The sequence below is a fragment of the Phragmites australis genome, chromosome 16 (genome assembly GCF_958298935.1).
Source record: "Phragmites australis chromosome 16, lpPhrAust1.1, whole genome shotgun sequence".
Taxonomy (NCBI): Eukaryota; Viridiplantae; Streptophyta; class Magnoliopsida; order Poales; family Poaceae; genus Phragmites; species Phragmites australis.
This window is the reverse complement of record NC_084936.1, coordinates 23,091,726-23,159,095: the sequence shown is the minus strand read 5'-3', so window position 1 is coordinate 23,159,095 and position 67,370 is coordinate 23,091,726. Positions and strand designations below refer to the sequence as shown.

The following is a 67,370-nucleotide window of genomic DNA, read 5'->3' as shown; positions in this document are numbered from 1 at the left end:
ACGTGACTTTCTTGCATTAGCACACATCCTAAACCTTGGCGCGAGGCATCACAGTACACCGAGAATGGCTTCTGTGTGTCAGTCATGATTAGCACTGGGGCAGTGGTTAATCTCTTCTTTAATTCGTTAAAGATGGCCTCACGAGCAGGAGTCCACTTAAATTCCTTTCCTTTCTCTAGTAACTCCTTCATTGGCTTGGTGATATTGGAGAAGCCTTCTATAAAGCGACGATAATATCATGCTAAACCCAGAAAACTACGAATCTCTAAAATGATCTGCGGTGGCTTCCAATTTACGACCTCCTTCACTTTGCTGGGGTCAACGGATACTCCCGCTGCTGAGATGATATGACCTACAAAAGAGACTTCTTTCAACCAAAACTCCCACTTTCTCATCTTGGCATACAACTGATTCTCCCTGAGCTTTTGCAGAACCATCCTCAAATGCTCCTCGTGCTCTTTCTCATCCTTCTAAAAGACCAGGATATCATCGATGAACACAACCACAAAGTTGTCCAGATAATCCATGAAAACCTTGTTCATGAGGTACATGAAGTCTGCTGGGGAGTTTGTCAATCCAAAAGACATCACTATAAACTCATACAAACCATAACGGGTGAAAAAACGGTCTTGGGAATGTCCGATGCTCGAATCTTCAGCTGATGGTAACCTAACTGAAGATCAATCTTGGAAAAGGCGCATGCTCCTTTTAGCTGATCAAACAAATCTTCAATGCGAGGCAAGTGGTACTTGTTCTTAATGGTCACCTCATTAAGTGCATGATAATCGATGCACATTCTTTGAGTTCCATCTTTCTTTGGCACGAAGATAACCGGGCTCCCCTGGGTGAGGTGATGGGGCGAATAAACCCCTTGTCCAATAGCTCTTGGATTTGCTCATTGAGCTCAGCCAACTGATTTTCATCCATTCGGTACGGTCTCTTATATATAGGGGCAGTGGCAGGTACTAATTCAATAACGAACTCAATGTATTGGTCCGGTGGCATACCTGGCAATTCTTTGGGGAAGATATCCAGGAACTCACTGACTACTCTGGCTTCCTTCACTATCTTGGCCTGGTTAAGCTTGATATTCCCTCCTGATGCTGTTGTAGCTTTGAACTCCACCTTGGTGCCACATGCGTGTGTCAACTGAACTGCCTTGGTGGCACATCCTATCACTCCATTAAACTTAGCCAACCAATCAATTCCCAAAATAATATCTATCCCTTTAGGTTCCAAGATGATAATATTTGCAGGGAATTCCACCCCTTTAATGGCAAGGATTACCTTTAGGGCATACATGCCTCGATTCCATTTTTCTGCCTGGAGAACTGACTATCAATTGACTTTTCGTTAAGGCTATCGGCAGACTATACTTTTCTACGAACTTAGTTGAAATGAAGGAATGTGTTGCTCCGGAATCGAATAAAACTGTAGCGGGGTGAGAGTTAGTTGGAAACGTACCAAGTACCACATCCGGGGTGTCCTGGGCGTCCTCCGCTATAACATGGTTGACTCGTCCACTCATGAAGTTCTAACGAGGCTGCTGCTGTGACTGACCTTCGAGGCGATTCTGCTGCTAGTTGTTGGTCTGACCCTGCTGCTTCTTGGGACACTTATTGGCAAGATGTCCAAAGTTCCCATAGCTGAAGCATAGACCAATGGTACTGGATCCCTGGACAATGCGACCGTATTGTTGCTGGTTCTGGTTCACTGGACGTGGGGCTTGGTAGCTGAAATGCTGCTGCTGCTGGGCTATTGCTACCTTGGCTGACTGAAAGATCCCGAGGTCTGATTGGGTGCCCTCTGTTGCTGGTTTAGGCCTGCCTGACAGTACACCTGTCCTGTGGGGGGTGGATTGAAGTGAGGACATGTGTTGCTGTCTAAATACTGACCCTACATCATCCACTTGCATTCTTCTCCTAAATTCTACTTCTTCTTCTTCTTCTCCAGAATAAAGGCTTTGTCAACAAGTTTCTTGAAGCTCGGATACTCATTGGCTGAGAGAGACTACTGAAGTCCCAAGTTCAAACCTTCTAAGAAACAGTCTTGCTTCTTCTCATCGGTGTCCACATCTCCGGAGGCATAGCGGGATAGGTGTGTGAATTTGGTAAGATATTCACGCACTGAACTGGGATCTTGCTTTAATCCAAAAAACTCCTTCCGTTTCAGTTTCACTTCCCCTGCTGACACGTGGTGCTTGCGGAAACTGTCCTCGAATTCTCTCCAGGTGATCTCTTGCGGGTCATCATGGGCTGCAGTGTAAGCTACCCACCATTCTGAAGCCGGTCCTACAAGCTGGTGAGAAGCGAAGAGGACTCTTTCTCTGCCTATGCACTGAGAAATCTACAGCTTACTCTCAATCATCTTGAGCCAATCGTCGGTGTCCATTTTCTCGACTGCCTGTGCAAACATAGGTGGCTTAGTGCCCAGGAAGTCCTTTAGCTTGTTCTGCGGCTGCATTTGCGATGGTGGTGGTGATGCCTGATAAGATGAGGGTGCCTGTTGAAGTCTTGCCATGACCTTCGCCATCCCTACAGAATCCGAGTCTGTGCAGCCATCATTTGCATTGGGTCCACTGGGTTCTGGTTGGTCCACCTGTTCCATGAGGGAAACGCGTCCTGGTTATCGTCCTGGGGGTGAGCATTGGGATACCGCCTTTAGCGTTGTTCTTGTTGGCGCTATCATTGTTCATATTCCTCGTGTTCACCATCTGACGATTACCAAGACATGAGATTGGGAAACGAGAACAGGGCAAAGACTGATGAAGCATAACGAAGAACTCATAAGCTAATATATATATATATATCATGGATACAACTGCGAAAGACAAACTTTCACATCGCATCAGCGCACCCAAAGCAAACCTAACACACAAGTTCACAACATCGAGGGCAAACAGGTCAATTACATCATAAAACAAATGACTCTAAATGACACTAAACTGCTACTAGGGGGAAAAATTTCTAGTTCATGAACTATCGCCACCCTCAGAAAGATCATGTAGTGCAACACGCAGAGCGGCGTCGAGGCAGAGCTTCTCGCGGGAGGGAGAGTGGGGTAACTCTGGCTTGGGCCTCTCCTCTGGTTCCGCCTCTGAGTCATTAGTCATCATAGCCTGAAGGGTGCGAATTATCTCCTCTGCCTCGGCGAACCTCAGGTGCACGTCGTGTAGCTCATCAAGGGCTCCGTCTAGCTCCTGAGTCAAGATGTCAGTGAGGTGAATCTGCTCCACCAATCTGGCGTCACCCTCCCTATTGGTGCCAGCAAAGATGACCTCCAAGCTGCCACTCCTACGCTATGGGTAGAAGTTGTACTGCGTAGTCTGAATAGTGCCATGGTACTTTGCGTAGATGACTGAAAGTGCTTAGCGAGCTGTGTCATAGATCCCAGCTAGAAAAGTCTCTCTCGGTGTGAGGGCTGACTGGATCCTACGCACCCTATGGCCACCTTTGTTCGAGCACTTCTCAAAGACGATGACCTCCACCATCCAAGCGTAGCCATGGCCGCTGAGCGGGGTCCTGATTCCCTTATAGATCAGGGATTTTCGATAGCCCAGACCCTTGAGGATCATCCAAAGCTTGCGAGGGACACCCCGCCTGTAGTCCGGAAGAGTGAAACTCCGCGGGCGGCTGAAACGCCCAAGTAGCCTATGCAGGAGCTCTAGCAAGAACGAAGCCTCCAACCTGCTTGTGGGGTGTCTGCTTCGTGCGGGTCATCTAAAATTTTAAAAGACAGAGAGGAGTCAGTAAACATTTTACAAAGATTTTATAAACAACAGCAATAGAAAGGAGAACAGAAATGAAATGGGTAGAGTAAAACATTTTCATAAAGTAGTTTTTGACAGAGATATGTCCTTAATAACGACCATTTCTAGCTAGGATTGTGTCATATGATCAACACAGCTCTGATACCACCTCTGTCACACTCGATTCCAAAAGAACAAACCAGATGCATTCCACATGTATGTCAGGATCAAGTTATATACATGCGGTGACTTCATAAGTGATAACATAATAGTGTCATTACATAACGATAAGATTCATTACAAAAGGACTTGTATGTCTTAAAGAAAACACTAAGATAACATCCAGCAGTAGCGGGTCTTCCATCCATCCACAGGCGTTGTCCAGGGGAGCGCCAGCCTGGAACATGATCTTCAGGTCAAAAACCTCTTTTGCCTAGGACATAGCTCCATCAGCCGGGATTTCCTCGAAGTCCTCATCTTCTGAGCAGTATCAAGAGGTTGGGAGAAGGCAAGCGTGAGTATATGGAGTACTCAGCAAGTGTGGAAAAACATGATATGAAGGCTTAAGGCAAGAAAGGCATGACTCGGGTTTACTATATATATTCCATCCTAATCTAAGACTCATAAATGACTTAGCAATCCTATTTACTATGTGTGACGATACCAACATTAAAGGGACTGCTCATCGGATTCCATCCGACTACCAGACTCACTAGATATCCAATATCCGGCTACCAACTCATCGGGGTACCACCATCCGACTACCCAAAAACAATCATCCAAGATCCTCACTAATCATGAAGGAGTCCAAGCCCGCTCTTGACTGTAAGCACAACTGATCGATCAGTTTTATACTATGCAGAGTCTACATACTTTACCCACGAGTCGTGATCAACTCTTTTGCCGGTACCCATCGATACCTTACACACTTCTGAGACATACGCCGAGAGATCACTACAAGGCCTTTACAAGGTGCCTCCAAATCCATAAACACCCATTAAGGTTTCACCGCTAACAGGGATTCCATCTACTGCAGAGGTCCCCTCTTGTGCCACTCAACCGCCCACTGGTGCGTACAGAATAAGGAGGATATCCAATTAATTGGTTAGGCCGTACCATATAAGCCACGTGGTTGCGCCTTTATGCCGGTTAGATGTCCATGAACTGGTCCTTAGGACCTAAAGTAGGTACTTGCACATCGCCCAATGCACACACAGCAGTCATACCAACCAAACCAAACTACCAAGATCCCTATGTTCCATGTTGCTACAAAAGATTACCCAAATCGGTTCATGTTGTATAGACCATTAATTAAATTAACATTTATCCTACCCGACTTGACAGCACAACTAAGCATTTTTACCCTTGACACCCAACTACAACACCAGCGACAAGGATAATCATGAACTCTAAACATGGGATTCATATTGACAAAAGAATGCAATTAGAAAGTTAAAGACACACTTTTCTACAATTTAATCAAGGTGATCAAGGACACTTGCCTTCAGCAGTGTGTTGCTCAAACTCTTCAAAGATCTGGTCCTGCAACCTCACGTATTGCTCGTCTCCTATTGCAATCGCGCACACCGGAAATAAGCAAGCACAAACATATAAGAGCAGTACATTAAACAGAAGCAAAGCGCTATGAAAAGCCTACTAACAAATAGTACCCGCTGCTACTATCGCGCGAGAGCAAGAATTGCCTAAAATGGAGCTATAACGGAAAAATTATAAGGCTTTGAAGCTTTGGGGGCCTTTCTAAAAAAGAACAAGGGCTAAATTGTATAAACAAATAGTTTCAGGGACTTATTTGTAAAATTTTAGGGTCCTATATGCAATTAAATAAAACTATTGCGGACTAAAAGTAAAATTACAAGGGCTGTAAAGGGTCTTTTTGTGAAAACAGAAAGGTTTGGGGGCCTATATGTAAAATTACCTAATTTCAGATATTTAATGATTTATTTTTAATTGAAAAATCTAATTATTACGTCATGTTGACATCATTGACTTACCAGGCGGTTGACTGGGCTTTGGTGCGCTGACACGGCTTGCCACATAGGACAGGGCTGCCTATGTGGCAAGGCTGACTGGGATTTGGTTATTTAAATCTAGGGCGCATGATCTAGATCGGATGAATGAGTTTAAAACGCGAAAGGTATACAGGCTTCTAATCTCGATCGTGCACCTATGATCGGACGGTCAAGGTTATTTGGGGGAGGATTGGTGGCCGGCGACGACAGAGAGACGGTGGCATCGCCGCGGGCATGGACGGAGCATCACCGGCGATGCTCGACCTAGCGCTATGGGCTACCAACCGCGATGAGAATTGGCGCAATCGAAAGAGACAATGACGGGGATTCTCATCGAAGGCTTCACGGCGGCCGGAGATGGCTTGGAGGTGGCTGGCAACGGAGAGAAGCGAACGGCGGGGTTGAAGCTCTACGGGATGATGGTCCCGACGGCGGAGAGACGAAATTGAAGGTCGGCGAAGCTCCCTCAGGGTCCTGCGATGCCAAGAGGCAGTCATCGGGCTTCGGGGCGCAACAGGAAGGACCGGTGACGAAGAGGTGATGACGGTGCTCACCGGAGCTCGGCGGGAAGGGTCGTGCGGAGACGGAACGACGTCGAGGGGAAGCGGAGAAGACTCCTTGCGTTCCTGCAAAGCCGATGACGACCTCAGAAGCGTCGGAGAGGGCTCGGCTGCGGTGGATGACACTCGGTGGAGCTCTGCGGCCGGTAATGGCGGCTCGGGATGAATGGGTGGTGGGGCTAAGGGAGAACGATGGGGTTGGGGTGACATTTATAGGCACGAGGGGGAGCGAGGTGGTTGCAGGATCGTGGGCGCGGGCACAGAGACGAGGGTGGCGAAATTGGGTGGTGTGGGTGGCAGTTGCGCGCGACGTGGGTGAAGCGGAGGGACGGGGATGACAGGCGGACCCGAGCTGTCAGAGAGAGAGAGCTAGGGAGTGGGCTAGGCTGTGCTGCGCGGGGTGAAGGGCTGGGCCGCAGTAAAGCAAACAGGCGTCTTAAGTCTTTAGGCGTATCGTACATGTCAACGTTTGTTATCGTCATCTCTTTATGGTTAGGATCCTTTCGCACAACAAAGATAAACCCCATGTTCCATATAATGTTTGTCAGTGTATGTAATATTTGTGCTGGGTTCTATACTAATTGTGCTTCACAAATACAATTTTTTGAAAAAATAGATTTTGTACCCTTCCAACATAGCTTCACTAAAAAAAATTACTCATACATAACTAAAATTTTCAAAATAATGACCACTGTCTACAACTATTTGCATAGCTGATATTTCTCACCGAATAAATATGCATTATTTTTCAAATTATCGTATAAAAAGTTAAATTAAAAAATTAAAATTCTATATATGTATATATCGCCTGTTCAACGAGCGAGATCAAGTTCTTGCCCACTCAACAAGCGACATAAAAGTCTTGCCTGTTCAATGAGCGAGAACAAAGTCTCACCCGCTAAACATGCGAGATCTTTATCTCTTCGATTATTTAATTCGCTGACTATCGGAGTCTACAAGATCTTGTTTATTTAACGGACGAGAATAAGTTCTAGCTTGTTGAACAGACGACGATAGTTTAGAACTATAGATTTTAGAATCGGCCGTGTATTTTAAAAAATATTAAAGAAATAAAAAATATTAAAAAATTCGATGCGGCATGGGATTCGCGGGGTAACCATATGGGCTGGATGAGGTCTTGTTGGCGCTGCCGCTGGGCTCCCACGCAGGGATCGGGTTAGCTCTTCAATTTGTCATCTCACATACTACAGCTACAGCTACCGTGTAACGTAAGAAAACAGTCAAGTACCACTGCCAGACCTGCTACGTTTTATTCACCGGCGCTTCAGAGCATATCATGCCCGGCCTAGCCATCCAAGGAACCTCTGCGACCATGGCAACGAAAGGAAGGGCCTGAATTAGAGACCGGCTGGCCGCAAAGCCTCTGATAAAGGACAGATTAGTCGCTTGTCATAGACACAATCTGTCCGGACTAGAGTTCAGCAAAAATGGCTTTGCATTTGGTATCTTTCTTCTTCTTCTTCTTGAGGAAGCAGCGTCTTGATTGTTGAATTGTGGAGTTGTTGGCTGTTTGGTTTAAGGAGTTGTAGACAGTCGCAGAGGAAATTTTTATATGGATCGATGATGAGTGCCCGAGTAGGACGGTGGCACTAGAGATGGCAACGGGGCGGGGCAAGGCCAGGAGGCACTCCGTCCCTGTCCCTATCGGATCCCTGAACTCTGGCGAGGCCCCGGCGAGCGGCGCGGCGAGAGGGCAACAAGCAGTGAGCGGAGCAGCGGAGCAGCGGAGCAGCGGAGCACGGAGTAGCACGGTGAGTAGGCACAGTGAGCGTGAGTGGTGAGCGACGGGGCTCAGGCGTGATAGGCGGGTGAGTAGGGCTGGATAAAAAGCTCACGACTCACGAGCTAGCTCGGGCTCGTGAAAGCTCGACTCGGCTCGTTGCCCATACGAGCTGAGTCAGAGCCACATTGCTGGCTCGTTCCAGCAATCAAGTTGAGTCGAGCCAGCTCGCAAGCCGCTTGCAAGTCAATCCGAGCCATGATCGACCTACATTAATACCTGATCAATCCGGCCATAGCTCTCAGGATCCACCGTCCGTATAATCCATGCATAAATACACAAACCAGTAATCACCTTGAAGCTTAAGCCTTGCCTTTTCTTTAATGCCACCAAGAGCACTCACCGCATGATCCATGCATACATACACATTTTTCCTTTGTTTATTCGGCAACCACGTGCATATGACAATCACCACCAACTATGTAAAACCACATGCATGCATGCAAAATCAACCTGACTTGCATACTTCTGACATCCAGTTTTGACAGGCTAGTGAGCTAGCTTAAGCCAGTTCACTAAGCTTCTACGAGCCTCGACTCGTTTCTAGCCCTACGCGCCAGTGTGGCACACGGGCACGACAAATAGCCAGGTGAGCGACGGACTCAGGACCCATAGGGACCTGTGCTGATCTCGAGGCTCCGAGCCCGCACCACTCAGGACGCATCTCTACGGATCCCCACCCTCACAAGAAAAATTGCCACCCTAGGCAAGACTGTCACATGCAGCCATGCTATATACAGACAGTTCGCTAAGCTTCTTACAAGGGAAAAGATGAGGCGGTAGGGAGAAACCGGCATTTTTATGGAGGGGGTATTTCTCCTTCATGCAGCACTTGTCGCTTTCAGACACACGCATGAAAATGGGCACCAGTTATTTGCAAAAAAGAAAAGGAAAGGCAAACGAGGATGAGAACTGGAACCACAAAAAATGGCAAAACCTTGGAGACGCGGGGAAACGAACCCCGTGCCTCTCGCATGCGAAGCGAGCGCTCTACCATATGAGCTACGTCCCCAGTGTCACTGGCCTCACCTCCTTTTTATTTCGTCGCTTAAACACCTTCAATCCTTCCTTCCCTCCCCATCGTCTGGTTAAAGAACCGCGAAACGATACGTGAAGATGCAAACATCCTTGATTCCTAGCCATCGATCCTGCGTTGCCCACAACTTGCCAGCTAGTAGAGGAACTGAAGAGCAACGACCTCGCCACAACACCGACGTCCTTGTCCAGCTTGGTTGCAACCTCTGACCTCAGTAGAGACATCTTCGGCCTCGAGATGCAAGAATCACGATGGATCCGGTCCAAAAGCAATACACACACGTGCAGACGAGTACATCGACAGAGGTGTTCTTGACACCCGGACAAGGATGCCACGGATGAGACACCAGATTCAGCAGGTGCCAGATCGCTCCCAAGGATCGGACACTACCAACCGTACCTTCCTGCCGGACCACGCAGGAGCTGCCAAGCTCTCACATAGTCACATGGAATGTTCCCAAGCCAATGATCCAGTCCTGTGTTAGCACCTTAGGAACAAACGTCATGTGTGCCGATTTGAAGCCATGAGTAGGATCGAGGACTGAGTTCTTTTCCTTTAGTTTGTTAGATCATTATCTAGAGCTGCCAATGGCGAGAGCAGTGCTAAAAGGGTTGCAGCGCATATGCCAATTGGATCTCGATAGGTTCGTTTGTTTTCTATGGAAGAAGGTTCGATGACGTAGAGGAAGAAGAAAGAGCAGAGCTGCGTCAACAGGCTTGGCTTCCTTCAGAGTTCTTACTTCAGACATACCAAGGCTCATGGAATCCCAGATTACAAATGAAGAATCGGGTTGATCGGCAAAAAAAAACTGACAAAGGAACACAACTCTCTATCATTCGTATTCAGTATCCACACTACTATGTGATCGATGAAGGAAACAACACGGTTAGAATGCAGGTGCAGGCAGGATTCAAATGAGCAGAAGAAAACAGAGCCATGCTCTGCATTGCACACAGTACTAGTAGTACTTGATAATTACATGGGAGAGTAGAAAACAAAACAGACAGGCGTACAAGAAATCCTCATTTCAGTGTTTTTTTTTTTGCCGAAAGAATTGGAGAACACACACCTCGCCAAAGCCAAACTAGACTCGATCGTTGCCCACTTCTAACCCCCATTAGGACTCTCTATACATACTACACGCGTTCAGTGATCACCAAAGGCGCATATACCTACAGAGAAAATATTGCACCAACTCACACAAGGCCGGATTCACAAGAACACATACATATATAGAACACAACGCAACCTCAAACTAACAAACACGAACGCTAGCTAGCTTCCTGTGCTATGACCCCTGCTCGGTTGCTTATTTCGCGCTTTCGCCACGCTGGATTCGTGCTAGTTCACCGGTCCAACGAACTGATCACCACCCTGCAAGTGCGTCCGGTTCAGAAGTACGATCAGAATTCAGAACCAGCCATGTATGATGATGAATCATGGTAAAACAAACTCCGAAGGCGACGGACGCACCAGTCGTACACGGTGGGGCTCCTCGGCTCGACGGCCGCCTCCGGCCCGTCGGAGACCTTGGGTTTCCGGCGAAGATTCCTCCAGCTGTCTCCCTTGGGAATTGTAGCTGCACCAACCGCAGGAACACATCAACAGATCAGGGTCAGGCATGTCGATCAGATGCATGCACAAGTTCTCAATGATTTCTGAATGAGCCGTGCACGGTAAAATTTTAATCTTGGAGTCCTGGACCACACAATCGCGCTATACTCTACTCCACCCCACAAATCACTCGATATCATCGATTCAAAACCACAGAAATTTTAGGCTATTGTGACCAAATTCTTGCGGTGTTTACCTCCTAGTCATAGATCTGTGACTGCATCGCACTCAAGAAGGCGTACAGCATGAACGAAACGGTAACAAATTACTCTCTCTTTTTCTCCTTCCCATTCCATGGGCGATCTTAAATTAGTACGCGTCGGGATCCAATCCCCAATTACACACTGCACTGTACAGGCCTATCCTAAAAAAGAAACGATTTTTACCCGAAGAAAGAGGAGACGACCAATAAACAGAGGCGAGAGGCCCACCTGTGGCGAACTGGGAGCCCGGTGTGCTGGCCGGGGAGGACGGCACGGAGGAGCTATACGACTCGCTGCGCGGCGACGGGATCGACAGTGACGGCGGGCGGGCGATGGTGATGCTGCGAGTCACCGCCGGCGGCGCATCGGCCGCGGAGGACGGCAACGAGAGGGAGAAGGAGGAGCACTTGCGGAGCTTGCCGAGGCCGGAGTCCGGGCGCGGGCCGGCCACCGTCTCGTCCCAGAGCTGGTCGAGGAGGCCCATGCCCCTTACGCACCACCGTATGCGACTGGTTCCGCCTACGTACGTGTACGTTTGGACGTGCGCGCGTCCTGTCGCTGTCGTCGCTCTCGGATGAGATGAGAGAAAAGGGAACAGAGAGAGAGCTACCTTGAGAAGTTGAGCCTTGAGGCCGTGATCGATCCCTCTGTTCTTCCGGGGTGGGTGGGAGAGGGGAGTGCTTTATAGAGGAGAGACGGGGCTGGGGGAGAGAGGATTCAGGCGAGTTATCAGGGGTGTTGGTGTAATTTTGGATAGTGGATAACTGGTACGTGTCCTCATCACTTTTCAGTTTTCGCCTTCTCCCGGCTCCGCTCCGCTAGGCTAGGCTCAGAAGAGCCGGCTTCAATGTTTCTACGAGTTGGTTTCTACCGTATAAGATAGGCACAATACACCCAAAACTAGACTCAATGTATTTACTTTTAATACACCCACTTCTCTAGCTGAAAATTTAGACATGTCACACTCATATATCAATAGCGCGTACGCCCTGACCGTTGTGTCACCGAGTGGTGTACCCAAAAACTCGAACTTAGAGGGTTACATATATGTTCAAGGGAAAAAATATATAATATCTATACTCTTATGTAATTATCGACTGTAGTTGATCCATACGATCTTTACTGTCCACCACATTTGATTAAACGGTCATCATGTAAAATTGTATCATATTTTTATTTTTAAAAATATATTTAATCTCATATTATTTGCTTTTTATACATAGACATCCAATACTTATCTTTCATATATTCTAAAAATACATTCAATCTTTCATTATTTGAATTGTAATATACTAGATTTATTCCACACGTGTAAAATTACCATTTTTGTAAGTGGGAGGCGACTTGCAAAATTGTTAACAATGGCTTGGCGTGTTGATAAATTTTGTTTCCGCATAATCAGTTGTGGGATATCTACAGCTGGCTATCCTCTTTCATAATATTTATCTAACATGAGAATTTAATTACGACACTAGGTCTCATACGTCCACGAGACTAATCACATATTTTTCAAACTACTTGTGTGGGCTTTTATGCTGATTTCAAAATCGGACGGCTGGAGCCACCAGCTGGTATCGACTTATGTTTTCAGCTTGCGGCAGCCTCGGGTAATGGAGCGGAACCGAGCCGAGCCATCAGCTGAGCTGAGCTCGGGGAATGGAGCGGAACCGAGCCGATCCATCAGCTGAGCTGGGCTCGCAGCGAGGCTCCCGTGAGCTTGCACCGGAGCGGGAGAATTGGAGGGAGTTTTGACCGGTCCAATCTCGGGGGCCCACCCCGGGGCAGCGTCCACGTAACGGATAAGATCCATACAGTTCCCCTCAGGACGACTGTAAAACGCCACGTAGTGGGGCCCTGCTCGCCATCACGGCCTCAGTTAACTACTGATAATCACCACAGGCATGCAGAGTCGATCCAGCTTTCCCTTTTGCTTTAGATGAGAAATGAAAATGCCCTTAAAATATATTCGGCAGTCTTCTGTTTCGTTACCCGTCGGGTACTCACTTCTTTTTACTAATATAATCGATAGCTCTCTTGCTAATTTGTTATTTAACCCTTAAAGTAAGCAAGCAAGTTAAATTAAGAGGACTAAGAAACTAGAAATGCTATCAGAACTGTCTTTTTACGGGAATGGTGGGAGTTATGCCTTAAATATTAAGAAGAATGAGAATATTTACAGTATGTATAGGAAGAAAAATAAGGAGTCAATTGGGTAACTACTTTTTGATGGGATGGTGAAGACATAAGTATACGACTCTATTCATTAGGGTTTAAATTCCAACATCCATAATTTACTCACACTCAAATACTTTTATTAATACTATCTGTAGATGTATAATAAGAATATACTCATGTGTATGAATATAATATAAGTGCGTAGTGATATGTGTGTACACGTCACCTTATAATAAAGAAAAAACCAGCCACGGCCCTATCCTCCGACCCAGTTGAGGGGCCTGGGAGGGCACAACTAACCCAAAGATTATCCCTCTCATAAACCTAAAGCAAGAAACTTAATGTTGACGTCCTATCAGGCTTCTTGAAAATTGAAACAAACTTTTTTAATTAAGCATGCATGGAACGTGTTGGTGATCGACTCCTACTTGCCCCCCATTCTACAATCAGACGAGCAGCTAATAGACAGGAATTATCTGCAGATGTACAAGTGCTGCGGCAGCTTTCTTAATTTTTTGGTTTGGTGAGGTGGGACCGTCGGCACAAAATTTGGCATATACGCACATGCAGCGATCCGATTAGATGTTCCATCGTGCTTTCGCTCATGAAGGTTAATTACAAGTGCTATACTTTCAATAATACATCAGAATGAAAATGTTAGGCTACGTATTGATGCTCTCAAGGGTTACATAGCTACCGAATTTCTCGTGGCGGTCTCATGGTTTTGTCTTGTTGGTGCCTCTATATTTCCTACTGTACTTACATAGCTAGCTTCCAATGTGATCCTGGATAAAACACTGTGTCACTATCTAAAGCAGAACTAAATCCTCCTCTCTCCCTCTCTCTTTTTGACACTCAGAACCATCAGAAGCAATAATTAGCTGAAGCACACATGATGATATATAGGGCTTGACTCTCAATCGCCTGAAAATGAAAAAAAAAATAGTACCTACTCTTACCGTTGGATCGCCATTTAACAGTTAGGGTCAAACCATGTTCATCTTCTTCCTTGCATCGCTTCCTACCTACGCCACCTCGTCTCGCCTCCCTCCCCCATCCCGTCCTCCTCCTCTGTCTCACCTTCCGCTGCCGGATCCACCTCCGTCGGCCGCCGCCACGCATCGTCGTTGATGAGATGCCTATTGTTTGTTGTCCCATCGGATCTGATGGACGCTAGCACACAGCCTGCTCACAATTGCCAAGCAATAGTCACAAACATAAACAAAGAAATGTTTTTTTTCTTCCTTGACAACAACTTTAGACCATGCGCGAGGATAGATGCGACTCGATGGACCAGGCGATTGAGGCTCGATGGCTCGCTGCGATGAGATGACGTTCGATCGCTCGCTGGGTCATAGATTCACGCTTGGAGATGGATGATGCGCAGACGGGGCTTGAACGGCAGAACGAAGGGGGTAGGAGTACATATGCATAGACTAGCAAGGAGGCCACACTACTACCTCAATACTTTATTATGATAACTTTTAGTTAAAATTTAATTTATTTAGCCTTTTTTACAGTGTTAGTGTAATTTTATTAAACATACAAAATTAGAGGAAGAGATGAATATTATGCTAATGGAAGAGAAAATTATTTATACCATAAACTTGTACCCAAATCGTATATATATATATATATATATATTGATTTGATTCGTATACGTTTTAATCAACTATCAAAATCGTGCGTCAGGTGTAGCCAATCCAACCAAAATTATAAAATATTTAGCTTGCCTGCGTGTTGTACCTTGCATGTTGCCTATTTAATGCGACAACCTTAAGCTATACAGTACTTCTTAATCTATTATATTAGTAAGAATTTTGAATTTTTTATTATTTTTTATTATAAATTTTAGCTATTGAATAATTGTATTTTACCTAGACTCTTTATTCAGGTATTTAATTTTTATAACAATTTGGTTTTTTCTAAGTCTATATTTAATATGGATCTTTATTTTTTCTATTCTAACCCTAATTTTAATTATTATTTATTTTATTTTATTTTGACTCTATATTTAGATATTTTGATTCTCAAACCGTATGAAAATCGAATGGATAATTTTTTATAATTTTAAATTTATAATTTAACTATTTATTAATCATATCTGATATTGACTCTTTAAATTAATCTAGATAATTAGATATTAAAAACAATGAGTAGTATATATTATTTTCTTTTCTCCGATTAACATGATAATTTTGTAAATATGAGAGCGAACATAATGACTCTTTTTAATACTTAAATAATAATATAATAGATTTTTTCTTCTCAAATAAATAGAGATCGTTATGACCCACGGGCCCACCCCGACCGCAATTATTGGGGTTGCTGAACTTGCCGGGCTCAGCAAAGCAGTGTCCCGATGCTGATAAGTGGTTGGAAAAAACAACTTATCAAAGAAAAGATTTTTTTTATTCCTTGATAACAACTTAGACCAACCTTTATACAGGTCCAAAATTAATCAAGCCAAGTAAATGGAGATCATTATCACCCGTGGGCCCACCCCCGAGCGCAATTATTGGGGCTGCTGAACATGGCGGGCATAGCAAAGCAGTGTCCCGGCGGCCGGCGCTGATAAGTGGTTGGAAAAAACCGGGACGATGATCGTGATGTTTCTTTTTTTCAGGTAGGGGAGGGTGGTGATTGGGTAGCGCGCATGATTGGCCAGTTTTGGTTCATCGATTAGGATCTGACCTAATGGATCGTATTTATTTTTTCGCGTTGAGGTATCTTTTGTTATAAAAATATAAGTATAACTTATAAACGTATATACAAACTCACAATACCATAAACATTTCGCTATCGATGACTACTACCGAAAGAAAATTATATCTTAATAAGACACAAAAGAGCATAACCAGAGGTTTGATCCCAATGAGTAGAGTATCAATGAATATGCATGTATACTTTTGTTTTGTTGTGCTCATGGAATTGAATTGAATTGAATTATGAGAGCTCAATCTTGTTTATGAATAGTTTTATTTTGGTAATAAAATAGGGGATTTTAGAGTATGTTTGGTAGAGCTCTCTTTGATTCAAATTCTCTACGGAGAGTGATTCTCTAGCGGAAGTGATTTTATGGTTGAAATTGATTCTTTAGAATAAACTATATGAAGAAGCGATTCTGTGCGAGAAGTGAATCAGAGTAAGTTATTTTTTTTAAGTTCTTCAGCTTCTTGTTCATTTCAGATAATCACTCTCATGTATTCCACTCAAAGGGCTGAAAGTTGAAAGCTGCTATTTGACAGAGCTTCTCTGATTCCAACCGAAAAACTGTTCTGAGAACTCTGTCAATTAGATTAAAAAAAAACTTGTGAGAGCTAGGATCGATGAATCAGATGGTTCTCTGCGGATTCTTAGAATGAACCCGATGGTTCTAGACCACACGGTCATGCCAACAGGAATTAAAAATTTGAGATGTGTATACCTAATTGGCGTTGCTACTTTTGTGGAGGTTACGTCAACGCCTCCATAACGGGTGTGATTGATTAAAGCGTAGGTGAGCGAGAGGTTGCAAGACATACATGGTCAGATTGATGACCACGATCAGATCTGCACGCCAAAATTAAGTGCACACTGTTCGTGCATTCACGCCAGAATTTCCAGTGGCGGAAACCGAGCCGAGCGGCCATACGCTCTGCTCCACCGGCGGTATCGACGGGACAGGCTGCTTGGCGAGCGCCATGCGTTTCCTCTTTTCTCTGAAGCAACCAACTGTGGAGCACTCGGCGATGCACGACTCGAATCTGCCTTTTTTTTTTCTTCTTCTTCTCAGAAGCTGATGGTACTGCACGGTCGGCTTCACGTGACGCCGGGATCAGATCGCGAAGCTGGCGAGCGGCGACGTACGCAGCGGCGACTTTGACATGGAATCCTTTCGTGGGCACGAGTACAGAATGGAAGCGACAGGTTTCTTCTTCTTTTCTTAAAGCATCCACGGGAACGGCTGACATCCTCAGGCACCCTTCTGAAGTCTGAATTGAACCCAGTGAGACGGCCCAGCCCATCAAGGCTACCAGCGATCCATTTCCTCAACCGTCAGATCCGTATCGATCGCACTCATGGAACGGTAACAGCAGGGATTTGAGGAGAATCAGGAAGAACAGCAGGGATGGGGAATAGGGTGTTCACCGTTATCAGGAAAGTTTAGTCAGGGAACCTCTCTCACGCACACCACACATATTTAAAACCCGCACCTTCTGCGGCCTGCTACATGGTTACACGGCCCATTCGAAACTTTGATAACGCGAGTTGGGCTTTGGCACACTGGAGCTCTTCCGTCCAGCTTGCTCACCAGACTTGTGTTGTGCTTCTTCCACCTTCCGATCGCCCCTTGATGCTGACCCGTCTCTGGTCCCCTCCTCAACGGTGACATCCTCCCCTCCTCGAGTTCCGGCTTGTCCCCAAGCCGCTGAACGAGGGAAGCAATGTTTGAGCTCGGCTTCATTCTCCCAGGTCGCCAGCTCCGGATCCATGTCAGTCCAGCAGACCAGCACTTGAGTCACCGCCCTCGAGCCCTTGCGGTAGACGCGTCGCTTCAGGATCTGAGCCGGCTTCGCTTCTTCATCGGTAACATCCTCCAGCAGCTCTGGCAGCGATGCGTGCACCGTCACTGAAGGCGGCACACCTCGCTTGAGCTGTGACACATGCAGCACCGGATGAATTTTGCTGGCTGCCAGAAGCTTCAGTCTGTACGCCATCGCGCCAATCCTAGCCAACACCTGAAACAGACCAAAGAAATGGAATGATAGTTTGTGATTAGCCCGATGAGCAATTGAAGACTGCACGTATGGTTGGATCTTCAAATACACCCAATCTCCTACTGCAAATTCCCTCTCAGAGCGGTGATTATCCGCTTGAGATTTCATCCTTTGCCTGGCGTGCTCCAAATGCTGCCAGAGGAGGGTGGTCTTGAACTGACGGTCCTTCAACCACTGCGACAGATCTTCAACAACATAGGTACTCACCTTCCCTAAGCCAAACTGCTTCGGTGTGTACCCATACAGCGCCTCAAATGGGGTGCAATTCAGTGAAGAATGTAGAGAGTTGTTATACCAGAATTCCGCTAAGGCCACCCACTCTGACCAGCGCTGCGGACAGGTATGAACGAAACACCTTAGATAACTTTCCAGGCATTGATTTACCCGCTCTGATTGGTCGTCCGATTGAGGGTGATATGCCGAGCTGATGCACAGTTTAGTCCCTGCCAGCCTGAAAAGCTCTTTCCACAAGAGACTAGTGAATATACGATCCCAATCAGTAATCAACGCGCTGGGCATATTGTGGAGTTTATACACTTGATTGATGAAAACTTGTGCCACCGTGAATGCTGTGAAGGGGTGTCGGAGGAGTAAGAAATGCGCGTACTTGGTCATCTTGTCTACAGTCACCAGGATGAAGTTGTGGCCTCCATAGCTTGGAAGACCTTCGATAAAATCCATAGTCACCACTTGTCATGCCTGAGTGGGCACAGGTAAGGGCTGCAAGAGACTTGGGTAGCGCACATGTTCCACCTTAGCTTGCAAACAAACTTCACATCTGGTAAAGCTTTCAATCCCCTTCTTCATTCTCGGCCATGCAAAAAACTTCTTGGCTCTTGCATAAGTGACTTGGAACCCGGAGTGTCCCCCCATCGCACTGCAAATGCAATGCTGCCATGATCAAATTCTGCACCTCCACGTTTGTCCCCACCCAAATCCTCTCCTTGAACCTGAGCAGCCCATCTTTCAGCCTAAAATGTTTCACAACATTCCCATCCACACTCAATTTTGCTAAGATCTCTTGTGTATTGCTGTCGGATTTATATCCTTCAACAATTTTTGCCAGCCAAGAAGGCACCATCGTGGTGATGGCACACATCTCTGACTTGAGTTGCTCAGGACATCTTGATAAGGCGTCGGCGGCTTTGTTTTCAGGGCCTTTCTTGTACGCCAGTCTGTATTGCAACCCCAACAATTTTGTCATCACTTTTTGCTGCCATGGAGTGGCCAATTGTTGGTCATCCAAGTGTATTAGGATCCTTTGGTCGGTGTAGATCACAAACTCCCCAGTCTGCAAATATTGTCTCCAGTGATCCACCGCCAACAAGATAGCAAGTGCTTCCTTCTCATAGGTTGACAGCTGTTGATTCCATGGTCCCAAAGCCTTGCTCAGAAATGCGTAGGGTACCCATCCTGCATCAGCACCTGTCGGTGATATGGGATCCGGAGGTTCCCGAGTCTTGAGACCAGGACAGCGCAGTGCCACATGGCGCCTTCCCTCGGGGACCACCTCCCCGAGGGCCCGAGGGAAGCATGGTCCGGAAGTGGGCGCTCGGGGTCAAGAACAGGTGTCCCCGAGCACCCAGAGAGCCCCGAGGATCCGAGGGAAGCAAGGTCCAGGAGTGGGCGCTTGGGACCAATAACAGGTGGCACCTGAGTACCCAAAGAGCCCCGAGGACCCGAGGGAAGCAAGGTCCGGGAGTGGGCGCTTGGGGTCAAGAACAGTTGGTCCCCGAGTACCCAGAGAGCCCCGAGGACCCGAGGAAAGCAAGGTCTGGGAGTGGACGCTCGGGGCCAAGAACAGTTGGTCCCCGAGCACCCGGCAAGCCTCATGCCGATGAACCACGCAGGGACTCCACGATGAGGTATCGGTCGGTGGGAAGCCCGATGTCGCATTTAATGAGGAGCGTGGATGATCACATCCAACCACTCTCCCCCACGCTTGCTATACTGAATACGCCAGTCCCTGCTGCCGCCTGGCAGGAAGGTGTGGGCACAATTAATACGGCGGGTCCCATCGCATGTCCCCTCACTGGGCCCATGAAGAAAGACGGTTTGAAGATATCTTTGATGGGCACGAGGCTTATCGCCCTGTCACATCAGACTGCGTCAGACCTACTCTGCTCAAACGAGCATGAGAGAGTACTCAGAGGCTGGCCGGTGTGCGCCCCTGCGCCTGCTAAAGCTGGAACGCAAAGACCAATGGAACCATCCGAGGGATATTTTTTCAACTCTCTGTAACATCAACTGTAGACCAATGATGGTCACTTTCTATTTATTATTTATGGAAACTTGTGCCCTCGTTCTGGGCACTCCCTGAAGGGCCTCCCCCTTGGTAGATAAAAGGGGGGAGCACCTTGTAAGAGATAGCCAGAAAAAGAGAGACATCCGAAGAGCATTGATAACATACTAGACACACAGGAGTAAGGTATTACGCTTCCGTGTGGCCTGAACCTGTCAAAATCCTTGGTGCATTCATTTCTACTAGCTGACGATGATCCATCTTGCCTAAGTCCCACACGCATTAACCCCACGTACGAGGTAGTTCCAGGAACAGCCTCCCGGCCGAATCTCAAAGGGGGTCCCTCAGGATCCCTTCTCGCAGTGTTTATCCACCGACAACACCGCTCCGATCCCCTTTTCGGAAGCATCTGTCTCGATTGAGAAGGGTTTGGTGAAGTTTGGTAATACCAGCACGGGCGCGGTAACAAGAGCGTGCTTGAGTGATTGGAAAGCGTCCTCCTGTGGCTGTTCCCAGCTGAACATGGCATTTTTCTTGAGCAATGCTACAAGTGGTTGACATATTAAGCTGAAGTCCTTGACAAATTTTTGGTAGTATCCCACCAAACCAAGAAATCCCCTGACTTCCTTTGCTGATATGGGAACATGCCAAGCTAACACTGCCTTGATGTTTTTCTCATTTGTTCCCACCCCTTTGGCACTAATTTCATGTCCCAAATAGGTCAGCCGGTCTTGAGCAAAGAAGCATTGCATCCTCTTGATCTTTAGCTCGTTGTCAGTCAAAATTTGGAATACTGCCCGCAGTAATCGGACATGCTCCTCCATGGTATGTCTATACACCAAAATGTCATCAATAAAGAAGAGCACTCCCCGGCGTAGCAAAGGAGCTAAGACTCGATTCATCACCCCTTGGGATGTCGCTGGAGCACCAGTTAATCCATACGCCATGACCTTGAACTCATAGTGGCCTGAGTGGGTCTTAAACGTCGTCTTGGGCTCGTTGGCTGGGTTCATCCTGAATTGATGGTACCCAGCCCTCAGGTCCAAATTGGAGAAAATGCTTGCCCCTGCCAATTCATCCAATAATTCATCAATTACCAGCAATGGGAAGCGGTTCTTGGCAGTTATAACATTCAGGCGCATGTAGTCCACGCAAAAACACCAACTCTTATCCTCCTTTTGGACTAAAAGAACTGGGGATGCGAAGAGACTGTTGATGTACTGAATAATTCCCTAATTGAGCATGTCCTACACTTGCCTTTTGATCTCATCCTTTTGGGTAGGACTGTAGCGATAAGGCCTTAGGTTCATCGGTTGAGCTCCAATCACCAGAGGAATGGAGTGATCATAGGGCCACCGAGGTGGCAGACCCTTTGGCTCTTTGAATAAATGTGCAAATTCATCCAATAGCCCAACAATCGGTCCTAGAACCGGCTGACAGTCCTCCTCCATGTTAATGCTGCACAAGTGTACCACTCACAACACCGAATCCTGATTACTCAGACCCTGAAGTTGATTGGTTGTAATTGGTGTTTGCTGCTGTTCTTCAGCCTGAATGCCCTTCAAGGTCACCCACTACCCACCATAATCAAAGGAAATCAACTTGTATCTCCAATGTACCGCCATGGGGTTGTGCTCCTCGAGCCAATCCATACCCAACACAACATCATAACAGCCCAGAGGAAGGATTTTCATATTTGTGCAAAAGGAAATCCCCTGAGACCACCATTGACAGTCTATCATTTCCCTATTGCACTGCATAACTCCCCCATCTGCAATTCTAACTGTCAAAGGACCAAACAAACGACAAGTGCCAGACAAATTACCAGTGAATCTGTGGCTGACAAAGCTGTGGGTACTTCCCAAATCGATCAACATCAACACCTCCTTCTTCTGGATTTATCCCTTCAGCTTCATCGTTATTAGGCCCTCCATGCCATTGGCTGCTTTAGTGGAGATCGACATTAAACTTTACTCTTCCCTCGGCACTTGCTCTCCATCTGTCACCGACTGCAACACCTCTTGGCCACCCAAAAACTCCAGCAATTCTTCTACAACGTGCAACTGCACCGTAAGGTGCAACAGTGCTCGCGCGACCATTTCTCCCCGCATTTCATACACAGGCCCTGGGACCTATGGTATGAGCGGAGAGCCGCCAAGCGATCATCATTTGATAGCGTCTTCATGCTTTCCACTCCTCGGCGCTCCTCCGGAGATGGTGTAGCTGGAGATCTCGATCTGCTGGGTGGTGGTGGTATCAACAGCCCAATCCGTGGTCCCAGCCGCACCAGGGTTGGCTCCGATCAGGTTGATCGGTGCTTTCCCACCTCCAAGACCTCCTCCTGCAAGCAAGCGAGGGACACGGCAGTATCCAAATCCACGGATTGATGCAAAACAACAGGAGCTCTAACTTCATCCCGGAGTCCATCAAGGAAACGTGTAACAAAATACTGTGGATTCCAGGAGCTATGATGTGCAATCAAATGATGCATCAAGGTGTTAAATCTCTCCTCATACTGCTGCACATTCCCAATTTGCCTCAAGTGAGCGAACTGACACAACACTCCTTGGAATTTACCCCGACCAAATTTTTCCCCCAACAACTGAACAAAGCGACTCCACTCCAACATCTAAACGGTGAGATTGGTCTGCAACCAAAGGGCTGCCCAGCTGACGAGATGCATTGTCACCACGCTCACCCACAACTCCTCATGAACTCCGAACACACGAAAATAGAACTCACACTTCAGTTGCCACGTCCGAGGATTATCTCCATCGAATTGGGGAAAATCCATACGGGGAGGTGCCATGACATGATTGCTACCCCAAGATCGATTCGATCCATCCCTAAAACTGTCCGGTGGTCGCCCCGAATCAGAGTAGAAGTACGTACCCTTGTTCGGAGGTGTAATCGGAAGAGTTTTCTCTCCAATTACCGACCCTCGGTTCCAGCATTCGTCGCGGTGGCCGCTTGGCCCGAATACGCGATCCGTTCTTCTCGAGGCCGGATCACCATCCTTCCTTCGCCCAGCCATCGGCGTAAGCGGTAGAGGAGGCGGAGCCGCCAATGGTTGAGGTAGCGGTGGTGCAGTGGTGATGATCGGAGGCACGTCCACCGACTTCACGGAGAGCACGGGTTGCGCGAAATCTGCTCAACCTGGTGATGCATAGTCCCCAGCTCCTCACGCACACCCTCCACCTTCTCCTCGATCTTGGGCTTCCAACCAACCAACTCCGACATGGACTCCTTGATCGATCCGACGGATTCCTGTAGTGATTGCAGTGCCTTGGCGATCTCTCCCATCTGCTCGTCAGACTCCATGACCTTGTGATGCTCTCTGGTGAGGTACTGCGGTCGGTGAAGGTACTTAGGTGGCTCATGATTACCAGGCTCTGATACCAAGATGTCACGATCCTTATCGATCGCACTCATGGAACGGTAACAGCAGGGATTTAGGAGAATGAGGAAGAACAACAGGGATTAGGGGATAGGGTGTTCACCGCCATCAGGAAAGTTTAGACAGGGAAGTGTTCTAATGTGTATTTTCCTCTACCTCTCTCACGCACACCACACATATTTAAAGCTTGCGCCTCCCGCGGCGTGCTACGTGGTTACACGGCTCATTCGGCACTCTGATAACGCGAGTTAGGCTTAGGCACTCTGGAGCTCTTCCGTCCAGCCCGCCCCTTGATGCTGACCCGTCTCTGGTCCTCTCCTCAACGGTGACACATAGGCCGCAAAAAAATTCTAAAAAAAAAAAATCCGCCCTCGTTGAAATTTGTGATACATTTTTACTCACTGCAAAAGAAATTGAATTCCTCATATGAAAGGAAGTTAAACTTGCACTAGTAAAACACCAGAAGCATATATCTCTACATTGTTTATAAAGAAAGTACAACTTCCGATGTTTATATCAATGAGACATATATATATATGCTTATAACTATTTTATAAAAAAATATTTATATCAAGTTGAGACTCGAATCGGGTGGACAGATTCCACCGCACAAGGACACTAACCAACTTAGCATCTCTAAGTACTACCAGCGATGTCCCACCTTCAACAAAGCTCGCAGAGTGAGCCCACACACCTTATTTGACTCGACCTACGGCGAGCTCGATCGGGACGTCACCCGCGGGGACCGGGGATGAGGCTCGGAGGAAGGTTGCAGGCCTGCTTGACGAGGGGCGCGTAGAGCGCGTGGAACGGGGACACAGGCAACACGGCGCGGATGCACGCGTCGCCGACCGCCTGGAGCGCGCCGCAGCAAGCCGCGCCAACACGGACAGCGTCGCCCGGCGGGGACGCAAGCGACCGGAGGACGTCGGCGACGCAGCTCTCAGCCTGTTGCACCGCCTTCAAGCAGCCCGAGGCCGCCGCCGAACCGCCGGGGACAGGGAGCAGGGGCAAGCCACCGGGGAACGGGAACAGGGGCGCGCCGCCGCCGCCGCCCACGGTCGCCGTGGCTGGAGGCGCAGCACCGCCGCCGGTGGGGACCATTACCGCATCAGTGGCAGCGGCGCAGAGGAGTAGGAGGTGGGTTACGAGGACGCAGACCGCGAAGGGGATGAGCGTGGTGTGGGCGGCCATTGCTACCTGTTTGTGGGTGCACTAGTCGATAGATGGATCGGCAGCTACTGGTGTGTGCAACTACGCCGTGCTGCGTGTTTGTGGGGATGCATGCGCGTGCTGCGGTGTTATATATGGGGAGGTGGAATGGAGGTTACTTGGTGTCGATTGAATTGATGAAGTGATTTGCGTTGTGAAATGACTTAACTGCATTGGTGGTTATTTTAGATACTCTGTCCGTCTCAAAATGGGTGGTATTTTAGTATCTTCTATAATATTTAAAATATATAACGTTCTATAATTTTAAAATAACTTTAGTTTAAACAGTTTTACATCTCTATTAAATAACTTTTTCTCAATACAATCCTTATTTTTTATATAATTAATATTATTTAAAGACAGTAAGATGATTACTTATCTTTTATCTTAATACTTATGTTTAACTTTAAAATTTTATATATTTTGAAACAGGGAGTAGTTGCATTGGAGTTTATAGGAGTTATTTTTCTCTGAATCAATGTCGTGTCACTGCTTCAACATGTATTTGAATGCTTATTTGTCACACACACCCTAATCCCTAAATGTACTCGGATGTTACAAGGACGTTACCTGTAGTTGTTTTTAGTGGCAACATTACATCCAGTTATTGTATCTGCTTTGAAAACCTATTTGGTCATGCCCTTGTTCATTTGTCTAGCCATGGTTGTGCGTTTTCTTTCGTTTTCTCATTATTTTGGCCCATATCTCGGAACGAATTGGAGTTGTTGCAACATGGACGAACAGCTCTTGAAAATCATTCCAACCCTGACGTTATCAGCTACACTGCTGTGCCATTTCGTCAACTTGGAAAGATAGCAGAGTGACTAAAATTTTCAGATGGTGTAGGAATCGATGACGTTTTAAGAGAAGATGAATCAGAATATCTAAAACTAATCATTTTAAAAAATTTCACAAGATAAACCTTGTCGGAGAGTGAACTCCTGTCGCAGGGATCCCGAGAGACCCCTTTTTAGAGATTCGGCCGAGGGGATGATCCTAGAAAAACTTGTTTGGAAAATAAGCGGGAACGGAAATAAATGTGATGGCCGGCGGGAGACGATCACCCTAATGCAAGAAAAAGTGGGTACGCCGGGTTTTAGACAGGTTCGGGCCGCACGGAGGCGTAACACCCTACTCCTGTATGAACACTATATTTATCCTTGAAGGGAATTCTTCAAGGAGGTATCTGGTTCTAAGGGGAGGGCTGTTTACAAAGAGCTTGAGGCTCTTATGTTCTAGCTTAACTTGAGCTGGTTCGAGTGTCTGTCGATTTATCTTTGGCCTGGTTCGTCGGAGATTGTTGGTCGTCTGGTGGTCGAAGGCCTTTTTCTCCTCGCTTTTAGTGTTCTCCATCCTTTCCTTTTATAGGCGCGCCGACCCCAACATATCCTGAATGGGAAAGAGGGGACGCGAATGCCAAGGTGCCACGGAGAAAGGCGTAATCATTTCATTTTGGCGAAGTGACAGGGGCGGTGGAGAAATGCGGCGCGCATTCGACCACCAGCCGCTGCGGAAGCCTCGGGGCGCCCTAAAAGGGGCCCACCGGTAAGCCTCAGAGGTGCCCAGTGCGCCCACCCTGTCTTGTTCTTCTGCCAGGGCAGGGTGGCAGGCGGAGTGCTTCGATTCTGGCAACGTTATCCCGAGGCACCTGGATGAAACGGGACGGGACCCGTGCATTTAATGGACCCACGGCCCCCTGCTAGGACATGGCAGGGTCTGACACTGGGGCGTGGGCAGCTGAGAATGTCAGGATGTCAGGATGTCAGACCGCGCGTGCCTATTAAATGCAGCATTGGGCCTTTGACTGGATGACACCCTGACGACGGGACCCTTCGGGTCGTTGAATGATCTTGCGCGAACCTTCGGGGCACCGAGTCCTCGGGGGCTGCCACGTGCAGCCCCGAGCACTCTCTCCCGAGCACTGCGGTGGGACCTTCGGGGCACCGAGTCCTCGGGGGCTGCCACGTGCAGCCCCGAGCACTCTCTCCCGAGCACTGCGGTGGGACCTTCGGGGCACCGGGTCCTTGGGGGCTGCCACGTGCAGCCCCGAGCACTCTCTCCCGAGCACTTTGGTGGGGCCTTCGGGGCACCGGGTCCTCGGGGGCTGCCACGTGCAGCCCCGAGCACTCTCTCCCGAGTACTGCGGTGGGACCTTCGGGGCACCGAGTCCTCGGGGGCTGCCACGTGCAGCCCCGAGCACTCTCTCCCGAGCACTTTGGTGGGACCTTCGGGGCACCGGGTCCTCGGGGGCTGCCACGTGCAGCCCCGAGCACTCTCTCCCGAGTACTGCGGTGGGACCTTCGGGGCACCGAGTCCTCGGGGGCTGCCACGTGCAGCCCCGAGCACTCTCTCCCGAGTACTGCGGTGGGACCTTCGGGGCACCGAGTCCTCGGGGGCTGCCACGTGCAGCCCCGAGCACTCTCTTCCGAGCACTTTGGTGGGGCCTTCGGGGCACCGGGTCCTCGGGGGCTGCCACGTGCAGCCCCGAGCACTCTCTCCCGAGTACTGCGGTGGGACCTTCGGGGCACCGAGTCCTCGGGGGCTGCCACGTGCAGCCCCGAGCACTCTTTCCCGAGCACTTTGGTCTTAGTATTTGGACCCTGCAGATCATCGGGGAACTAGGGTGCTCGGGAACCAGAGGCGGCGGCCCCGAGCACCTTCTCCCGGGATTTAGCTTTTTCTTACCTCGCAGGGTGGTGACATGTGGTGGATAGCCGGCCTGACCTCGGGACTTAGGGACCCCTGGTTCTGAATACACCGACAAACCTACATCAATTTATAACAAATATGTTCTAGATTTATTTATTATGTCTACTTTACTGTTCAAAAGATTTACAACATATAATCAATCATAGAAACTACTTAGAAAGATAAATATACAAATGATAGATCGAAAGAAGTAAATGTGAAAACGTAAAAATAGTTGTGAGAGTAAACTTGATATAAGAGATTTTTATCATATGGTATCAATAGCATAAACATCACCTCTATTCCATATTAGAGCAGCCACCTAGACTATAACTCCCGAACAGTATCCAATCACGGCCCTTGAGCCACTTATGTCTCAAGTAGTTGAGTCATCAAGCCACCAAAATAATGCCTTACCACAAACCTCTCTTCTGGTCACTTAGCGTTGTCTTCACTTCAGAGCTTGAACAACTAAGGTAAGGATCTTCGTGTCCCCGTACAAGTATCTTACCGCCGCTCCACACCAAATCAGAGAGTCAGCAAGTATGAACCACTAAGCCAGTGAGTCACCAAGACTCCAAGGTGAAAGTGTACCACTTGATACAATGTAGGATCATTCCTTAATTATCTCTCTAGGCATATTAGTACTAATCACTCTATAATCTTATGTTTAATCGCATTGAGTGATCACATTTAGCACTTTGATGGCTTGTATGTCTTCTCAAGTATCTATGAGCTTCCTTGGACTCCAGCACACTCAAATGGCCAAGTCTGAAGTAATTATAGCATCAAACCCGCACACTAGCCGTTGCTCCTACGGTCACAAAAGATTGTGAACATCGGATGATCCGATGTTAACAACAGTACAAACACTTAACCATCCAATATGTACAACAGTAGAAACTAGTCGTTGGAACCACACTCAAACACATTGTGAACACCGGATATTTCAGTGTAACCTTGAACTCTATCACCAGACTATCTGGTGTGTATACTTGAACCAACTGAGCCATATCTCACTGTCCATTAGTTCAGTGTATACAACCTTCTGATCACCGGGCTATCTGGTGTGGACAACTTCTCTCTTCACTGAAAATCTTATGGAAAATGTTCCGGTAAAGTCTCCGGTGGAAAAGATCTAATGACCCTAGAGGGGGTAAATATGACTCTAATCAAATTTTAACTTCTATCGATTTCTAAAATAAATAGCAATCTTAACCTAGATGAAGGAAAAGCAACTACTAGAGCAAGCAGGCTAAAACAAATCAAACAAATATGCAAGCAAAGATCTCAAAAGTAAATTCAAAATTAAAACTTGCATAAAAGTAAATGCTTGAAGTAAATTACGGGAAAGTAAATGAGTAGGGAAGAAGGACACCAATTTTTTTTCCGAAGTATCAAAGAGTTGGCACTCTTCCCTAATTCTCGTTGGAGCATCCATATAAAGATATCGCTCTCGCTTGAGTCACTAAGACTCAAGTGCTCACTACCGATAGTCACTTCTTCATCTTCGGATTAGCAGACATCAAACCAAGTACAAGCTCTTTCCAGGACTCTCACAAAAACTCCAAGAGCTCACTGGAAACACCTCCAATCACCAACACCAGCTAGGTGTTACCAACCAGTAAAAGTAACAAGCTAATTGCTCCACTTAATCCCTATTAATCCTAGACAACACCTAGATGCACACTCACTACTCTTGAAGAACTAATTACATCCTTAATCTTGCATTAAAGAACTTAAAAATCAACTCAAGTGTTCTCCCTTACTTCTTGACGACACACATAGTGTATGAACTCCTCTGAGTTGCGAGAGAGATGAATGAAACTGAGTAAGGGGGTATATATAGGCTAGAGGTGTACACAACCTTGTACACACCGGACAATCTGGCGTATGACATTTTGCAAAAGCTTACCCTGCCAGTTGTCAGTAGGCGTTACCTGAATTGCTTTGGTGATCTTCAAATCACTACGCCGGATCATCCGATAAGTTCATCTCTCTCTGCACCAAGACACCAAGTATTGAAAAAAAAATGCTCTGGTGTGTTGAACTCCTCAACACTGATCATCTGGCACCTGAACTTCTTCTCCTCTGAAAAATTCAATGTTCTGTTAAATGCTCTAGTGTTCATACTATTTTAACACTGGATCATCTAGTATAGTTAACTTCAATTCTCTTCAAAAATCAACCATTCTGTTAAATACTCTGGTGTGATTTTGTTTCCATCACCAGACCATCCGGTGAGGTCAGCTCATTTCTTCACAAAACATTAAATTGCTCTAATGTGTATAATCAGTCCAATATCGGACTATCCGATGAGAATAATTTTTCCGAGTCTCATGCAATTCAATCAACTTTGAGCTCTAACTTCTTGACTTCTCACCCATGGTCTTCTTTGAGCTACCTAGTGCTAGAATTTCACAAGTGTACATCCAACTAAGTCTAGACTTAACTATATCAAGTTACAACACTTAACCCCTTTTATAGTACGGTTAAAAGACTAAAAAAATGTATAACTACTGTAAGTGTCCTTCATCACCTTGTGACACTTAGAATTAGATGATCCTTAATCTTTATGTAAATGTCCTTTGATCGTTTAATAAAATTCCATAAGGGACCAAGAATACCCATATGAGCAATGTGAATTTAGTTTTTTTATCCCCTTCAAAACATACACATTAGTCATAACGATATGGTTGTCATTAATCACTAAAAGACTTACCACTTACCTAAGAGCCTAGATGCTATAATCTTCTCCTTTTTAGTGATTGATGACAATACTAATTGGAAGATAAAAATAATAATTCAAGAACAACCTATCATACTAGGCAATTAACGACATATAACAATTCAGCAAGAGAAAGCCTAGCACTGGAACAACCTAACATACTAGTAGAATAAGAATTAAAAAAGGGCATGAAAGGAAACCCGATGTGATGACAAGCGAAACACATCAATAGATAGAGCTAAAAAGCTTGTCATTACATCAAAAGACATGAAGAACCAATATTTTGACCCTAATCTATCCAAGCTCCCCCTGAGACTAAGAAACTAGAAAGCTCACTAATCACTCTAACTAGCTTTCTCCAACACAAAACTCCCCTAACACCTAAACTATCTCCCCCTTTGACATCTAAGCACCAAAAAAAGCACACTCCTAGACATCTGGAGCTGGAGGAGAGGAAGAAGCCGACGCTACTACTGATGGTCGCACCTCGAACTATGAGCCTAAGTCTAAGCCTAAACCTAATAGGTCGACGGTAGCAGTGTTGCCAACCGGAGGAGGAGGCTGCACTGACTCTATCGAAGCCTCTGAAGCTGAAGGAGGGGCGAAGCTAGTAGTGCATGTACCCTGAGAAGCCATCTCTTAGAGTGCTACATTGAGCTCGTAGAAGTCAGATTGAACCACTGATGAAGAGTGAACGGATGGCTGTTGACTCGATATGGTCGGTTGAGGGGAGTCCTCAAAGCGTAGAGAGCCAACAATCAATAGTATAGACAGGGAAGGCAAAAGTGGCCTCTGCGTCATCCCGACAAGCTGAGAGAAGACACCAATGCTGGAAAGAGGTGAAAGGTGAAACTTTGACACTGGCATACCCAAGAATCTACTGACGCTGCTCGGAAGAGGACTAGGAGCTGATGCTGGAGCCTGAGGAGCCACTGGAAACTGTAAGCTTAACGTCTTGAAGAGAGAACTAAGACAACTCGAAATGAATATGAACATACGATTGTTGTTCTATCTATCAGCCTGAAGTGCAGCGAATATCACCTACGCTGATGCTGAAGTGATTGCATAAGCATAAGTTGTTGCTCCTGCTGCTTGGCCTACTGTTCGGCCTGTGCTGCTGCATCTATTGTAGTATAAGGGCAAACTCTGAAGGAGGTGCAACAGGGGGTACAGAGGGTGCTGTATCAGGGGCTGAAGGTAAAGAACTCGTAGGGGCAGCCTGAGAGGATCCTCCTGTGTCAGCGTCGTGTGACCTAACAATTGGTGGGAAGTACTCGAGATCCGAAGAGCCTAAGTCGCTGTCACTGATGTGAAATGCATGAGGGATCTCAGCCTCAGCCTCTGCAAGGGTCTGGTCCTCTACTGCTACTCTCTCTCTATCTACAGCTGGCACCTGCTCTTGTGCGTGGAACATCGCACGTTGACCACAGCGTCTATCGGAGGGTGCAGTAGGTGCATACACCCTGAAGTGAGTAGGAGCCTGCTCGTAGGTCTGTACAAACTCCAGGAATCTAACCGAGTGTCCAAGCATATGTGATATGAAGTGCGCGTAGGGCTATTGTCTGGTCATAATCATCCCCTTTGCTATGACGTTCTTAATCTCACACAGGATCAAATCAACTACATCAAAACGCTGATGTGTGAGAATGGACAAGATCAACCACTGTTGTAGACTGGTGATCGCCTCTCCATATCCAATCCTCAGGAGGAGGCTACGTTTCAATGTCATATGTAATGCCTTCATCTCAAGAGTCAACATATCTGGCACTCTGAGTGATCCTATAACGAAGGACTGCCTTAAGATTGGTCAAATCTCATCATCTGTTGAGAATACTCCACCAATACTAAGACGATGGGGTGGCTAAGTGTGAGGGTATACTATCTCGTGCAAAGATGGAGACCTCGCCTAAAGAAGTGCGTTGTGTTTGGCTCGTCATAGCCGGCTGAGGCAGATGGTAGGGTCTAGTGCTCCAATAGGTAGGCACCATGTGCATGGGTGAAACTAAGTTGATGTGCTCGTATCATAATGAAGAAAAAATTTATTAGTAATATATTCATATCAATTGCATAAATTTGTATCACGGTTAAATATACAGTGAAAAGTGACATAGAATTATTTCGGCTCAAACTTCACCCCTAACGGTGTGGATAAAAGGTGCAGCAATTCTTGAAATATCCCCTTGTGATCTTAAATATGCGGGATTGCGGATAGCAAATTGGTGCTTTCTGCTTTGAAATACTTGCGGCAATAGTAAATACTAGCTAAGCTGATTTCCTACTTTTACATTGTTTGCATCTTGCAGTTCCAGCCACGAGCAAATAATTCATCGGTGGACCTAGATCATACCTAATGTTGAGTCTCAAGTTGACAACTTGAACCCAGTGGCGCATCAAGGATTGTAAACGATTGTTAACTTTCACATTCACAATGATTTCTGCATCTAGTTCGTCTTATCAGTTAGTTCTTGTTTATTTCGTGAGGATTCGTAGATTGTGATTGAAGCTACGATTAGCTTGGGCCTTGGACGAAGTCATGCATGGACCTAAGGAAAAAGCAACTTTGCAACGTGATGCGTACGCATATTCTATTTCGCCGATTCACTCCTCTCATCAGTCTATAGATTCTCTTACTTATCTTATATTGTTTACCTAACCATCTAACATGAATGCGAATGTAAATGAACGGTCGAGGCAGAGGGTGCGTATACACCCATTTAAGGTAATAGTGTTTAGTTCGGTAGAGAATGGATGTGATCTGTTTTTATTAGATTTTGTTTGGTTTGGATGAGATACCTGTAACAGATTACAGCCTAATACAAATCATATTACTCCTGATGTCGCAGTGTCTCAGATCCCGTTACGACTTTTCCGCAAGCGATTCTTTGGGCTCCACAAACGCGCAATTCTCTCTCCCTCCGCACATGGCGGTGTAGGGCTCGCCTCCTCTCTTTCCTGCGTTTCCCCTCTGCACGCGACTGTTAGTATTAATCTTGACTTGTGTAGTTAGCATGTATGTCATGCGGGTCTATTAGCTAGTTGTAGTGTTAGTTCACGAATGTGCGTGTGTGAGTGCACTGGTTAGCAGTTATGTCTGTCAAGTGCATCGTAGAGTAGTTGTTTGTTGCATATAGGATCGTGATATGTTCATGTCTGTGTGTGTTGCAGCTCGGCATCATGGTGTGGTGCGCGCATGCAAGCTATGAGTTAGTTGCATGGAGCCATGTGATTAGCGTTGTCGCCGCATGACTAGGGAGTTGATTGTGTCATTTAGTTAGTACATGTGTGTGTTGCATGTGTATACATGTGTGGCAAGCAGGTGGTGTATACGTGCATGTGTGCAGGAAAACAACGGTGTAGAGGTGTGGCTTGTGGTGGTCAGCTCGGAGGACCGCTTCATGCGGATCGTGCGCGTGAGACTCGTAGTGCATGGAGTTAGTGGCTTGTGCGCTGCGTGCGCAGGTGACCCGAGCAGGTTGTTGCTCCTGTGTGCATATAAGCCACCGTGTACCTGCTTTGTTTTAGTAAGAGAGTTGGAAATACAGAAAACCAGGCGTTCGTCGCCGGGGCGTCCGTCGCCGCAACTCCTTGTGTCTGTGTGTTTGTGTTCTCGGCGTGAGTCTTCCGAGCAGCACCAAAATCCGTTGTTTTGGCTGAGTGCTCTCTCTTCCACTGTTCATCTTCTTCCTCGGTTCGCTTGAGTTCCAGTGCTGCGTGAGAGCTTCTGTCCGCGTGTGTTGCGCCCAGCTAGCGTGTGTCGCCGGAGGTAGCTCCAACAGCGATGCCCTCATGTCCCATCTTCGGCGAGCCATGGAGATGGCGGCATGGTGCTGCTCGGCAAGCATGCGGTGGGGGCAGTGTGGTCCGACACAGTAGCACGAACTCGCAGCGGGCGGGAGTGCCGATGAACATGCACATTTAAAAAAGCTGGTGGCGAGCACGGTCGGCAAGCGCGGTATCTGGCGTCGAGCGTGCTAGAGGATGAGTTTGCACGGCTAGCAGCGAGCACGACATCTCCATAATCGAAGGATGGCCTCATTTGAGTTCTTGATTAATTATCTATCTAATTTCTACGATTTTTGCTCTGGTCTGACCATCTTCATACCGGAGTTTGGCAATCGGATAAAGGCGAGAGAGAACACAGCTAGGAAGAGCAGCCATTGAACAAGCAAGGTCAAGGGCTCTAGAGAAAAATGCGGCCTGTCGTCTTCGCACGACGGGCACCGCTGGGCGCGTGACTTCCCAACATGCGTGAATTCCGACAGCTAAACCATAAGCCTCTGCTACCACCTTCATCTCTGGCTCTAGCTCCCTGCCACCTGTCCCTTCTTCTTCCTTACCTCCGGCGATCCTCGGCGTACTCGCTTCCACCCTACCCTCTTCCACCATCTCCAATAGCTCCTCACAGTCAGATCTACCACCACCATCCATCGCCACGCTAACCCAGCATTGCCAGGCTATTGATTTTATGTCCCTGCCGCTAACGTCGCCCACTAATGGTCCTCCACCGTCTGGCTAGCGATACCCCCACCCACCACCTCTGCTTCGCCTGCAGCCATCCCCGAACCTCCTCTACGTCTGTCAACTTGAGCAGCCCCCGCCCCTGAAACTCGAATCCTAATCCTAACTGGACCGTGTTTGGACTGTCAGGTGGGCCGCAACTTCCCAAATCGCAGGCGCATGTGAAACAGAAATTTCTGCACCGCTGCATCATACCCTTCAGCGCCGACGGCAAGTGCTCGCCACCGGGCAGCGGCACACTCGAACGCCGAACTTCAGCGCCTCCAGCGGCAAGCCGGCGGCATCTTCTTCTCTCCTCGCTTAAGGGCACACGACGTTTCTCCTGGTGGTGGCAACAGAGCACAAATCGAATCAACATGCGAGGGCCTTCCTTGGCCATAGCATTTTCAATTTCATTACAGACGTCATCCAAACAAACTCTATATCGGAGCAATGCTACACATATGCAAATGTCTACAAAAATCTTACGTGCTGACTCAGCTACATATAGCAAGATCTCGTACGGAGGAAGTTACGATTGCTAGGGAAGCATTGTACAGCCACGTGGAACTCATTCATTGGTCAGTTCCGTTCAGCATGTAGAATTTTTGTAGCACCTTTAAGTATGTGTAACATTTTCCCTTACGTCGTTGCCACTCCCAGCATCCACTAATACCGTTTCTGTTTGCATTTGCGTTTGCCAACCAAACAGCACCTGCGTGCACTGCACGGGCTTTGTAAACAACATATTGGCTTCTCTTGGGCTACATTCTTATCAAGCTTGGGCTTATCAGAAGGCTCGCCGATAAATGGGCCACATTCTTGCACATGTCTCAATGTAGTTTGGTCCAAATGCTGTAGGAAGAAGACGTTCCAAACTCAAACACACGAACAGTGGACTCGTGGGAGTTTATTGGTGTTTTTAGAGAGAGAAAAAGCATACAATTTTTCCTAAAAAAAGAAAAAAAAAGACAACTTCTTGGCACGTTGGTGGAGCCGTGGGAGTGCCAGCTTTAAGGAGAAGTTGCAATGTGTTCACCAAAAGATATATCCCACTTAAGTTAAAATCTGCCTTGATATGTCACTTCGTCCAGCGTCTTCAGGAAAGTCTAAAACGGATAATTTCTGCAGTAAGCGTTTTCCTTCACACTTGTACATTCACCATTACTTTCTTGCATGCAATGCCTTGAAAGCTGAACTGAAGACAGCCATGCGGATGCTGGCAGCCCCCTGCTCCTGCAGGGTCCTGCACTAAAAAAAAAAAAAACTTCTGACGTACGCAGGGCCCTGAGTTATCATGCAACTGATCTCCTTTAAACACCAGAGAAAAACCATGAGCGAACAACTATATCATTGGAATGGGAACATGAGTTTATCCATTGTTTCTTCCAAGCTAGAGTTGGGACGGAGGCTGTGGCATTCTGGGCTGTCATGATAGGAGTTTTGGTACGGTCAAAGTACGGCATAGAATGAACACGAGGGTCATGTCATGCTAGGATTTTAGCACGGTGGGTGTACCGGCACATCACGATGGTTTTAACTGTGCACGTGCCAGCACAGTATGAAAATGGCACGACACAATCTGCATGATCAGTTTTTTTTTCTTATTTTTTAATCTCTTTGATATAAAATATGAGACACTAAAAAAGATGTATGAGCATGAGAGATACAAGTGTGAAATGATAAGAAATAAATATGTAAGCATTATTACGCGATATGAAGTATGTGTGAGTATGAGATAAGCATTATTACGCGATATGAAGTATGTATGAGTATGAGAGACATAAGTGTGAGATAGTAAAAGATAAATATATAAATATTGTTAGACGATATGAAACATGGCAAGACGACGGTTTGGCGTGTCGAGAACCGTGCTTGAATCTTTCTAGAGTTAACTCGTGTCGATATGGTATAGTATAATAGATCAATCGTACCTAATGAGCATGACACGGTGCGGCATGAGGCACGATGAGGCCCAGCCTCAGCACGGCCAAGTCCCAGCACTATTCCAAGCTGTGGCAGGCGACGAGATCATTACGCCAACTGTCGCACAAATTCGCCCTACGCAGCCTGTTCAGCATCATCGCTCAGCACGAAGCATTATGGAGTGGTGAGCCCATGCATGCTTCGCGCCGGCGGGGCAGGCAGGCAACTTCTTGTTTCATCGAGCTCTCATTCGTCTCAGTTAGGACATGGAAGAAGCATGCAGATAGCGCTCCTGGATGTGGAAGATTCGACCACCTCGCGTGGGAACCTGTACTTTATAGTATGCAGCAAGCACTGAATCGAATGCTGCAGATGAAGTTGTTTAGTTGTAGATAGAGTTTGCGGCCCATTGGATCGGCCTCATGGTTTCAGAAACCAACGGTAACCGGCCGGCAGGTCAATTGGAATCCTCAACGCCGGTAGGATCATGCATTCGAGCTAGATGGTTTGGCTTCCATCTGAAATGAATAGGTAAATTTCTTCAGAGCGGTCGGTGCTATTTACTGCAAAACTCTCGCGTTCCAGGCATTGTAATTTCGCGTGTGATGCTGCTCTCTCCTAATGCAAAGCAAACGCTGTACTACTTAACATCGTTAAACAGCTGTTTGTATGGAGTTTAAGGTTCCTTGTGTACTCAAAAGGAGAAAGAATCAATGCAGTGCGCTTGTTGTTATTGCTCACAGGTGGTGTTCGTACGTCCAGATGTTGATTAGGCCCCGAAAGTATTATTAGCCGCCAAAAGCGCCACGTTTTCGCCCTTTAGTTGCTGAGCGCTGCTGCTGTGCGTGTACATATTTCAACAGTGCCTGAAAAAATTCAGTAACTGGACAATGGACAATGATCTTCGTCAGGCTGACACAGAACAGAGTATATACTGAATTCATGGGGGCCAACCATCCTTAACAAGTTAACTGCAACCAACCTGAATCAACATCTCATCAAAGTACAGAGTTCGCAAATCGCGCAGCCAAAATTTAGGTATCTGTGGATGGATCTCGGATGGAATCAAACGTACGTGTTTTGGGCAAGGCTGCACTAATGTTGTCTTCACCTAGCAGGGCTCTGAAATACCGGAAGGAAAAATTCCATTAGTCATACGATCGTTCATTTATATTGAGATTTGTGTTAGAGAGTTATATAAAAAATTATAAAATAAATAAAATAATCAAGAGATAGATAAATATTAGATAGAAAGGATAAAGGGACAAGATAGTGTGTCCACGTCCTTTTGAAATTGCCTTTCATTTAAGAAAACTCACTTGTCACTCTTGAAACCCTTCTTGTCCTGAGACGGTCGAGAGTAACTGCAGGTTGATGATCCTGACAAGGGGGTCAGTCAATTCAGCAGGTTCTTACTCCTGCTACATTAGTCTCGAATCATTAAAAAAAATAGAAGAGTGTTAGATTACTTAGTCCATTCGGTCCGAAATAATTATTGTTCTAAATATCGATATGATCTTTAAAATACAACTTTAACTGTTTTTTAATATATTAATAAAATATAATAAAAGTATATTATTACAAAATTATTTTTAAACATCTGACAGTATCATTTTTAACTGTCCAAACTTAATACATAAAAAAATAATTTATAGCTTTAAAATATTTGACTGCACACAACCAAAACGATATTTATTTTTGACCTGAAGAAACATGCAAATGACCTCGCACCTTGCAGCTTAACTGGCGGCGCTTCTTCCACAGCTGCTGAGCAGCAGAGCGGTCTTGGGGCGAGAGCTTGGCACCTCCGACTGACCATCTTGGGGGTCGATCGTATGATCGGACGGCCACAAAGGAGCAGGCGTCCGGAAAGATGCCATCATCAGAATCAAACGACCTGATTAGGAGCTAAGCGGAGATGATTAAGCTGCTAATCAAGGTGCCCTCATGCCAGCCAGGACTCGGAAGCTCACACCCAAACGGGCGCCCAATTAAACGCATGCTCTTGTCACTGTACAGCTGTTCGCGCGCGGATCTGGTAGTGACTGGGCGTTTGGACAAGTGATCTTCGAACTCAAATGTGCTGTTTGGAAAAGTGGGAATTTTACAAGATCTTTACAGAAATTCAAATATGCACCGTAGATATTTTTGTGTCCCAAACAGAGCCTGAGAAAAGCTCATAGTCCCATCGATCCAAACAAGCCCCAGGAGAAAAAACATTCACTTAGGAGGAAAAAAATGCATGGTTACAAATTACAATGGCTAGCTTGAAATGGCTGTCGGAATGCACTAAAATCTTTCTCCAGCGGGCATGAGCCTCCGTAATCGAGATTTCTTTTTTGGAGGGACAAACAACAGTGCTAGTAGCACTCTGCAGAAGAACAGAGCATATTGATTCGAAGAATTGAAATCGAAATGGGAGATTTTTACATTGAGATGTACATGGATAACCTCGTCCAGACTCGAGAGAGATCTTATTGAGAGAAGAAAGAGAAATGCAAATGTCTATCACATGAACCGATTAGAGAGGATCCAGTCAACGGCGCCGACATAGCAGCGTTTTGGGTAACAAATGGTAATCGCTCTTCAATTAGCAGCACCGACGCCGAGGTTAATACGGATCGCAGAATGATTTACCGCCGCAGCTTCGAGAAGCTTCGAGCTCCGGCGGGCCTGGCCGCCGTCACGGCCGCGCGGGGGCTCTCAGCACGCGTAGTACTCGACGAGCTCGTCGAGGGACTCTGGCTGTGGGTCGGCGTTCTCCAGCATCCAGAGCATGTGCTCGAACAGAACGACCTCGCAGCCGACGACGGTGCCGGCGGAGCCCCCGGGTGCGCCGCCGGTGCGGTCGACGAGGGTCTGGAACAGCGGGTGGCCCATGAGCTCCTCGGCGACGAGGTACCGGCGGCGCGACTTGCCGACGTACACCGGGTGCCGGCCCCTGGGCACCTCGTCCGCGCCGTGGAACGACGCCGCGCGCCCGCCGCCGGAGACGGCGCGGCCGTCGTCCTCGCCGGGCGACGGCTCGCGGGAGATGCGACTGGATGAGTGCCACCTCCTGATCATGCACCTCAGCTTGCTCAGCCCGCCCTTCGCCATCCGCCTCCTCCCCTTCCTTGGATACTACGCGGCGCCCAACAAACACCACACGCGCACGCGCACGGGCAATTCAACAAGTAGAGAGAGAAAAGGAGAATTGAGGAAGAGGGTGACGATGATTGGGATGGCAGGGGAGGCGACGGGGCTGCTTATATAATCGGAACGGAAGGAGTTGAAGCAGGGAGGTGGGGCCCGCAAGTCGGCGGGAGGTAATGCTGGCGGGGAGAGAGAGAAAGACAGCTCGCCGCTTAGCGGGCAACAGGGCAGAGGCAACTGGCCGGGGCTGCTTTGTCCGGAGCGGTTCGGAGAGGCTATACCGCGCCGGCTGCATGCATCATGCGTCTTCTCCCCTGCTCCCTCCCTCCGCCCGGCATCTGGTGGGGGCTATAAACTCTTTGCCACTTTTATATCGCAAGTTCTCAAATGCCATTCTACCGAAAAGATTTAATAAATTATCACCCGAGATCACTGTATTGTTAAAACTTTGCCACTTTCGTTGACGATCTTAGAGAAATATTCCTCTAGACATATGGATAAATTGATTGAAATGCTCTTCTTCTTCACCCTTTTCCTTCTTCTCGGTAAATGAACATGCGCTGGCATTCTCCTACTACCCGGTTGAGCTGTTACGGCTCCTCCCACTGTGTGGCTCACTAAACTCACAGAGCTCGCCCTAGCGACAAACATGTATCTTTTTTTTCTCTTTCGTTGCCCACTAATTTACAACGATTTTAGGGTTCCTACGATATGGAAAGCTCCCATCACCGCCCCCGCAAAACTGCAAGCCACCGTCACCACAAGGCAATCTCTGAACCGAGCTAAGGAACATGGTGCAAATCATTGTCATCGCCAAGGCCGGGAGCTTCCCGGCGACCAGGTCGACGAGGACGACAATAACAAGAACTGGAGCTGAAACCAGATTCCTAGCTACTTTGTTGTCCTCCTCGGTGAGATCAGCATCCGCAGGCGCATCGATTTCTAACGACTCGACATCAATTTCAATGCTACAGATAGAACCCAAAGAATCCGACTATTTGGCGATGGTATCCTCCATGACGACAACCGTTTGATTGGATGCCACGACTAGAATATGAGGAATTCGTTTTATGGCTCCTTTCTTCGACGGCCAAGAGGAGGCCTCACTTCTCTTGTCAGAATTTGAGCAGCTTGGCCTGCTCAGCTCTGTCTTGACCTCAACCTCTCGGATCGGCGAGACACACCCACGATCGTCCAAATAAAGAGACATGTTGGTCATCACTAGTTGCGACCACTGAGGGAATGAGGACGACCTCACGGATTTGAGCAAGAAGAGCGAGAAGGAGGCTATGGTGATGACCGCAACCATCTTCTTGCTCCAGATCACAAGGAGCACAAGGGACACCACGCCGCTAACCGCGAGGATGCCTAGGCCAAGGCCACAGCTGCCACCGCCTTTGCTGTGACGGACGGGGAGGGCGAGAGGCCAGCGCGGGAGATACGCAGCACGACAAGAAGGTGGTGGAGGTGGTCGGAGGGGTGGTCCTTGAGCAGGCTGGGCATCGATGGCCACGCCCGTCATCGGAGAGCATAGGGGAGACTGGCGCACCGGCCGGAGTGGGTTCTGGGTTGATTGGGTTCTTGGCTTTCCTATTGTGTTTGGCACGTGGATGTCGTAGATGCGCGCGGACACGCAACGCTGGGGCACCGGCGCTAGCATCCAGAGCATGGCTGCCGCTGCCCCTAGCCTTAGCCCAAGAGAAGGAGAGAAGCACGTGAAGATGAAGAAGGGCATAAAAAATATTTTGCACTCGTCGCCACATCACAGGGAGGAATATTACTCTAAAATGCTACCAGCCAAAAATGGCAAAGTATAAACAATTCAGTGGATCCAGTGACAATTTGTCAAAGTTTTTTTTGGTAGGTGACATTTGAGAATGTGCCACTAGTAAGAGTGACAAAGAGTTAATTGCCCCTATCCGGTGGGATGCCCCTATCCGGTGGGAGGCGCCCGCGGGAGAAGAGAAATGTAGGGTATTTTTGGTTTCTTTTTCATCCCTGCCTACTAATTTTGCTTGGTAAGATTAGACAAGGCAAATTTTGTTAAAAGAGGAGAGCCAATTTAGCTCTCTTTCAAAAGTAAGAAAATCATTGTCCACCTTGTCTAAATTCAAACCAAATATGTTTACTTATCGTCTAACCTTGCCTAAGCAAGGATGGACGAAGAAACCAAACATACCGGTAGCTGCCTTCTGCCGCTCAAGCTGCTAGCTAGCCACATTCAACGATACAGGATTTTCTTGCAAGAATTTGGAGGGGTTAACGTTCAAACCGTATCCAGATGTGCGAAATGCATGGAAAATTACCGTGCTCCAAAGTCTAAACTAGTCTAGCTCAACCACTCAGAACAACGGAAAATGAAATCAGTCAATGATTTTACTGCCACGCATCGTGTCTAAAATCGACGAGGAGATTTTAGGCGATGTACCATCTACGACGGTAAGGAGAGATTAGGGTTTAAGGTTTTCACCTACAAATTTTTTCAACGAGAATTTATAACTTACGACCTTAAAGCGAGGACGGTGAGTGTGGCAGACCGATCTGATAAGAGGAGGCATGGTGTGGCGGCGGCGACGCCACCGGCAAATTTGGTTAATAACCGTGGAGCTGGGTACAGCTTGCTAGAGATCTCATCAAACTGTGTGCTTGACTGCGGTCCCCGCGCACGAGTAACTGCGAAAGAGTACCAGCTGTAGTGTATGCCTCCTACATGCCTTCGTTCCGCCGCGACGGTGGCCTCGGCCAGTGCCCAGTGGCAAGGAAACATACCAGTTGGTCCTGTGCTGTTACTGCTATTTGGCTGTACCTGTGGCGTGTCCATGAACCTGCAGGAAGGGGAATACAAAAACAATTGGTGCTCTGCAAAAAAAAAAAAAAAAAAAAAAAGAGATGTAGGCAACAAATATGTCTGACCAGGGCATCAATGCAGCTAGCTTGTGTGCAAGCTGTATCCAAAAGTAGTACTGGTACTATGGCCTATAAAACGCCATGGATTAGCTGGACCACTCAGCACTGCCCCTATTTGGCAAAATCTATGTACCAGTCGGGACCTCTCACTTCAAAAATAATAGATGTATTTTTTTTAAAAAAAATCAAATTTTACTTACTTTAATTTATATTTAATCAAATTATAAGAATGTTGTAGGCGACGGCAACGGTGACAGGAGAGAGAGAGTTAAGGGAGTGAGGCGGCAGGGGTGTGGCGGGGACGTGGCCGATGGCCCCTTTTATAGGCGGAATAGGGTGGTGAGGTGTGGCAGGGTGCTGTAGAGGGGGATGCGTGGCCAACAGTAACGGCGATTTTCGGTGGCGTGCACCAACGAGACGGGATGTTATGGATGGCGTCAGTAGCGAGGACAGTGAAGGACAACGGCAGTTGTGGCTACATTATTGGCGAACGACAGCTGTCGGAGGGTTAGCTCCAATCGCAGGGATCCGGATGGACCCCTTTTTGAGATTCGGCCGAGGGATGATTTTGAATCTGTTTTGCAGGTGAAATAAATGGATGTGAATGCAATGGCATGTGGGGTGGAATGATCGAGCGCGGAATGAAGTAAATGCACTGGGGATTTAGACAAGTTCGGGCCGCACGGAGGCGTAATACCCTACTCCTGTGTGGATGCTATAAATGCTCTGAGAATGTCTCTCAGAGATGTTTGCTGGTTACAAGAATGTTTGTCTATCCTAGAGCTTCGGGCTCCTTGTTCTTCGGTGGTCTCAACTTTTATGCTTGTATGAAGAGGTTCTTCTGTCTTCTCCCAAAATCAATCTCAGTTGACCAGTTATGGGTTCCTTCCCCTTCAAATTCAGATTGTTTTTGTCCGTGCCCGTCGACTCTCTTAAATACCCGCCGGTGGTAGCGTGCCCCGAAAGGGAGGGCACGAGTTCCAAGGCACCATAAATGGAAAAGTGATCATTATGGGCTGCTGCGCGAAGTGACGGGGGGTTGAAAACGCCCCCCCCCCCCCCCCCCCGCCCTGTCTTCGGTCGTCATGATGGCGCTGGCAACAGTCGCCTTGGAGAGGGCCCACCGGGCAGCCGCAGAGCGGCCCGGCATGCCCGTTCAGTCTTGTACGCCTGTCACAGCAGGGCGGCAGGCGGGGCGCCTCGGGCCTCGCGACGCTATCCCGAGGCGCGCCGGATGACGCGGGATGAGACTCGTGCATTTAATGTCCCCACGCCCTTCTGCCAGAATATGGCAGGGACTGACACCGAGCGTGGCGGCCCCGCGCACTCTCTCCCGGAATCGACTGTTCGGGTCCTCGGGGAACCGAGTGCTCGGGGGCCACTGTTCGCAGCCCCGAGCACTCTCTCCCGGAACTACCTTCTTTAGGTCCTCGGGGTACTCGGGTGCCCGGGGGCCACCGTTCGCAGCCCCGGGCACACCCTTCCCGGTACTCGGCTCTTCTGGTCGTCGGGGGACTTTTGGTGCTCGGGGGCCACTGTTCACCTCCCCGAGCACTCTCTTCCCGGTTACTTGGTCTTCGCAGATCATCGGGGAACCCGGGTACTCCGGGTCCACTGCTCGTGGCCCCGAGCGCCCTCTCCTGAGACTTAGTCTTTTCGTACCTCGCGGAGATGAACCCCGCGGGAAGGTGCCACGTGGCGGATTGCTGGCCTGGCCTCAGGATTCGGGGACCCCTGGTTCCTGATTCACCGACAACGGCTGACGCGACTGGAGAGAAGACAGGGGAAGAGAGAGGATAGAGAGATCCTATCTATCTATTTATTATTTTAATATTTAAGAGAAAAATGAGTCATCATGTTAGATCTCAAGATCACGAAATTATCACATTAATAAAAAAAATCTAGACCACTTATTGTTATGAATAACTAATGGTTTAGATTAAACAAAAAGTCTATATCAAATATGATTAATAAATAGGTAAATTTAGAATTAAAAATTATATAAAATTAGCAGTTTGATTTCTATACGGTTTGAAAAGCAAAATATGTAAATAAAGATTCTAAATAAATTAAAATAAATAATAATTGAAACTAGTTAGAATAGAAAAAAAGAAGGATCCATATCAAATATAGTCTTAGAAAAATCAAATTATTATATAAATCAAATATCTAAATAAATAGTCTATGTAAAATACAATTAATCAAATATTATCGTGATAAAATATTACAGCAAGATTAGCCACGCTATTATCATGGACCACCTTGCTAGTTTTTTATATGGTATGAAATACGGGTGTCACAACCCCTATATAGGAATTAATTATATACATACAAATTAAAGCGGTATTATCAAGAAAAGATATATGCATAGTAAACAAAAGAACATGACTTACAATATTTTTTTTAATTATGGAATAAACATTATCCAAGTCTTTACATCTCATGATGATTTACAGTATCCTTGCAAAATGGTTTGTGGATTAGAGTTGTTGGCTGGTAACCCAATACCGTTGACTAGATGATACTATTTGGTTAAGCTACGAAGGCCGTGAAATAGGTACGTAATCTAAAACGATCCGCTCCAAATACTCACACCAGTTTCTCTGGACGTCGAACACTTTTTAAAATAAAAGAAAAAGCTTGTAAGAAGTGTCCGATAGTTTTTCTTAACAGATACTATATGCTATTCTACACCCAACCAATCCAGTCCACCGCGCCTACCATTGCAAGCCGTCACCCCCCGCCCCTGTCCTGAGCACTCGCGCCGCGTGGCCCCCGCCCCAAGCTCCCCCACTGCCGTGCGCATCCCTGCGCTCGCTTGCACTGCTTGCCATGTGTCACCCTCGCCTCCGTGCTCGCGCACCACCATGGTCTGCATCAACTATTGAAAGCTACTAAATGATTTAAAACTACTAATAACTAGTGAACAAACTAATTATATTACTGATATTATTGATAAAACTACTGAATAATTTTACTGTGACTTAAAACTATTGAACAACTACTAACGCTACTGAATAAAAACTACCGACACTACTGAATAACTACTAACAACTACTAACACTACTGAATTATTTATTATTACTATGAATTGTAATTACTGAATACTAAACTATTAACGACTACTGACACTACTGAATATTTTTTCTATAACTTGAAACTACTGAATATCTACTGCCATAACTACTGAACAAAACTACTAACAAGTACTAAAACATCTGAATCATAGTAAAATTTTACACTATTACTTAAAAACATTTAAACCATAGTAAATTTCTAACCTATAGTAAATTTAATTTTTAATCCATAGTAAATTTAATTTCCAACTTATAGCAAATTTTTAACTTATAGCAAAATTACTAAAAAAAATCCAAGTCATAATAAATTCTCACACTGAATAACTACTGAAAAATTACCGAACGATAGCTATCGGACAACTAGTTAAACAGGCGGTGCAGGACGAGCAACACGTGACCGACGTGTGTGCGCGGGGCGAGCGAGCTGGGCAGCCACGTGGCTGGCTTGGCTAGGCCAGCTGCTACAGTAGCCTGCGAGGGAGTGGACTGGCCTACATACTACAGTAAATAACAGAGGAGGAATATGAGCCGGATTGGTTTGTTAGGTTGGATCGTAGGTGATATATATATATATATATATATATATATATATATATATATAGGAAAACTAGTATGTACTCCTAGGTGTATGTACTCCCACCTCTCATATACCACTTTTACACATGAGTTATACTTCTTTATCACTTTAAATATACTTCATTAGTAATTATAAGATACTACAATACAAATCCCACGAAATTTTTTATGAAATTCCATGATTTTTATCTTAATTTGCGTATATACTTCTTTTATGTATAAAAAAGAGTATATAGCAAAAATGAAAGGCTAACATTGAATTTTTTTTCATACAACTCATATTGGAGTATCTTAGAATTAGTATTAGAGTATACTAAAAATGATAAAAGAGTATAAAGTGTTTGTTTAGGTGGTATATTGCATGTGGGAGTACATACTCCTAGGAGTATAGAATAGGTGTCCTATATATATATATATATATATATATATATATATATATATATATATATATATATATATATATATATATATATATAGGAAAACTAGTATGTACTCCTGGGTGTATGTACTCCCACCTCTTATATACCACTTTTACACGTGTGTTATACTTCTTTATCACTTTAAATATACTTCATTAGTAATTATAAGATACTACAATACAAATCCCACGAAATTTTTTATGAAATTCCATGATTTTTATCATAATTTGCGTATATACTTCTTTTATGTATAAAAAAGAGTATATAGCAAAAATGAAAGGCTAACATTGAATTTTTTTTTCATACAACTCATATTGGAGTATCTTAGAATTAGTATTAGAGTATACTAAAAATGATAAAAGAGTATAAAGTGTTTGTTTAGGTGGTATATTGCATGTGGGAGTACATACTCCTAGGAGTATAGAATAGGTGTCCTATATATATATATATATATATATATATATATATATATATATATATATTTGTGTTTCTATCTCGTATCGGTCATGGTCCGATGATCCGAAGAGACGAGTGAGCGCGCACGTGTTCTTCTAGTCATCTCATCTATACATATTAAGTAAATGAAAGAGAGAATTTCTTTTAATTTGATCTTCCTCCTTCTGTACTTAGTAATATAAGACTAAAAGATACATATCCATTTTTATTTTGTTAGGTTTTTAAAATTTATTTAAAATTCTAATAGGAGCACCAGATATGTTTAGCTCCAAAGTCCAAATAGATTTCATATTCCTTCCGTGAGGACCAGATCGACCAACCGCCCTCTTCTGCACACGCAAGTGCGAGACACCAATGGAACTTCGGAGGTGTGTGTGTCAGATTAAATGACAACAAAATTATTTGAAAAAAAGTGCGAATACAATAATATAGTACGATACCTTACTCGAATGCACACATCAATATATTTTAGTCAAAGCAACTACTGCTGCTAATCATTTGTTGGTGTCTTCCCTTTGCGTTTGTATCTGATTTGAACTTAAAAAAGAGCCGGCCACAAGACTAGCATGAGAAAGCAACAAATTGCACAATTATATGGATAAAATTTTGGTACAAATCAGTAAATAGGTGCAAACAACGAATGTCGTGTCCGTCTAATCTCAATATGAAAGCTATGATTGATCCCATCATCCTATCAGTGAAGGATTATTTCGTGACATTTTATAGCCGCATAGAGGATTTTTTGCAAATCTACCCCTCTACTGGTGGTATCAACCGTAAACTTGGAATGCGGATCAGACATATGACATTTGTTATTTACACATCTACACCAATTAATTAGTTTGTATAAAAGATTTCGTACAATTATAGTTGCCTCTGGCCATGCACCTCCCATTCTAATTCTCCTTCACCTTCTTATCCGTGCCCAATGATTTACAGACTACAGAGGCATCCAACAGTGCCCTTTTAGATTATTCTCTAACCTCCGCTAACCCAGATTAATATGCTTAAAGAGCTCTACTACACACTAATCTAGGATTGGATCTTGGAAGGGTGGTTAAGGGATAGCTTGGTCAAACATAAAATATCACGTCCATGTTTGCCAACTAGTAGGGAATTTGGACATTTGGTTCCAATTCCCATGAAAGACACGCATATCAACGTTGCAATCATGGGAGGATCAGACAACAACAAACTAATGCCTCAACTAAACCTCGGATTTAAAAAGAAAGGATACTTTAGATGCACTGGACAAAAATCACCGGACATGTTTCGATCGTTTTTTTTAGTTTCATCTTGAGCCCATCGGTGATTAGAAAATGAACACTTGAGCAGGAAAGGGATCGATGATTTGGACCAGGGGCGGATCCACCGTGGGAGTTGGAGGGTCCCCTACCCCTGTGCGCATCTGCGAGTCTCCTTCAATTTTTTGTGCATAGAAGAGGAAGAACAAGAGAAGGAAGAAGACGAAGGAGATCCGCCACAGATTTGGACTGCTGACGAGTCCATTCACGCTGGCAGAAAAAGCTCACGATCTGCAGGTCCGTCACACGAACTGGGCAGGCGCTAGTTCAGCAGGAGGTCAGAGCCTCGGCGGTAGGCCGAATCTCGCTTTGCTCTGTCCACGTCGACACGCGCGTCCTTTCTGGAGGACCGGATCGAGGAAGAACCCAACCCACCGCCGATCGGCGTCGGGCAGAGCGCAAGTGACCGGCGGGGACGACAGGCCAATTCGGCCGGCCTTGTTCGTCGGGGACGGGACGCACGGCGTTTTGCCGTGGACTTCGACGCTGCGTGCTGTACGTTGCGCGCGCGCGTCAGAGAGCGTCGTTGGTGCACCGAGTTACTGACTTTTTTAGGCGCGGAGACGACGCGAGTAGCTAGCACGGCAATTTTTTTCCAAGAAGGAACTCAAAGAAGTGAGAACGTTTGTGACCGACTCGTCGCTACGTAGAGCTGAACGAGTCGCTGGTTCAGTGGTACGTAGAGGTAGAGCACAGTTCACTTGTACATAGCATGAACTAGCTTTGCTCGGCACTCCTGGCAATTCGACGTACATTTGCACTAGCTAGCTAGGCCTCGATATAATGAAGAATGGGCAGTGGGGATGCAGGTCCGCCTCCCAACTTGATCTGCAGGCCATAAGGTAAGGACTCGGACCAGGCTAGCTAGGGCAATGGTGGTCATGCCTGGTTCGTGCGGTGCGGTGGCCATCGATCTTTTTGTCAAACACTAATTCAATTCTCGAGCCATCACGTCTTGTGTGTACGTACAGCTAGCACCGTTGTACTACCCCATTATCTGGCCATTGTTACCGAACTGATGATGGATGATTCACAAACTGTTTTTCAGGCCCGCCCGCCGTAGTACATTCAAGGTTTCAAATTTTGATTCAAGTCCGATTACAATCCCTGGCGATTTCTTCGATATTTGTGGTTTTCGATAGTAATTCGGTGGAATTTGGTACAAATCGATCGAATTTTGTTAAATTTTTATTTTTTTTGAATTTTGAATTTAAATTTAACTGAAAACTAATCGATTTCTGAATATGAATCACAGTAAATTGATCGGTAACTGTGAATATCGAGCTGTTACCGACGTATTTTTGAAAGCCTGATTAGATGTACATACTATTTTTTTAAGGAAATGCACACTCAACGTTGCAGTACGTCCTTTCACCTGCAGCAGTGTGTCGCAACCAACCGACACATATCTGCCCATATTTCGTCAGAAGAAACGAAAGATCACGGTGGAGAACAGCGAAAGGGTACAACGAGAGGGATCTCTGCAATATACTAGCACTGTAGCACGATCTCTTTTGATCCCTGCTGCGTGCCGCCGAAATCGCACGTTGCAGGCTCGGATATACTACTCGTCATCACGGTACGGCACACGGGATGGGCAAACAATGTGCGTGACGTGCATGTGTCAGTTGACAAGTGAGCAGTACAGGCCAGTGGGTGCTATTGCATGTGGTATTCATCCATATCCGGGAACTACTGGAGAAACTAGAATTCGATGATAATCAGTTGTAGTGAAAGTTTTTATATTTTTTTATTTTAAATGTATTTTTAATAAATAATTATTAGTGACGAGTTACGATTCGTCACTTATGAAATTGTGATAAGTTATAATCGTGATTCGTCACTTATGAGGTAATAGCTGATGGGTCGTAACAGTGAACTCGTCATTAATAACTGAATATAATTAATAAATTGTAACAGTAACCTGTCACTCATGACTGATGAACGTTTCACGTTTTTTATATGAAAAAAGTTAAAAAAAAAATATTTTTCAACCGAGCCATACCAACACAAGGGCTCATCGCACATGTACCATAAGCCATTCAATTTTTCAAACTGTTTTTCAGTCTACGTTCTGTAGGCCTCGAACCTATGATCTCCCCTCGCATGTAGCTCCGTTACCACCTCACCTATCACATAGTTGTGATATACATCAGATATTTTGTCATTTCAACCTGTTTTGCCGAAGGTCATAGGTGATGAGTCAGAATCGTGACCCATCAGCTATGACTGATTAATGATAGGTTAGAACCATGACCCGTCACTAATGATTAAATTTTAGTGATGGGTCATAATCTTAACCTGTCATTAATGATTGATTTTGTCAAATTTCATCGAGGGTTATAATTTACATATAAATTTTTCTTCATCCAAATTTGTATAAATATTTTATGAATTTCTGAATATCTCATCCAAACGATCGCAATTTGATAGGTGATCCGGAGTGCATTCGGTAAAATGGATACAAATTTTGCATATATACTCTGATTTTGACGTTTTTATGACTATACGGACATCTATAGAAAAAAACTACATCTGTTTCTCTCGGACTTTATCAGGTTTGGCAAATTTTTTGAGGCCAAATTTGGCTCGGAAGATTGAGTCCTCGCCCCCATAAAGTTTTTGCACTATTTTTGGAACACGTGTTTGTGTTCATAGCCACCACTTCTTACATCAAAATTGAGTAGAAATGTACAATGATTTCTATTCTAATGCTACCGAGGTGAGAAAACATAAGAGAAAAATAATAGAAAAATAAAAATAATTTTTTCAATTGGTCATTAGTGAATATAGAATAACTTGGCCGGCTATTTCCTCTACAAAGCCTCGTGGTGATTCTGTTAAAGTTAAAACTATTAACTTTGGAGTTGTTAAATACTCTCGCTGTATTGCAATATGTATTCCTTTTCTCAAACAGTTTTCATGAGCAATCACCTAGAGGCACCAAAAGATCTAATAATGCATCTCTTCCATCACAATTTTTTTCTCCTTCTCTTTTGTTATGTTCTTGATTATGCTTATGTGTGAAAAATTTCTTACATTTTACGAACTTGGATTTAACAACTTGTTGGCTACATTGGCTCAAATACCTTCATATTTTGTTGCAATTAAATGCTCACTTGTCACATTTGTATTCTTATCACGATTGGGCTTTCAGGCTTTCCTCCTATTTCAACCATAAGTCATTGGTGATGGGTCGTAACAGTGACCCATCACCAATGAAGTCATTGGTGATAGGTCGTAACAGTGACTCATCACCAATAAAGTTATTGGTGCTGCACAAGAAAAATAAAAGAAAAATATCGTCATTAGTGATAGGTCACAACTTGACCAATCACTAATGACTGACCTAAGATGATCCGTCAGTGATGAGTTTATCATTAGTGACATGTTACAACCCGACCCATTACTAATGAGTGACCTAGGATGACCCGTCACTGATGAGTCGACATTAGTGACGGGTCACAACTTGACCTGTCGATGACCTGTTACTGATGAGTCATCATTAGTGACGTGTCGCAACTATGATTCGTCACTGTTATCATTAATAATGGGTCATGTTACGATCCGTTACTAATTTTGTGTCTCATTTATCCATTTTTCACGTGGTGAACACATACGAATTGAGGGCGCGCCAAGATGGCATGCATGCACTTAACTTCTCGGATTGGACATTTGCAAGGATCGGTGACATCCTAAGAGGGGGGGAGGGGGTGAATTAGGACACTTAGAACTAAACCGGCTCAAAGAATAACACAAGATAAACCTATATCAACTTCTATCTAAATGTGCTCTAAGTTTATCTAGCGTGTCTACTCTAGCGATTAAGGAAACTTGCAACCTATCTAGTAAGGTAAATTACAAGAATGTAAATGCGGAAGTGTAAAGAGGGTAGAGAGAACAAACTCGGCACAAGGATTTTTATCCCGTGGTTTCGATGGCATGAATGCCACCCCTAGTCCACGTTGGAGCTCCACAAAGGATATGCTCCCAATCGGCACCCGGTCACGGCCTTTGAGCCACCAAGTTACAAAGACAAGGCCTCTACCCGGATGAGCCACCAAACCACCAAGGCAAGGTCTCACCACTAGCCTCTCTTCCGGTTCCTCGCCGCCGTGATCACTTCGGAGCTTGAGCCACAAAGGCAAGGGTCTCCGCGTCTCCGCACAAATACCTTGCCGCCTCTCCACACCAAGTCGGAGGGTCAACAAGCTTACCGGCGAGTCACCAAGACTCCAAGGTGCCGGCGTACCAATTGGTACAAGTTAGGATCACTCCTTGATCCACTCTCTATGCAGCTATCAACTAGCTACACTCTCTCTAGGCCTACAAGCACTAATCACTCTCTAATGGAGTGCTTAATCGCCTTGGATTTGATCACTTAAGCACTTTGGTGGCTTGGATGTCTTCTCAAGTATACATGAACTTTTCTGGACTCCAACACCTTCAAATAACTGAGTGCAGGAGTATTTATAGCCTCAAACCCGCCAACTAGCCGTTGCCCCAACGGCTCAAAAAATTGTGAGCACGGGATAATCCTGTGATGATAGTAGTACAAGCACCGGATTATCCTGTGAGTACATCAGAGAAACTAGCCGTTGGAACCCACTCAAACTCAACTGTGAGCACCGGATTATCCTGTGATGAGTTAGTTAACACCGGACAAAAGCACCGGATTATCCTATGCCCATAAGTTCATTTTGGAGCTCTCTGCAAAAATTAGTCCGGTGAGTTCATTTTGTGAGCACCGGATTATCCTGTGAGGCACCGGACTTATGTTGATTTGAGCACCGGAGTTATGTTGATTTGAGCACCGGATATTCCTCTGAAGCATCGGAGTTATGTTGATTTTGAGCACCGGATTATCCTGTGAGGCAAATTTCAGCACAACTGTATTTTGGGCATAACTTTTCGCTCCGAACTCCGACTTTGATGATCTTAGGCTCTATTGAAAGCTTGTGAATAGATCTACAAGATTATACAAAAATCCATCCCATTTGATCACATCAAAATTCATTGTGAGCACCGGATAATCCGGTGAGGCAAATTTCAGCACAACTGCGTTTTGTATTCTGAGCATAACTTTTCGCTCCGAACTCCGATTTTGATGATCTTGGGCTCTATTGAAAGCTTGTGAAGAACTCTACAAAATTATACAGAAATCCAACCCATTTGATCACATCAAAATTCATGGAACAAGTCCAATTCATTCCTTTCTTTGTTTCGGCTTCGGTGACTTCTCTTTTGTTGCATCCATGAGACCTACTAAAGCATATACTTGACAAACATGTTAATCTTATTGACTATGTTGTCATTAATCACCAAAATCACATACATGCCCTTATGTAATTTAGGCAATCAACCTAAGGGCATGTTTCCTACAACATTTTGAAGTTCAAGGAATGATGCTATGAGGGGGAGCATGTTTGTTGAACTTTGATAATCTTATTATGAGACTTAGAAGTTCAAGTGTGCGCACGGCTAGTTGTGGGAGATCAGGGCTTGAAGTTTTCATGTAGGGGTGGAAACGGATCAGATATGGATCAAATAGTCTACTTTTCACATTGATATCCATATTTTAATACGAATACAATATTAATCTGAATATCCTCGAATGCGAATACGAATCGGATTGTTCGAATCTGAATCCGTATTAAGATATTTACTCGATCAGGTTGTTTGCAAATATCCTACACCTTTAACGAAAATAATTTTAATTTTGGTGCGCAAAAGATTCGTTCACATTTGGAATTAATGGAATTAATGAAATTTTGGAAATTAAAGAATTTTAATCTTAGGTTGGTTGTGACTTAGGTTGACAACTCGTCATGCAGGACAGCAGAGCATGGCCCGCTTGAATAACGAGCCAAATTGGACCGTGCCACTTTTGTGCGCATGTGGACCGTCTATTTGGCTAGCTTTGATACGTGGCCACTATCCTAACTCTAATTGTCACGAAATTGTGCTATTTAATAACGCACTAATAGCCATAACATCGTAATAATGATCTATCTTTTATATTATTTCCCTATAGATTCGTACGTAGATTTTTTTTAATGACTAAAATCTAAAAATTCCACCCTGCACGGGCGTCCTTACTGTATACGGTAAAGGAGTACTCTGTTTGTTGTTTCTTGCAGTGCAGCAGCAGAATCCAAGTTTGATGGGCCAAGCAGGGCCGCAGGCTTCTACGTGGCTGCTATCCTAACTCTAATTGTCACAAAATTGTGCTATTTAATAACGCACTAATAGCCATAACATCGTAATAATGATCTATCTTTTATATTATTTCCCTATAGATTCGTATGTAGATTTTTTTAATGACTAAAATCTAAAAATTCCACCCTGGACGGGCGTCCTTACCGTATACGGTCAGGGAGTACTCTGTTTGTTGTTTCTTGCAGTGCAGCAGCAGACGCATCCAAGTTTGATGGGCCAAGCAGGGCCGCAGGCTTCTTCCCCCTGCTGCCTTACTGGTAAATTTGGCCTGCAACCATCAGCAGGCCTCCTCCCCCTGCTGAGTGCTGCCCCATGATGGCTTCCAGGAAGGCTGGGCTACCTGTTGCTGTGCCCAAGGCCACCCACAGCTCCAAGCCCAAAGCCCACAAGATCCTCATTTCTCTCGACCACACGCCCACGGAGGCACGAGAGCACGGCCCAGCCATCCATCTACTTTGGCACGGGAATTCACCCCCACGACAAGGCACAAAACGGTAAACGTGTTCCGGAAAGCTCCCGAGCGGAAGCGATTCGAAGGCATCGGCGTTCGGCTGGCCCTCTCGCCCCGACGGCTTGCCGGTCTCGGTGGGGAGCGTGGTTCCATCCCACTGATGATCAGTATTACTGTAGCTAGTAGTTTATTTACTTTTTAGTCTATTTGTTAGGTTAATTTGTAGTTTTTTCAGTGGATTTAGGATATAATTACGGGTGCTTTTGTCCCTCCTTGATTTTTCCACTGAAGAGGAATCAGAAGGTTCTTTTATTCTCCAATCTACTGGTTTGTCGTGTTGGTTTCTGCGGTGCCGTTGTCTCTACTTCCTCCAAAAAGAGAAGTTATATCCTACCTTGTTTGACGAAATCGTCCGGTTCGTTCAACATTCTAATAACGCTACCGTTGGTGGCTAAAAAATTTTATTGACCTTCAATAGTCCTACCTTGTTGGTGGTGAACGTATCAGCATTGGCTCCTCCGATCCAGTTTGGCAGCGATATTCTGGGAAGCTTTGAGGTGTTGCTGATAGGGGCCTATGTACGTTTTGTTATGTAATTTTTAGATTTCTAGTTGTACTGTATTTTTTACGGATCTAATAAAGTCACCTGTTTCAAAAAAAAAAGCCACAAAATGGTCGTGTTCACTCCAACCGAACCGGCTGAACTAAATTCTTTGATCAAGACAAATGGTCTTCAACAGGTTCTAAACATCCCTGTACCTATAAACAATATTGTGAAATATAACGCATGCACACGGGAAAAAGCATATCATCCGAAAGAAAAATATATTTTTCCCCCGAGAGAACTAAAGCTTGAAAATCATATCATTACAATTGGCATAAAAGTAATTAAGTTCCAGAACCAACCAGCACTGGAGATTAATTACAACAAAGCATAGATAAATAACCCAATCTAATACACAATAAAAAGTAGGGGCTAGAAAAAAACAATTGTACTTACTTGACAATATAAGCTATAGCTCAAATAGGTATCTAGGAATAACTAAAATAAATAAAAGAAGGTAGTCTTTTGGTGTCTGCTCCATCTTCACCATGCATACATCAAACCTGGAATGTTTTCACCAAAAAAAAAAGATATAGATAATTTGTTTAGAGCAAAAGAGGAAACCAAAAAAAAAAAAAAGAACTGCTGGGTGTCTTACCACTTGTTGGTATGCACAAGGCATAACCGCACAACAACCTGGACCATGATCCTTCAAGCCAACAACAGGTGGTCATAGAAGTCCCACATATTGATCTCAGCTGCCACATCCTCGCTAACATCACCTTGTAAAAAGGCAGGAATATGCTTATTTTCCATCTCCTTGATGATATGCTGGTCTATTTTTATGCCAGCATCAGCAACAGACATATCCAAGGGAAGATTGGGCATGACAACACTGCTCCAAGTAGGAACAACTGCACCACCATTGCTTCCTATCATCGTTGATGGACCATCAAAAGCAGGATCATTGAACACTGGCATGCTAGCATGCCGTAAGATGGAGCATGTATTCAGGGCCCTGCTAGCCTCATTACCTAATCCATTAACCACTGAACCAAATGGAAGCCTGTTTTGAATAGGAAACACACCAATCTTCCCTGAGGTCTCACAAGGCACATGAGCCTTTGTCATAGGGAGTAAGCCCAAGGCCTCAGCAGGAATGAAGGTAGCACTGCTGCTACTGAAGTTCACCACCGAGAACAAATCATCATTTGAATTGTTTGTAAAGCCTGCGACTGGATTGGCGCTCAACTTCGTAGCAGGAACAAGCTCTGCTGGCTTTTGGTCTTCGGCATCGTACGCCCTAGCTGCATCTTCCGGTGTTCTGTACGTGCTCTTGCGCTCCCGTTTTGGTCTAACAATGGTAGCTTCATCGGTGTGGGTTGGTTTTTCGTTGATTATGGCATCTACATACAGATGTGTTAATGCTGTGTTAGAAAAAAATCATCTACAAAGAGGAAGATTCAAGCATAATATAGAAGAACAATAATTGTTTATGAATGCTAATGACTAGATAGACATGACTCTTGTCAGATGTTCGCACAAAGAAGTTTAAATTGGGAGCCTATGAAATTTATCTTTAGACATAGTCACGTTGACGTGGAGAAATTAGAGTGTAGAATGAGTCTAGTTCAAGTGCAATATTGCGTGAAAATTGTAACCAACTAAAGGTGCATGCCTGCAAGTTGAAGCATCGAAATACTTGTAGGTCATCATCAATGTATATATGCTTCTCATCATTGGATGTATTTGGTTACGCTCCAATTACAAAAGTGTATTGGAACATTAATAACGATGAATCACCACACAGAAGTTTTGGATGGAAATAATTCCTCGCAGGTTATGGTGAGAAATTGTGAAATTGTTTTATTCAATTATCTAAAATAAAAATTGGGAAATCCTCTAAATGTGAAATTTCTATAGGTTATGGTGAGAAATTTAGTGCAACTCTAGCTTGGTATTTAAGTAGCAACATGTCGTCAAGGGTTAGGATAAAATTCACAAAAGCATGCATTTATTCAAAACAAATTATCCTATTTGCACATATGGAATAAAAGCGTTTATAACTCTCATAGAAATGATAACATCGATTAAAGTAGCATTTACAATTTAATCTAGAACAAAGCAAGAAACTGTTATGTGTTGCAATTATTACTTCAAAATTGTAGGCTATACTTGGTTACAGAGCCGGATAGGCTCTCACAACATAGTCCATGTAGAGATGATTTGGTTTTCTTACTGAACAGACCAATTGCTTAGTCAGGTTAATCATTCCTCAATCCTAGATTGAGGGTGGCGTGACAATCCTCAATTCTTTGGCCCAACGCCCCAACCCAACTCAAATTTAGTTTGGCTTGCTTGGGCTAGACTTGGAAATTGAGGCTATAGCCCAACTTGACTAGGTTACGCTCATAAAGTTTTTTCTTTCGTTTTCATTTTAACTAAGTAGACAGGGTCCATAATTAATCAACTGGATATCTTGAAAATCAAACTGTGTTTACACATACCAAGAGAAAAGATAGTATTATGTTCTCCTACAAAGGTCCAATCAACCCTTTAACGACATGGGTGACCTAGAATTCCCCATGTCATTCCACCCAGATCACATCAAGAAAAAGCCAAAGTTTACGAGAAAATCCAACACAACCATCAATTGAACCAATCCCCCTTCCATTATGATCACACCAATTACAAATTGTTCCTAGAATTTCCCAACAAAAGATAAAATTCACCACCTTTACATGGAAAGTGTGCAAGCATATGCTAGCGATACATATAGAAGTACACAGCTTGAGTGAACCACTTACCTTCATTTGGAAAAACGACTCCAGTGTTCTCTTTGGACGGCCGCGAGACATCCATGAGACCATCCTTGAAGCGGCACAGCGCCATAAACTCATAGTGGCGCTCATCCTTCTCATCAAACGCCTTCGAGAATGCTTGGAATTCAGCTTCAAAGTCGTCATCATCGTCATCTAGCTTCCTCATCCTTCTTAGCCCCCATCCGTCGTGGTTCTCAATATCCTTTTGTTTTTTTTCTTCCGCGACGACATCTCTACAACCAGCTTAGATGTGATTGTTGATGCTGGTGGCCCGATGGTTAAGTCAAAAATGACCAAACCACGACACATCGCATGGAACTTGGTTTGACTCCTTGGAACTCTATGGAGGAGTGTGTTTTGTTGCTACCGGAGAAAGGAGTAGACGGGGTATTTATAGATCTCAAGGGGGAGAGTGGCCCACATTCAGGGCTCGTGTGCCTTCTACCCTAAGCTGTTAATGTCTTTCGTGGCTCATTCTTATATTATCATTTAACAATTTAGCATGTAATGCGATTACATATGTGATGATTAATGTTTCAAGTAAGTTAAGGCCAAGGGAGATTTCATAAGAGAGGAGTTCAATGATAGCATGTAAAGTGGCATATCTATTTTGCTGTTAGTATCTGTGCGCCCTTGATAACAAATGTGATTGGAAAAAATGTTGTAACAATATGCTATTTTTAAGAACTTTAATATGGTAACTTTCGAGGTTATAATAGTTGTTTATATTATTTGGGGGTGTATAGATGATATTCTTCGTGACATGTACATACACAAGGGCATTGGCGAGCGTTACCAAAGTTCTGACATAAAGGCGTTTCTAGAACCTTAGATGTGCTAGTAGCATGCGACGCATTGATTTTCTAAAAGGTTGGTAATTCAGCAAGAAGCAATGGAATAAGCGGTAAGGGCCACAGAGCATGTGATTTTGGGTGTTAATCACAAGAAGAGAAATGTGTGTTTGCACATTTTTTATTTACTAAAAGGTCCAAATGAAGGCTCTCGTGTCACAAATGTATTGTACCGGACGTTAATTCAAAAGAAATGAGGAGCACATGAGTGTTTTTTATTGGTTCACATTGTTTATTACATAATGGAATAAAAATTATCCCAACCGTTGGATCAATGAAGGATATAAAAAATGTTCATTATTACAACCTTACAACCATTGGCAGTTACATCACAAAGTAAAACAACTTCTCCTTTAAAACCGGCACAATGATGAAAGTCGGTCAAGCACACAGCCTATTATTACTAAACTTTTACCCATACTTAGCAAAGATTTCTATTATCATAGTCTCCAACATTTAGCATGCCACCTTTATGTGGTGGGGCTCTTCTTCCTCTGCAAAGAGCACTAGTCCAATGTGTACCCTTGAATAGCCCGTGTCTTGTCAAAAACATCCTTGCTACCCAACAAAGAGCACTAGTCCCGATCAAAATTTGGTACTAAAGATTTTAGTTTACCCCATTAAACCAATTTCTAAACATGCATATTAGAACACTTGTGGGGGTTGAATACCAAATGTAACTTGTACCGAACACCAAATGATTTTACCCAAGTGACAATCGAAAATCAAATGTTGTATTGATTCAACCACATCTCAAAAGTAAGTTCTAGTATTGCCTTTTAACTAAACTATCTTTGGTTCTCATTGCAGCGGTTTTGTTTTTAAGATTGTCAACAATTACTTAGCCTGAAATTACTTGAGATCCGATGGCAGATTATGGATTGTCCAATTGTACTTTGAACATGGTTTCTCATGTATGCCTGTGAGCGGGTGCAACATTTTGCATACGTATTGCATTTTCTTATATTTTTTCTAGAGTACATTTGACCGAGTTCCAATTCCTTCCAAGATAACCTGTGGGTTGGGCCATGTTTCTTTTTGTCCGCGTTGGTTGGCCTCATAGCCTAGTATAGTAGTACGACAGTACAAGTAGATGCCATCTTAAGCCATTAAACCGGCATTCTCTATATAGGAAAAAGTCTATTTTATCTTTCTAGGCTATTCCCCGAATCCAATTTTCCTCAAACTATAAAACTAGACATCTAGGCACCCTTTTAACTTTAAAAACCAGCCAAAATACCCCTTAAGTCCAATCAAAGACGGTTTTATCTGAGGTGGCAATGTCATGCCAATGGTATTGAAACATAGGTGGCCACATCACCGGTTTTGTAACCACTAACATCCGGGTCATCAAAATTAGCAATTACTAGAAAACAAAGGGACCCATGTATCATGGCCTTTCTTGTACCTCCCTTTTGAATGGTTTTGATACTTCAAGGATGTTCAGTGCCTGGTTTTTGAGTTGAAGGAAGGAAATCGAACTCCGGCAAGAGTTCAGGAAGGTCAGATAGACTTTTTCTCATAAGATATAATATGTTTTAGATAGGTATGTCCATGAAAAAGAAAGAACTACTTCAAGTGATGGGCCTGGGCACTGCTGGTGTCAATGACACTCGCAAGGTGAAGAAAAATGCTACAAGTCAAGTTTGGCCGAAACTTCATACTGTATTTGGATGTGTATTTATTTCTTTTTTAAACTTTGCGATGAATATGTTTGGATGTATTGATTAGTGCGATGAATATTTCATTAATATTATATATTTTTAAATATATAATCATAGAAAAAAAAAGAAAGATCAACAGTGGTTGTAGCATTGTGATACAGGAGGCAACGGTGGTGGCACCGACGCCAACGCTAGCCCACGGGTAGAGAGCGGGCGATGGACGAGGTTGATGGTAGGGTGAGAAAAATGAAGTGATTAACGAGACAACAGGCTATAGGTGTGGATCCAGCGACGGAGCGATGGGGCGCTGTAGAAGACGGCTAGAGGCCGGACGGGAGGGAGCATGCACGGAACAGAGTGTGACCAAGGAAGAAAAAAAGACAGGCGCCACACGATGCAGATCGACGATTGAAAATTGTCAACCGAACAAAACGGTATTTGGAGAGCCAACGCCCTCTTCAACAACAAATCGTACGAATTGATGTTAATAGCAGCATGTTCTGCGTAATCGCAAGCTCCGATATTTCTCGTCTGCACTCTGCACCAGCTCTGAACCTTTTGCCACCATTATCACGTCACGGTCATTGGTTCGCTTACGGCCACGCCTTTTGACAAAGCGCCGCTCTGCAGTCTGCACTCGTCTCCTCTCCGTAAGGTGAATTGAAAGCAGAATCCTACTCCAAGTACACACTTGCCCCACTCCTCGCTCACGCTCGAGCAGTCGAGCCTTCACACACACAATCCGGATCACTAAACGTCGATGTCACGATAACTTGCGACGCTAAGGACCATTGAATCACTGAATGGTACTGTACACGATTGTAGATGCACACGCATCATAAAACCGCTTGAAAACCCTTCCCATGGTACCACTGCAAAACCACATAACGGCGTGCTTTAGAAAAAGAAAAAAAGAGAGGAGGAGAAATGGAGAAGGCCAGAGAACCCTGAGCTCGAGTTCCAGGCTTCCAAGTATAGCTTACAGCTCTTCCATGATGTATACTACAAAAAAAAAAAAACCTTAATACTAATACCTTATGGACCTACGGTCCAAGGAGCAATATCTTAGAACACTGAGGCTGTGTTCACTTCACTTGATCAGCTCATCAGCTCCGGCTCGATCGGCGGTCGGGTTTGTTGTTGCTCACTGCAGTGGCGCCTGCACTGTCACGACGATCGGGCTGCTCACGGTGTGCCTCCCGTCGCTCCACGTCAGCGCGCCGCTCCTCACCTGCGAGCTACCCGGCTCCATCTTCTTGTTCTTGGTGGGCGCCACCGCGGCCTCCACCCGCACCGTGAAGCTCAGCTTCTGCCCGTCGCGGCGGAACGGCAGCTGCCTCGGCTGCACGGTCACGTTGCACCCCTCGGGGGCCCTGACCGTGGCGCGGTACACTGCACGCCCGCCGCCGACGTTGGTCGCCGTCCGAATGAAGTGGGTCTTCATCGTCGCCCTCGCGCCGTCCTCCGCGACGAACGTGGCGGACAGGGACGGGTAGTTGAGGTTGCCCGCGTGCCCCGCGCGGCGCGCGCCGCGGCAGTCCGCCTGGCGCCGCGTGATCGCGCGGATGTTCTGCTCGGTGTAGTTCAGGTTGCAGAGGAAGTTGACGTAGTCTGCGGGGGTGATGTCGTAGACGAGGCCAGGGTCCATGGCGCGCATCGGGTCGACGTGTCCGGCGCCGAAGTCGAACACGTCGGCCACGGCGCCGGTGGACTCGTCGACAATGGTGCCGTTGCTGTTGTCCTTGATGTAGGCCGTGGTCATGAGCGCCGACTTGATCGCGGCGGGGCTCCAGGTAGGGTGCGCGGCCTTGAGCAATGCGGCGAGGCCAGAGACGTGCGGGCAGGCCATGGACGTGCCTGAGAGGATGTTGAATTCGGTGCGGCGGTTGTCTGAGGGAATGCCGGCCGGACCGACGTCGCTGGGCCATGCGGCGAGGATGTTGAGGCCAGGGGCAATCAGGTCCGGTTTTAGTATCTCCGGGGATTGGGGGTTCGGGCCACGGGCCGAGAATGCGGCCACTACCGGCGCTGGGTGCACACCGAGGTGGGTGCCTTCGAACAGGATGGTGCCCGTGGCCGGCCTCTGTTTAGTGGATGACGCAATGTACTTACGGAGCTTCTCGCCGGCGGCTGCTCCGACGGCGGTTGCCGGCAGGACGTGGCAGTCGGCGACGAGGCCCTCGCCGTCGAACACCCCATTGGCCAGCACCATCCCGAAACCGCCAGCGCGGTGAACCACGTCGCCCTTGGCGGCGCGCGAGTTCACGCCGCGGTCGCACACCACGATCTTGCCGCGCACCGCGGCCGGGTCCAGCGATCCATCGAGGCACATCGACGCCGAGTAGCCGTCAGCCGCGGACGAGGACGCGCCGCCGCTTGCCCCGGCGTACACTAGCTCGTACATCATGCCGGATTCGAGCGCAGGACCCCCGTACACGCTCACGCCGTCGAACACTTGGCCATTGCCGAGCCGCACGTTGGCCGGGAAGGCGCGGTCCATGGACCCGGCTCCGACGGTGGCCATCCAGGGTGCCACATTGGTCACCGTGAGCCCACCGGGGCCGCCGTTGCCAGCCGAAGCCGACACAACGATCCCGGCCTCGGTCGCGCCGAACGCCCCAATGGCAATGGCGTCGAGGTAGTACGGCACGACCACGCCGCCAACGCTGAGCGAGATGACATCAACGCCGTCTGCGACGGCGGCGTCGAAGGCCGCGAGGATGTCGGAGTCGAAGCAGCCGCCCGCCCAGCACACCTTGTACGCCGCGAGGCGTGCCTTGGGCGCCATCCCTGCGGCCACGCCGCGCGCGTAGCCCAGCGTGGACGCCGGGAACACGTACCGCCCGGCGGCAATGGAGGCGGTGTGGGTCCCGTGGCCGTCGGTGTCAAGCGGCGACCTGACCTCAGCCGTCTCGTTCATGCGGCCGGAGGTGGCCTCGTAGCCCTTGGAGAAGAACCGCGCGCCGACGAGCTTACGGTTGCAGGAGTTGGGCGGGAACCCGGGCCCCGAAGCGCAGACCCCGCGCCACTTGGTTGGCACGGGGCCGAGCCCCCGGTCGTGGAAGCTGCGGTGGGCGGGCGAGATGCCGGTGTCTACGATGGCCATCACCAGGTCCGCCCCGAAGTCCGAGTCCGCGAGCAGCGCCGATGGCGGGGAGGACAACAGCCCAAGGAACCTCGGCGAGCGCGTGGTGGCGAGGTGCCGCACGCGCTCGGGCACCACGGCCGCCACCCCGGGCGCCGCAGCCAGCGCCGCCGCCGCGGCCGGCGACATCCGCGCGGAGAACCCGTGGAACGCGGCAGAGTAGGTGTGGATGAGCGGGCCGCCCTCCGGCCACCCCGCGCCGTCGCCGGCAGCCGCCAGCACCGCTGCCTCGTACCAGTGCGCGTGCGTCGGGTAAACCGACGGCTTCGCGTCGGCGTCCACCCGCACGATGTATGTCCGCACCCCTCCCTCTCCCCCACCGCCGCCAGCGGAGACGCCAGTCACAGCAGCAAGAACCACCAGCAGCAGCATCGGCAGCACCATCGCGCAAGGCCGGATCGGGCGGCGGAAGGACCGGTGGTGCGCAGCAGCGAAGGGGAAAGCGCAAAGCGAGCGAGCGGGTCAGTGCCTCGCTGCCTCCTCGGGTAAAGAAGACGGATGCTGGGGTGGGAGGTGGCCAGGGCAGATGCGGTGGTAACGTGGTGTTGCCGTGGTGCTGGTATACGGGGAGACGGGGAAGGAGTGGTGATACGGGCGGGCCGTGGCCAGGGAGGTGCGGCTGGACCGGACTGCGAGTCATCCCGGCGAGACGCGGAGCGAGGAGGGAATGGACGGGCCGACGGCGGCGTGGGCCACGTCGTGTTTGGACTTGGGAGCAGCTGCTTGTTTGTTTGTACGTGCGCGCGCGTACGCTTTGTCGCTTGTGAGTTCTCGCAGTTCACGGGTGTGGTTTTTTTGAGATAGAATAGCCGAGGTAGATTCGTTGCTTGTAAATTCCGGGAAGTATTCACCCCGTTCAGGACACGCATGTTCTGATATACTAGCTAAATGTCCGTGGATACACTAACATCAAACATAAATTAAAATATGAAAATATAGATACGTCGCAAAAGTATCATCCAATAAATACGTAATTTCTTTATTTACTTTTATTAGTAAAACAGAACTTTGGTCTCATATCCATATGAGGTGATGAGTGGGGAGGGTGAAGGACGATGGCGTATGACAAAAATGGATAAATTATATTATGAACCAATGTGACCAATACCTTTTAGCTTATCATGCCCTTTCATCAGTAAACATCTGTTTAGGAGAGATGTCTACTGAATAGACAACACAACTGATCATCATATATAAATATCTACATCTATCAATGAAAAAAACAACTATTGAATATTTTATCCATTATCACTGTTCCATTACAATCTTAGTTGTAATATGTTATCAGGCATATTCTCTCTTCATTCGAGCAACAAGTACCAAGAAAGGGAAGCCAATCGACCACACAACAGCGAGACTCAACCACACTCACTCTCTACATCGCTCTACATGATAGGTCAGAACAGGAGATTAGAAGAACATGACGTACATCCTCTGAATCCTCGCCACCTTCTTCTTGATCAACGGAGACTTCTCCACCTGCATCAGTCACATGCAAGGGACAAGACTGTAGGTACACAACGACAATCCCAGCGACGAACAAGCAAGAATAAAGGGCGACATCACCCCTTCACGTGCCCATGGCTTCTGTCTGATCCATGGCTTCGCGCTGTTCATGTACTCACCGATCGTGAGCACCACCACCCCTTGCCACCGATGGTCAACATCCATGTCGACGTTGTCGAGGAGCCGCCATCACCTACGCCTGCGTCGCCTCCACCAATCCGCATCGAACCGAGCCGCCCAGGGTGCATCGCCATTTCGGTGGTGTGCCTCCACTCTAGCATCATGGTGGCACCCATCACGACGGCTCCCGACCCAGACACACCGACGACTCAGGGGGAACCATGGCTACCCGTCGTGGGTTTCCCTCGTACTTGGATGCTGCGGCCACATACTCCATCGACGTCGTCACTGTCTTCGATGGCTACTTCCCTTCGCGCAGTGCAGGCCCCGGCGATACCTACTCCATCAGTGAAGGGACCTCAACGGCCCCCATGGCAGCTGCATCATCTACGCCGGACTCCATCCCGGCCTGCCATCTCCTCCGTCGCTTCACAACCGCAGCGACGAATAGGTGTCACGGCCTTCGCTCGGGATCCTAGTCTCCGGTGACCGTGTTCTTCAGAAGTGGGGCCCCCAATGGAGGTTACTTTGGCTACCTCTCCTCGTCATCGGAGGAGGAGTATACCCCTCGTTGAAGACGGTGGTGCGAAAGCAAGGTGGCGTGGTGGATCAACGATGATGGCGACACGGCAATGTAATGGTGCAGCGGTGTGCGGGGTGTGACAACCGGGGTAGGGAAACCATAACTAGTACCGTCGCCTTGCCCCGCTTATATGCGGCCGCTCGTGTGCACCTAACCTGGGCCGATCGAAAGGCCGCCAAGGCCCAGGCCCAGGTTACGGCATCATGTCCACCCGTGCTCTCTCGCGCCTACCTTCATGGGCCCAAAGACTGCTTGGGCTCCGGCCCAAGTTGGCTCGACCTACTTCAGCCAGTGTGCTCACCTGCATGGGCCTATGGGCCTAAAGTATGACTGGGCATAGCCTAGGTTGACTTGGCCCACAAGCCAGTAAATTGTGTCCTAAGGCCATTTTACACATGAGATCTTGAGTTTCTGTAAAATTGCTAAATGGTCCAACAAACAGTAGTATGTATTAAGTACTTATCATGTTTAGGCACCTAAAATTTACTGTAATTACATCTAGTATCGTTTACTGTTATAATTTAACATTCTAGATCATATTTTCTGGAATATTATACAATGTTCAATGTGTTTGCCTCATGCAATCCCTATAATATGTAATTATGTTAACTACCATGTTAAGTTTGCAATTGAGATTATTTTCTTACAAAATTATATATTAGTTCACCTTAATTAAGTCTAAAGAGCTCTTATGCCATAAGTGCTTAATTCAAGCATAACTAAAATGCAAAATCAAATTAAGTGATTACCTCACTTTAATATTTGTGAAAGACAAGGTAATGGAACTATAAAATCTACTGCATATTTGTAGATTATCCATCATTACCGTGAGGTCTACATTTTGCCATCTTGACTTAATAACTATCTTGAATATATTCTTCCAAATATTCTACTTAGCATAACATAAGGTAATAGGATCATAGACATCTATACAATATTTGGTGATTATCTTCAACGTGAGCTATATAATTTGA

The 67,370-nt window shown here is 46.3% G+C and overlaps 4 protein-coding genes and 1 non-coding gene across 5 annotated transcripts; all 5 read right to left on the bottom strand.

The window, feature by feature from the left end:
- Window positions 1-9,078: 9,078 nt before the first annotated feature.
- TRNAA-CGC (transfer RNA alanine (anticodon CGC)) lies at window positions 9,079-9,151 on the bottom strand. The gene has a single exon. It is a non-coding gene; the product is annotated as a tRNA-Ala (tRNA).
- A 939-nt stretch (window positions 9,152-10,090) lies between these two features.
- LOC133896262 (dormancy-associated protein homolog 3-like) lies at window positions 10,091-11,655 on the bottom strand. Its single transcript, XM_062336835.1, has 3 exons — window positions 11,221-11,655; window positions 10,649-10,754; window positions 10,091-10,549 (listed from the first exon to the last, which is right to left on the bottom strand). Exons 1-3 carry the CDS (start codon window positions 11,474-11,476, stop codon window positions 10,522-10,524), a joined length of 390 nt encoding a protein of 129 aa, XP_062192819.1. The 5' UTR covers window positions 11,477-11,655; the 3' UTR covers window positions 10,091-10,521.
- A 27,108-nt stretch (window positions 11,656-38,763) lies between these two features.
- Window positions 38,764-39,823, bottom strand: LOC133895807 (auxin-responsive protein SAUR76-like). Its single transcript, XM_062336325.1, has one exon. The coding sequence runs from the start codon at window positions 39,714-39,716 to the stop codon at window positions 39,321-39,323; it is 396 nt and encodes a 131-aa protein (XP_062192309.1). The 5' UTR covers window positions 39,717-39,823; the 3' UTR covers window positions 38,764-39,320.
- A 16,593-nt stretch (window positions 39,824-56,416) lies between these two features.
- LOC133895143 (uncharacterized) lies at window positions 56,417-58,693 on the bottom strand. Its single transcript, XM_062335323.1, has 2 exons — window positions 58,513-58,693; window positions 56,417-57,111 (listed from the first exon to the last, which is right to left on the bottom strand). The coding sequence occupies exons 1-2, from the start codon at window positions 58,691-58,693 to the stop codon at window positions 56,417-56,419; spliced, it is 876 nt and encodes a 291-aa protein (XP_062191307.1).
- A 3,161-nt stretch (window positions 58,694-61,854) lies between these two features.
- LOC133894726 (subtilisin-like protease SBT1.5) lies at window positions 61,855-64,845 on the bottom strand. Its single transcript, XM_062334886.1, has 2 exons — window positions 62,077-64,845; window positions 61,855-61,914 (listed from the first exon to the last, which is right to left on the bottom strand). Exon 1 carries the CDS (start codon window positions 64,569-64,571, stop codon window positions 62,187-62,189), a length of 2,385 nt encoding a protein of 794 aa, XP_062190870.1. The 5' UTR covers window positions 64,572-64,845; the 3' UTR covers window positions 61,855-61,914; window positions 62,077-62,186.
- Between the last annotated feature and the right edge of the window lie 2,525 nt (window positions 64,846-67,370).

Excerpts from the sequence above, each read along its gene's own strand:
- LOC133896262 (XM_062336835.1), bottom strand. The coding sequence starts at position 11,476 with ATGGGCCTCCTCGACCAGCTCTGGGACGAGACGGTGGCCGGCCCGCGC. Across the intron at positions 10,755-11,220 it reads GGGCTCCCAGTTCGCCACAG|CTACAATTCCCAAGGGAGAC; the intron begins GTGGGCCTCTCG and ends CGGTTGGTGCAG. Across the intron at positions 10,550-10,648 it reads AGCCCCACCGTGTACGACTG|GGTGGTGATCAGTTCGTTGG; the intron begins GTGCGTCCGTCG and ends ACGCACTTGCAG.
- LOC133895807 (XM_062336325.1), bottom strand. The coding sequence starts at position 39,716 with ATGGCGAAGGGCGGGCTGAGCAAGCTGAGGTGCATGATCAGGAGGTGG.
- LOC133895143 (XM_062335323.1), bottom strand. The coding sequence starts at position 58,693 with ATGAGGAAGCTAGATGACGATGATGACGACTTTGAAGCTGAATTCCAA. Across the intron at positions 57,112-58,512 it reads AGTCGTTTTTCCAAATGAAG|ATGCCATAATCAACGAAAAA; the intron begins GTAAGTGGTTCA and ends ATCTGTATGTAG.
- LOC133894726 (XM_062334886.1), bottom strand. The coding sequence starts at position 64,571 with ATGGTGCTGCCGATGCTGCTGCTGGTGGTTCTTGCTGCTGTGACTGGC.